This window comes from Cervus elaphus, chromosome X (genome assembly GCF_910594005.1).
Source record: "Cervus elaphus chromosome X, mCerEla1.1, whole genome shotgun sequence".
Lineage (NCBI taxonomy): Eukaryota > Metazoa > Chordata > Mammalia > Artiodactyla > Cervidae > Cervus > Cervus elaphus.
In genome coordinates, this window is record NC_057848.1 from 111,899,083 (window position 1) to 111,963,507 (window position 64,425).

General features: G+C 40.9%; 1 protein-coding gene across 2 annotated transcripts; it reads right to left on the bottom strand.

The window, feature by feature from the left end:
• Positions 1 to 668: 668 nt before the first annotated feature.
• IGBP1 (immunoglobulin binding protein 1) lies at positions 669 to 40,954 on the bottom strand. 2 transcript variants are annotated; one of them, XM_043896193.1, is made up of 6 exons: positions 40,253 to 40,954; positions 39,572 to 39,865; positions 31,272 to 31,467; positions 29,361 to 29,440; positions 28,508 to 28,620; positions 669 to 1,165 (listed from the first exon to the last, which is right to left on the bottom strand). In XM_043896193.1, exons 1-6 carry the CDS (start codon positions 40,441 to 40,443, stop codon positions 1,020 to 1,022), a joined length of 1,020 nt encoding a protein of 339 aa, XP_043752128.1. In that variant the 5' UTR covers positions 40,444 to 40,954; the 3' UTR covers positions 669 to 1,019. The 2 variants fall into 2 exon arrangements, with proteins under 2 accessions (XP_043752128.1, XP_043752129.1); XM_043896194.1 differs by lacking the exon at positions 669 to 1,165 and adding an exon at positions 9,388 to 9,486.
• Positions 40,955 to 64,425: the final 23,471 nt, after the last annotated feature.

The following is a 64,425-nucleotide window of genomic DNA, read 5'->3' on the forward strand; positions in this document are numbered from 1 at the left end:
TATCAACTCGGGAGCTGAGGACATGTCTCCTCTTTACTGCAGAAAGCAGGTACTTTTCCTTGTCATCTGTGCGGTCCCCCCTTGTCCACTCCCAGTTATTGGCATGGCTGCAGGTACCTTATTACCAGCAAAATGATCACCACAGCACATTGACTACTTGGGACCATGCCAGCTATGCATAGAATAGGCAAAGAGGGCCAAAATGATCTTCCAGCAGCCTGCTTAAGAGTTAGGCTATAGCCTCAACTATTCTTTACCCTAAGGGTTTCAGATAATTCTAGAGTAAAGGCCCCAGTCTCAGATGCATACACAAGGATGGCTCTCATAGTGCTTTATCTGTTTCCTCATTTCTCATGGCTGAGGCAAGGAAGACTGGGTAGATAGGATTATTATAGTCAGTTCCTTTATAGCTATAATTCCTGAAAACAGGGTCATATGACAGGAAAAGTCCTGGCTTTTGTGCTCATTCCTGTAAAGCAAGTGTTGGGTTAGTTCACAGTACCAGGGTAGGAAGGAGAAAGCAAGCTCCAGCTAGCCTGGGCAGCTGTGATGCTGGGTAACTCGCGGCCCACGTCGAAGAGAGATGACCAGGATCTTGCCATAAGTCCAGGGACCCATAGCTGACCCCCTTCCCCCCAGTCTCCCAAAAAAGCAGCTGAGACCCATTGTTTCTGCACAGGCGCATGTGATAGAAGGGACCTTTATTTTTTTTAAAGATAATTCATACAGCCATTGATTGATTATACAGAGCCATTTCTCAATCCTCTTTCCTTTCCACTTAAGAAAATTAAAATATACCATGATGAGAATGATTAATGCCAAAACAAGATTTCTGGCTTATCATTTAGGGCACAAATACACACTTCATTGCTTGACATTTTATTGAACACTAAGCAAGACTAAGCATCTCTGCCTTCGTTGTACATAGCTGAAGCAGAAGACCAGGGTAGGGGAGACGGCACAATTGTCCTTGGCGGGGAAGATGTAAGCCCCTGTTGTCCTGTCTTGCTGTGGGGAGGCTAACCCATGTTCTGCCGGTTGCCATAGCCTCTAGGATGGGTGTCCTTCCAGTCATCCCATTCCCGAGCTCTGCGGACTGCTTGTTCATCATCCTCTTCCTCCTCACGCTCCTGATCTTCTTGTTGCTGAGTTGCTCTTTTGAACTCTGCCCAATCATAAAAATGAGAAAGCAGGGATGAGGAAAGGAGGGACCGTCATGGGACCCAGCTCCACTCTGAACACGACCACATAACATGAAGACAAGGAAAATATAGCTAGCTGTCTACCCTGGAACAAGCAGAATTGGGGACAGTACTTAATATTACTTAACAGGTGACATGTTAAATAATAGTAAGACAAAATTCTCTGAGCTGTTTTCATAAGAAGGCAAACACATAAAAGTTGCCCCTCAAAATGAATTCTATTTGGGGAAAGAATTCTTGCTAAAATGGCTAAGCCCTCACAATAGAAAACAGAAATGCCAACTGACCAACAAAACCCCAGCAAATCAAAAACAGTGAAGTATTTCCGTAGTATAGTGGTTGTCCCACTTGCCTGACAAAAACATTAAAGTAAAAAATATTTGATTTTATGATTTGTGATTTGACTGTAGGTGACTGCTCCTCCTCCTTCCATTTCCTTTATTACAGTTCTACAACTTTGTGTGTAAAACTGGATATCACAGGGCAGTCGAACCCACCAGAAAAGAATGTGTGTTATTTTGCACATGTTTGGAACAGGGTGTGAGGTCCAAATGGCACTTGTCATGCAGTGTACACTCAAAAGAAATGAAACTAAATGCTCCATTTCTCTTTTGCACTGACTTTTTCTTTCTGCTGTGAGGTAAGGGAACATTTCCTAGCTACCCTGAATTTGCCCACGAGAAATACTCTCATCACTATGATAATGAATGAAATATGTAGGGAACCTGATCTCTTCTAATAGCTTAGGAGTCTTATGTTCTATTTAACCCTTTTATTGTAAAATAAAAGATACTGGAAATCACACAAAAATACATATAACTTAAACTTTCATAAGGAGGCTATACCTTTATAGCCTCCTCCTGGGTCAAGAAATAGATTTTCTGTACCCATCCACAAGGCTTCTCTATGGGCATCCAAATCATATCCTCACCCTCCAAAGGTAACCACTATATTACCTATACTATACTATATTACTTATACTATAACATCTTACAGTACTATGGTTTGTGCGTCATAACTAATGAACCAATACTGATACATACATAATTAACAACTAAAGCCCATACTTTATTCAAAATTTTTTAGGTTTCACCTGATGTCTTTTTTTTTTTCTCTTGGTTCCAGGATCGTATCAAATATTCCATATTACATTTAGTCCCCTGTCTCCTTAGTCTGCTCTTGGCTGTGACAACTTCTCCCTTTCCTAGTTTTTGATGACTTGGACAGTTTTGAGGTATACTCAGGTATTTTGCAGAATGTTCCTCAACCTGGCATTGCCTGATGGTTTTCTCATAATTAGACTAGGGTTATGACTTGGAGGAGAATAACACAGTGAGGCTTCCTCCTCATCACATCAAATCAAGGCTACACACCTTATTACATGACTTATTACTGCTGATGTTAACTAGGATCACTCAAGGTAGTGTTTGTAGGGTTCCCAACTGTGAAGTTACTGAGCCTCCCTTCTTCTACAATATAGTCTTTGGAAGCAAGTACACTTATGAAGTGAGGAGTTATGCTTCACCTCCTTGAGACAGGTGTAGAGAGGTATATACACACAAATTATTTTGAATTTTTCTGTACAGGTTAGTCATTTATTTCTATCACTATATGCTCATGGATACTTGTTTTATACCTTTTGTTATAATCCGATACTGTTATTTTCCTGCTCACATTCTTCCAGTTTTGGCCAGTGACAGTTCTTTCAGCAGGCTCTGTGTCACATTAACACCTCAATAGTTTGTTTGCTCTTGTTTTTTCAGTGTTTCTTCATTTTCTAGAGTACAAGATATTTCAGGTTCATCTTTTACATTCCCTGCTCCAACACTAGAATTGCCCATTTCTCTAAAGAGCCCTTGGTTCCTTTAATTGGAGAATGGTATTAGAAACCAAGTTTTGGGTACTAGATGTACTAGTTGCTACTGGCAATGATCCTTTTTGAAGCCAAACTGTCTGGCCTGTGGAAACATCTTCAAATTGGCTTCTGAGACTTTTTGATATGACTGTAGTAGTTTTGTAAAGCTTCTTTCCTATCCTCTATGACAAGATGTTCCAAGTTAATCTTATTTATTTCCAGGCTTGGAATTAGCTATCTCTAATACATCCTGGTTTCTTTGAATGGGAATGGTATTTCAAGAACACAAACTGAGTTACTAGGTGTGCTCACTGCTTCTGGGCTGTTCATTATTTCTAAGTCTTTTCAGTGGAAAAAGCAAAAGTGTGTCTGTGTATGTTTACTTTTAAATAAAATTCCTCATGAGTTCACATTCAAGACTATAGGGCTGTTTTATTTCTAACTTAAATTCTTTTGAAGTACATCTGTATTCTTCCACACTAAAAGTCTTAGCCCTCAAAGACAGAGGATGATGGAATTTGAATAATTACTCAGTTATATTATCTCACAGTACACAGTCTTGGAATAACAATACTGCTACCAATATAACTGCTGAGAATAGTTCATTTTTTTTTTTTGCATGTGCTTTCCCCATTTCTTCATTAAAAAAAAGTTATGCTATATCTATGTTATCAGAGCACATGGCATACAGGTATTAATACTCTACTCCCTCCTTTTTAAACCTCATTTAGTCTTAGTTCTACAAGTAACTATTTAATGTCAACCACCAGTCCTGATATCAATGTCTCTTATTTTGGTTGTCTTATGTTCATTCTTCAGCAAATTTCTCAGTAAGGGATTATGGAACCAATATTTCCTGAGTTCCAGCATGTTGATAAATACCTGTGCCATTTATACCTAAAAGTCATTTTTACCAGATATAATGTCCTTGACTTACATTTTTTCCCCTCGAGTATCTTAAATGTTACTCCATTTTCTTCTAGCACAAAGTATTGGTGTCAAAAGTTTGAAGATGATCTAATTTTCCTTCCTTTACAAACCACCTACTGTTTTTGCTGAAGTATCCAAGACATTTCTTCTCTTAAAAAAAAAAATCTAGTAATTTTATTAGAATGTGAATTTTGTTGTTGGTCATTCTGGGTCAAAGTTCTCAGGTATGTATTGTGCTTTTTAAAATCAAATCTTTTTTTTTTTTAGTTCCAGGGAAGTTTCCTCAATATTACTTTTAAGCATTTATTTCTTTTCCTTGCTTTAGTTTTCTTTTTCAGATAATCTTATTCCATATGTCAGGTATTCTTTGCTATCTTTTCATGTTTCACTTTTTCTAGAATTCTGTTTATCTTTGTTTCTTTTTGATTTAAAAGTTTCTTTCTTACTTTAGAAAGGTGTTTTCTGTTGTGTTAACTCACTCGTTTTCTTTTTTCTTATTCAAATTGAAGTATAGGTGATTTATAATATTAAATTAGTTTCAGGAGTTCAGTTCAGTCACTCAGTTGTGTCTGACTCTCTGTGACCCCATGGACTGCAGTACGCCAGGCCTCCCTGTCCATCACCAACTCCCAGAGTTTACTCAAACTCATGTCCACTGAGTCAGTGATGCCATCCAACCATCTCATCCTCTGTCATCCCCTTCTCCTCCCGCCTTCAATCTTTCCCAGCATCAGGGTCTTTTCAAATGAGTCAGTTTCAGGAGTATGAAATAGTAATTCAGTATTTTATAGATTATACTCTATTTATAGTTAAAAAATATTGGCTGTATTTCCTGTGCTATGCAATATATTCCCATAGCTTATTTGTTTTATCCATAGTAGCTTGTACTTCTTTTTTTAATTTTTTTTTTTTAGTTTGTACTTCTTAATCCCCTACCACCTTGCCCTTCCCTCCCTTTCCTCTCCTCACTGGTTACTAGCTGTTTATTCTCTATATTTCTGACTCTAGTTCTCATAGATACATTTATTATTAGATTTATATTATTAGATTATATTTATTAATATATATTTAGATTCCACATATAAGTGATATCATATAGTATTTGTCTTTCTCCGACTTTTTTCACTAAGCATATTACCCTCTAGGGGCCATCCATGTTGTTGCAAATGGCAATATTTCATTCTTTTTAATGACATTGCATATATATACATTGCATATATATATCACATCTTATTGCATATAAGATATAATACATTGCATATATATACCACATCTTATCTATTCACTTATTGAGATTTTAGGTTGCTTCCATATATTGGGCAATGTAAGCAATGCTGCTATGAACATTGGGGTGCAAGTATTTTTTTGAATTAGTGATTTCATTTTCTATGGATTAAAAATCCAGGAGTGGTAGCCATAAAAAGGAATGAATCTGAGTCAGTTCTCATGAGCTGGATGAACCGAGAGCCTGTTACACAGAGCGAAGTCAGAAAGAGAAAAACAAATATCGTATATTAATGCATATATATGGAATCTAGAAAAATGGTACTGATGAACCTATTTGCAAGGCAGGAATAGAGACGCAGACATAGAGAACTGACTTGTGGACATGGTGGGGGAAGAAGAGGGTGGGACGAATTGAGAGTAGCACTGAAACATATACATTACCATATGTAAAAACATGTAAAACAGCTAGCTAGTGGGAAGTTGCTGTACAGCCCAGGGAGCTCAACCTGGTGCTCGGTAACAACCTAGAGGGATGGGGTGGGGTGGAGCTAGGGTAGGGGGTAGGTTCAAGAGGGAAGGGACATAGATATATACTTATGGCTGATTCATACTGCTCTATGGCAGAAACCAGAACAACAATGTAAAGCAATTATTCTCCAGATTTAAAAAAATGAAATAAAAAATCCAGGAGTGGAATTGCTGGATCATATGGTGGTTCTACTTTAGTTTTTGAGGAACCGCTACACTGCCTTCTATAATAGCTGCACCAATTTGTATTCCTACCAACAGTGTACTGGGTTTCCCTGATGGCTCAGCAGTAAAGAACCTGCCTGCAGGGCAGGAGACCCGGGTTTGATCCCTGGGTTGGGAAGATCCCCTGGAGGAGGGCAGGGCAACCCACCCCAGTATTCTTGCCTGGAGAATCCCATGGACAGAGAAGCCTGGCAGGCTGTAGTCCATAGGGTCTCACAGAGTCAGATACGACTGAAGCAACTAAGCAGCAGTAGCAACAGTATACTAGAGTTCCCACTCCTACACATCCTTACCAACACTTGTTATTTGTAGACTTCTTGATGAGAGGCATTCTGACAAGTGTGAGAGGGTATTTCATTATGGTTTTGATTTGCATTTCTCTGATGATTAGCAATGCTGAGCTCTCACGTACCTGTTTGTTATCTGTATATCTTCTTTGGGAAAATGTCTCAGGTCTTCTGTCCATTTTTTTTTTAACAGGCAGATAATTGCTTTACAGTGTTGTGTTGATTTCTGCCATACAACTATGTGAATCAGCCATAAGTATAAATATATCCCCTCCCTCTTGAACTTCCCTCCCACTTCCCACCCCATCCCACCCCTCTAGGTCATCACAGTGCCCGGCTGAGCTCCCTGTGTTATACAGCAGGGAGCTATCTATTTTACACATGGTGGTGTATATATGTCAGCGCTACTCTCTCAACTCGTCCCACCCTCTCCTTCCCCTGCTGTGTCCACAAGTCCAGTTCTCTACATCTGCATCTCTATTCCTGTCCTGCAAATACGTTAATCAGTACCATTTTTCTAGATTCCGGAAGTATGGGTTAATATAAATATTTGTTATCCCCCTTCCAACTTCACTCTGTATAGTTCCTTACTTCTTTTTAAAAAATTTATTTAATTGGAGGACAATTGATTTATAATATTGTGTTGGTTTCCGCCATACATCAACATGAATCAGCCATAGGTATACATTATGTCTCCTCCCTCTCACCTCCCACCCCTCTAAGTTGTCACAGAGCACTGGGTTTGAGCTCCTTGCATCTTCTGTCCATTCTTATTTTTTCCATATTGGTTATATGAGCTGTCTATGTAGTCTGGATATTAACCCCTTATTGGGCATATCATTTGCAAATATTTTCTCCCATTCTGTAGGCTATTTTTTCATTTTTTTGGTTTCCTTTGTGGTGCAGAAGTCTTTACATTTAAATCAGTTTCATTTGTTTATTTCTGCTTGTGTTTCCTCTGCCTGAGGAGACAGAGCTTTAAAAATATTGCTATGATTTATGTCAGAGAGTGTGCTGCCTTAGCCTTCATTTCTGAAATGATTCTTTCCTCTTATTGCCCCAAGTTGTCACTACATTTCTGAATTTTTCTAATCCTGCTATGTATTGTTCTTCTATGTCTTCTTTAATTTTATTAATGTCTTCCAACTAATTTTTAAACAGTATATTTTAGATTTGTTGTTCTTTGAGTGTGTCTTTTTGGAATACTTTTTTCCCCTTTTTAAAAAATTGAAATATAGTTGATTTACAAAATTGTTAGTTTCAGGTGTACAGTAAAGTGATTCACTTACATATATGTATATATATTTCAGATTATATTCCTTTATATAACTTACATGTGGAATCTAAAAAATAATAAAAATGAATCTATATACAAAACAGAAACTGACTTACAGACATAGAAAACAAACTTATGGTTACCAAAGGGGAGAGGGAGGGAGGGACAAATTAGGAGTATGGGATTAACATATACATACTACTTACATAAAACAGATAAGCAACATGGAATGCTTTTGATTTTTTTTTCTCATAATAATTTTGTGTGGCATTTGATCTTGATAATTTTCCATTCATTTTTCTTACAGCTTTATTGAGATATTACTCACATACCATAAAATTCACCCATCTAAAGCATACAATTCAGTGGTTTTTAGTATACTCAGAGTTGCGCAACCATTATCACAATCTGTTGCTCATTCTTAGGTGTACTAAGCTTTCCTGAACTTTCAGAAAGAAGTATGGTTCAGGGTGGCTTTTCTAACTTCAGAGAGGCACCCCTTCTGTTTTTATGTATGTTAAAGGAATATAATGACTTACTTGATTAGAGTCTTGGTTGTGGTTCTCTCTGCCATTCTTGGACCTTCTCTTTCCTCCTCCTTTATTGTCCCTGTTCTGTTCATTTGAATTCTATTCTCAACAATTTCTCCTCAGTGTAGGACTGTGTGAGGAGGGAGATCTGGTGCCTCATTTTCAAGAGTTCAATAAAGGTTAGACAGCTCCATCCCTTTCAGACCTTCTGACAAGAGATTCCTTGTATTCATTCAGTTTTTATGGGAAGGTAAAACCCCTCCCATTTCAACTACTGTTCTTAAAATGAACTGCCACACTTTTTTTTTTCATTAAAATTTTTTAATTGAAGTATAGGTGACTTACAATATTTGTTTCAGATGTACAACACAGTGATTCTATATTTGTACAGGTTATGCATCATACAAAGGTATTATAATACTATTGACTGTATTCTTTGTACCTTAAGTTACATCCTTGTGACTTATTTATTTTATAACTGGTAAATATCTTTTAATCCCCTTCACCTATTGCACCCATTCTCCCATTCTTCTCCCTTCTGGCAACCACTAGTTTGTTCTCTGTATCTATGAGTCTGTTTCTGGGTTTGGGGGGCTCATTTTTTTTTTATATTTTAGATTCCACATATAAGTGAAAACATACAGTATTCATCTTTCTCTGACTTATTTCACTTAGCATAATACCCTACAGATCCATCCATATTGTCACAAATTGCAAGATTTCATTCTTTTTTATGGCTAAGTGGTGTTGGGAAAACACGATAGCTATATGTAAAATAAAACTAGACCATTTTTTCACATCGTTTACAAAAATAAAGTCAAAATGAATTAAAAGACTTAAATATAAGATCTAAAACCATAAAACATCTAGAAGAAAACATAGGTGGTATGTTCTTTGAAGTCAGTCTTAGCAATATTTTCTTTTTTGATCAGTCTCCTCAGGCAAGGACAACAAAAGCAAAAATAAACAAATGGGACCATATGAAAACTAAAAAGCTTTTGCACAGCAAAGGGAACCATCAGCAAGACAAAAAACTACTGAATGGGAGAAGATGCTGGCAAATGATATGTCTGATAAGGGGTTAATATCCAAAATATATTAAGAACTCAGACAACTCAATACAAACAATCTGATTACAAAATGGGCAGAAGATCTAAATAGACATTTTCCAAAGAAGACACACAGATGACCAACAGGCACATGAAAAGATGCTCAACATCACTAATCACGAGGGAAATGAGAATCAAAACCACCTCAAATGCAATGAAACAGCACCTTACACCTGTCAGAATGCCACACTTTTTAGTGAATACTGTTTCCTGTTTTGGAATTCTCCCGTTTTCAGGTCTTTCAGATGGCCAACTCTTTCTGCTTACACAGATGCCCATTACTAGTTGATCTTGTAGTTATGATGATCTTCCCTTATCTGTTTTTGAATTTCATGGGGATACACTGTCACTTAGTTTTGTTATAAATATTATCTATGAATTTTTTCTTTTGTGTTTTTATTGAAGTATAACAACATATATGCAGAAAAATACACAAACACAGGATAGCTAAATCAGTTTTCACATCTGAACATATCCATATAATCAGTGCCCGAATTAAGATACAAAACATTACTAACTCCTCAGAAGTCGCCCTCAGGTCCAATTTCACTCATAATCTCCCACTAAGGGTGAACATCATACTGGCTTTTAGCTAGCATATACAAGTTTCACCTGTGTCTGAACTCTATGCTCTTCTGTGGTTTTTTTCCCCCCTCAAATGATGTTTGTAAAATTTAACAAATTAATATTTGTTATTACTTATAACTGAAGAACTATAGTCTGTTTAACCTTATTGCTAACAGTATTTCACTGTGTGGATATGCCAGAATTTATTTATCCATTCTATTATGTATGGGCATTTAAAGTAGTGTTCACTCTGCGGTATTACAAATAATGCTGCTATGAGCATTCCTGTACAAACCTTTTGAAGATAGAAGGCTCTCATTCCTCTTAGGTATATACCTGGGAGTGAAACTGTCATGGGGGTATATATATGTTCAACTTTTGTGCAACACTACTACCACCAACCATGCCCCCCAGGCTGTCTTTATTGTTTCCTTTCTTTTATATACTTTAGGCTTATTTTGTTCTTGTTTTCTCCAACTTCTTAAGGTAATATCTTAGTAACTGATTTTACCTTTCTTTTTTTTAATATAACTACTGAAAGTTACACACTTCCCTCTCAGCACTGCTTCAGTTGTATCTCACAAGTTTTGATGTATTTCACTATTATTCAGTTAAAAATACTTCCTAATTGTCTTTGTGATTTCTTCTTTGATGGGTTATTTAGAAGTATGTTGTTTACCTTTAAAAAATTTAGGGACTTCCTAGGTATGTTGTTGTTATTTAGTCCCTAAGTTGTGTCCAGTAAGTTGTGGACTGTAGTAGCCCACCAGGCTCCTCTGCCCATGGGATTTCCCAGGCAAGAATACTGGGGTGGTTGCCATTTCCTTCTCCAGGGGATCTTTCTGACCCTGGGATTGAATCCATGCCTCCTGCTTGGCAGGTGAATTCTTTATCACTGAGCTAGCTACCTGGGAAGCCCCATTTAGTTGCTAAGTTGTGTCTGACTCTCTCGCACAGACCACAGACCATAGCCTGCCAGGCTCCTCTGTCCATGGGATTTCCCAGGCAAGAATACTGGAGTGGGTTGCCATTTTCTTCTCCAGGGGATCTTCCTGACTCAGGGATCGAACCTGTATCTCCTGCATTGGCAGGTAGATTCTTTACCACTTCAGGGAAGCCCCAGGTATGTTGTTATTGACTGCTAATTAAATTAGATTATAGTCAGAGAACAGAGTGTGATTTCTATCTTTGAAAATTTATGGACACTTATTCAGTGGCCTAGAACATGGTCTAAGTTGGTGAACATACCATGTGCATTTGAAAAAAAGTGTATCTTGCAGTTATTGGATATATTTTTCTGTAAATGTCAAAGAGGCTAAGGTGGCTGCCAGTGCTGTCCAGATCTTGTATGTCCTTACTGATTTTCTGTCCAGAAATTTTTTCAGTTACTGAAAGAAAAGGATGAAAATCTCCAACTATGGTTGTAGATTTGTCCATTTCTCCATTTAATTCTGTCAATTTTTCCTTCGTGTAATTTGAAGGTTGTTAATTAGACACAAACACATTTAGGATTCCTATGTCTTTCAGATAAATTGACCCTAAATGTCACTAAAAGGCACTAAATGTCCTTTTGAGAGTCCAGTAACACCTTTTGTCTTGAAGTCTACTTTATCTGACATTACTATAGCTATTGCAACTTTTTTATGTCTATGGTTAACATGGTATTTTTTTTTAATGGTTCTATGTTTGACCAATCTGTACCTTTATATTTAAAATGTATCTCTTGATAGGAGATCAAGAGGGTAGAGAAAGATATGGAGCTCACCTCTCCCCATGAACACATCAAAAATAAATCTACACGTGGAACAATTCTCACTAAAAACTGGAAATTGGCAGAAAGACTCCTGTACAACCACGGTTGTAAGAAAAGATACACAGAAGTCCATAGAGAAGCCTGGACTCCACTCATTAGTAGAGCACAGGTAGACTTCCCCCAGGCAGGACAGAGAAATGTTTGGCTTAGGCTACTGCTTTCCTGCAACACGCTGCGCACAGCCATGCTATGCTCTCCAGCCAGAGCTGAAAGAATGCTCCAGCCCTGTTCACGTCATGCCGCAAGTGTGGTACTGGAACTAGCGTGGCCGGGATCTGGAAAAAGACTTGACCTTGAGATGGAGAGGTGACCTGGTCCTGGGGCAGAGCCCAGGCTGGGCAGCAGTGGCAGAATTTACTCAAGTGGCATCCCAGAAGCAGCCTAGACTTCTGACGGCAACACAGCTGCTGGGTTTCCCACAACCACTTTGCCGCGTGGGTGCCCCACTCCAAGCTGAGAGAATGCTCTGGCCACGCTCATTCCATGTCACAGTGTGGCACTAGCTCTAGGGTAGCCACAATTGGGGAAAAGACACAACCATTGGCTGCATCTTAGGGAAGCTGCAGACCTCTACAAAAGCAGAGCATTGGATCTCTGCAGGCACACAAGCCCTATTTGGCTCGGCATTCTCCTCCTTTACGGCAACGGTCCCAAGTATGGGGAGCAGGGAAAACACATACTTAATGGGAATGGAGCCAGCTCAAGCTCACCCCTCAGGACTTCTACTCCCGCAACTTGGGATCAGATTCAGTCCCTGACAGGGTGGTGACAGACACTGAGCAGAGAGGAAGTCCCACTTCTCACCCTGTGCTAGCGCCTCCGCTCCAGCCACACCCTCTATCAAGGTGATAGCTGTGAGCACACCCCGAGGAAAGACATGACTAGTATCCACATCAAATCCATCTCTCCCATGAAAGACACTGGGCATACACAGTCTGCAAAGGGATGCTCCCACAGAGGAACACCCCTTCCAAACTATAAGAAGTACCTGTTTCACCTAAATTCAGAGGCATAGAAAGTTAGGTAAAATGAAAAGGCAGAGTAATTGCTCTCAATTGAAAGAGGAAGAGAAAATCCCCGAATAAATAATGAAACAGAAACAATTTACCAGAAAAAGAATTTGAAACATTGGCAATAAAAAATATTAACTGAAATATGGAAAATAATTGATCTAAACACTGATCATTTTAATAAGGAATGATCATATATTAATGATCACAGATTATATTTAAAAGATTCAATCAAAAACAGATAATTTCATATCTGAAATAAAAACACTACAAGGAATGAATATCAGACTAAGTGATACACAAGAAAGCACAAATGATCTGGAAGATAGAATAATGGAAATCACCCAATCAGAAGAGCAGAAACACAAATGAAAAACAAAAAAATGTAAGGAATCTACAAGATCTTTGGGATAACACTAAGCTCACCAATATTCACATTATAGGAGTTCAAGAGAGGAGAGAGAAGGGGATCAAAAATGTACTTGAAGAAAAGTATGGCTGAAAATGTCCCCAACCTGAAAAAGGAAACATATTCAAGTACAGGAAGCAGAGAAGGTCCCCCCCAAAATGAAACCATACAGACCCACACCAAGACATATCATAATTAAAAAAGCAAAAGTTAAAGATAAAGCAAGAATTTTAAAGGCAGCAGCGAGAGAATAACAGAGAGTCACATACAAGGTAATCCCCAAAAGGCTATCAACCGATTTCTCCACAGAAACTCTGCAAACCAGAAGGGAATGGCATCATATATTCAAAGCCTTGAAAGGGGAAAAAACTGCACCCTAGGACACCCTACCCAGCAAGATTATTCCACTTGAAATTATCCCATTTAGAAGGAGAAAGAACTTCTCAGACAAGTAAAAACTTTAAGAATTCATCAATACTAAACCTACCCTAAAAGAAACAGTGAAAGGTCTCTCTAAATGGAAAAGAAGAATCTATAGGAAACAGAAAACCCCACTAGGAAAGACAATATATAGTAAGGATCAAAGATTAGTTAAATGAGCCAGTGTGTAGATTAAAAGACAAAAAAATTGTAAAAGCAACTACAACTACAAAAAACAGATAAGTATGAAGATGAAAAATATGACATCAAAAACACAAAAGGAGGGAGGAGAGTAGAAATGTAGATCTTTAAGAATGCATTTAAACTTAAATGACTACCAGTTTAAAACATGTAGATATAATTATGTGTTAACTAACATATATGGTAATCACAAATAAAAAACCTACAACAGATACACAAAAGCCAAAAAGAAGGAACCCAAGCATACTACAAAAGAAATTCAAACCACAACAGTAGAAACAAAAAGAAGAAATGAATAGAGAAGAACTACAAAAAAAAAAACAAAACCAAAACTGGAAAATAAGTAATAAAATGGCAATGAAATACATATCATAATCATAGGACTAAATGCTCCGACCAAAAGACATAGGCTGACGGGATAAAAAAAACAAGACATTTCAATATGCTCCATGTGAGAGACTCACTTCAGGGCTAAATACATACACAGAAAGTGAGGGGATGGAAATAGACACTTCATGTGAATGGAAACGATAAGAGAGGGAAGCAATACTCATTTCAGACAAAATAGACTTTGAAATAAAGCTATACCAAAAGACAAAGAACAGCATTATAAAATGCTAAAGGGATTAATAAAAGAAGCTATTACACTCATTAATATATATGCACCCAATACAGGAGCACCCACATGTATGAAGCAAATACTAACAGACATAAAGGAAGAAAATAACAATAATACAATAATAGTAAGAGACTTTCCAACCCACTCACATCAAATGGACAGAGCATCCAGACAGAAAATCAATAGGGAAATGGTAGTTTTAAATGACAGAATATACCAGTTAAACTTAATAGACATTATATCCAAAATCAGTAGAATACACATTCCAGTACACATGGAATGTCCTCCAAGAGAGATCACATACAAGGAGAGGTCACAAAACAAGCTTCAACAAATTTAAAAGGACAGGGGACTTCCCTGGTGGTCCAGCAGTTAAGAATCCACCTTCCAATGCAGGGGATGCAGGTTCGACCCCTGGTCAGGGAGTTAAGATCCCACCTGCAGGGCAACTAAGCCTGTATGCTGCAATTACTGAGCCTGCTGTGTGCCACAACTACTGAGCCCACACACTATGGGGCCTGTGTGCCACAACTAGAGAGAAGTCCATGCACCACAATAAAGGGTCCATGAGCCACAAAGAAGAGCCTTTGTGCCACAATGAAAGATCCTGTGTGCTGCAATGAAAGATCCCACATGTTGCAACTAAGATCTGATGCAGCCAAATGACTAAATATTTTTTAAAATTTAAGAGGACAGAAATTAAATCAACTATTTCTTTCACCACTACAGTATGAAACTAGAATCAATCACAGAAAGAAAAATGGGAAGAGAACAAATACGTGGAGACTAAACAACATACTACTAAAAAAACAAATGGGTCAACGAAATCAAAGTGGAAGTCATAAAATACCTTGAGGCAAATGAAAATGGAAATACAACTTTTCAAAATCTATGGGATATAGCAAAAGCAGTTCCAAGAGGGATGTTTAAAGCTATACAGGTCTTCCTCAAGAACAAGAAAGATCTCCAACAACCTAACCTATGACCTGAAAGAATTAGAAAAAGAAGAACAAAGCCCAAAGTCAGCAGAAGGAAAGAAATGATACACATCAGAAAGGAAATACATAAAACAGAGACCAAAAGAGCAGAAAAGATGGATGAAACCAAGAACTGGTTTTCTAAAAAGATAAAATTGATAAAACTTTAGCCAGGCTCATTAAGAAGAAAAGAGAAAGGACCCAAATAAACAAAATAAGAAAAGAGGAGAAATGAAAACCAAAACCACATATATACCAAAAGTCTTAAGAGGATACTGTGAGCAGTTAAATGCCAACAAATTGGACAACTGACAAGAAATGAACAAATTTCTAGAAACTCTACACCTGCCAAAATTGAAAGAAGAAGAAACAGGCAATCTGAACAGACCAATCATGAGATGTGAAGTTGAATCTGTAATTTAAAAACTCCCAGCAAGCAAAAGTCCAGGACCAGATGACTTCATAGGGGAATTCTACTGAACATAAGGAAGAACTAATACCTGTCCCTCAAACTCTTCAAGAAATTGAAGAGGAAGGAACACTCTCAAATTCATTCTACGAGGTTACCAATACCCTGATACCAAAACCAAAGACACTACAGAAAAAGGCCACAGGCCAGTATCTTTGATGAATATAAATGCAAAAATCCTCAACAAAATATTAGCAAATCAAATCTAAAAATACATAAAAAGGATCATACACCATGGTCAAGTTGAATTTGTTCCACAGTCACAAGGATAATTCAACATATGCAAATTAATATGATATACCACATTAACAAAAGGAAGGTTAAAAATCACATGATCATCTCAATAGATGCAGAAAAGCCATTTGACAAAATTCAGCATTAATAATAAAAACCCTGAAAGTGGGTATCAAGGAAACATATCTCAACATAATAAAGGCCGTTTAAGACAAACTCACAACCAATTTCATACTCAGTGGTGAAAAGGTAGAAGCCTTCCCACTAAATTCTGGATCAGGACAAGTATGCCCATTCTTGCCACTTCTGTTCAACATAGTATTGGAAGTCCTAGTCACAGCAACCAGACAAGAAAAATAAAAAAGAAGTATGCAAGTTGGAAGGGAAGAGGTAAAATTGTCACTATTTGCAGATGACATGTCATATCTAGAAAACCCTAAAGTCTCCACCCATTAGAACTAATAAAACTATTAGAACTAATAAAGGAATTCAGCAAGGTTGTCAGATACAAGATCAATACACAGAAATCTTTTGTGTTTCTGTACACTAATAATAAAATATCATAAAGAGAAAGCAAAAAAAAATCCTGTTTAAAATTGCATCAAAATGAATAAAATACCAAGGAATAAACAACTTAAAAGGGATAAGCTACTCACTCCAGTATTCAGTATTCTTGGGCTTCCCTAGTGGCTCAGATGGTAAAGAATCTGCCTGCAAAGCAGGAGACCTGGATTTGATCCCTGGGTTGGAAGGTCCCCTGAAGGAGGCCGTGGCAACCCACTCCAGTATTCTTGCCTGGAGAATCCCATGGACACAGAAGCCTGGTGGGCTACAGTCCATGGGTTGCAAAGAGTCGGATATGACTGAGTGACTAAGCACAGCACACAAACTTAATCAAGAAGGGGAAAACATACTATACTCTGGAAACTACAAAACATTTATGAGGGAAACTAAAGATGATTACAAAGAAATGGCAAGATATCCCATGCCTGTGGATTGGATGAATTAATATTGTTAAAATGGCCATACTATTCAAAACAATCTACAGATTTAATAAAATCCCTATCAAAGTACCCAGGGCTTCCCCAGTGGCTCAGTGGTAAAGAATCTGTCTGCAATGTAGGAGATGTGGGTTCGACCCCTGCTCCAGGAAGATCCTCTGGAGGAGGAAATGGCATCCTACACCAGTATTCTTGCCAGGAAAATCCCATGGACAGAGGAGCCTAGCAGGCTATAGTCCATAGGGTCACAAAGTGTCAGACACGACTGCCTGAGTGAGCACACATATCAAAATACCCATGATATTTTTCACAGGATTAGAATAAACAACCTTTAAATTCATATGGAACCACAAAAGACCCTGAATTGCCAAAGAAATCTTGAGAATGAAGAACAAAGCCAGAAGTATAACCCTCCCAGACTTCAGACTATACTACAAAACTACAGTAATCAAAACAGGGTGGTACTGACACAAAAACAGACAAATAGATTGATGAAACAGAATAGAGAGCACAGAAATAGACCCATTCACCTATGTTCAAATAATCTATGACAAAAAAGGCAAGAATGCCCAATGAAGAAAAGACAGTCTCTTCAATAAGTGGTGCTGGGAAAATTGGACAGCTACATGTAAAACAATGAGATCAGAACATTCCCTCACACCATATACAAAAATGAACTCAATATAGATTAGAGATGTAAATTTAAGACCAGAAACCATAAAACTCCTAGAAGAGAATATAGGCAGAACACTGGCATAAAAATCGTGGCAATATTTTTTTTGATCTGTCTCCTAAGTAAAAAGAAATAAAAGCAAAGCAAAACTAAACAAATGGGATGTAATTAAACTTAAAAGCTTTTGCAAGGCAAAGGAAAATATTGACAAAACAAGAAGACAACCTACAGAATGGGAGAAAATATTTACAAATGAGGTGACCTATAAGGGGTTATTATCCAAAATATATAAACAGCTCATATAATTCTTCATCAAAAAACAAACAACCCAATGGAAAAATGGGCAGAGAACTGAATAGACAATTTTCCAAAGACATACAGACAGCTAACAGGCACATAAGAAGATGCTCAACATCACTAATTATTAGAAAAATGCAAATCAAAACCACAATGAGATATCATCTCCCACCTGTGAGAATGGTTATCATAAAAAAGTCTACAAATAACAAATGTTGGAGACAATGTTGAGAAAAGGGAACCCTCATATACTGCTGATAAGCATGTAAATGATACAGCCACTGTGTAAAACAGCATGGAGGTTCTTAAAAAACTGAAAATAGAACTACCATATGATCTAGCAATACCACTCCTAGGTATATATCTAGAAAAAATGAAAACACTAATTCAAAAAGATACATGCAACCCAATGTTCACAGCAGCACAATTTTCAATAGCCAATATATAGAAGCAAATCAAGTACCCATCAACAGACGAATGGATAAAGAAGATGTGGTATATATACACACATACACAATGGACCCAGCCATAAAAAAGAATGAAATTCTGCAATTTGCAGCAATATGGATGGACCTAGGGGGTATTATGCTTTGTAAAATAAAACAGAGAATGACAAATAATGTATATCGCTCGTATGTGGAATCTAAAAAGTAACACAAATGAATGGATATGTAAAACAGAAACAGACTCATGGATATATAAAACAGAGGGACAGGGGGCAGAGGGAAGTGGGGAGGGACAAATTAGGGTTATGGGATTAACAGATACCAACTACTATTTTTAATAATAAATAACCAATAAGGATATACTATATAGCGTAGGGAATGAAACTCATTATCTTGTAATAACTTGTAATGGAGCATAATTTACAAAAATAATGAATACTGTACACCTGAAGATAATATAATGTCAACTACACTTCAATTAAAAAAAGAAAATGTATCTCTTGGAGACAGTATACAGGTGAGTCTGATAATTGGATTTCTAATTTGAAGATTTATTCCATTGATATTTAATATAATTACTGATCAGCTGGATTAGAATCTACCATTCTATTGGTTTTCTGTTCATTTCCTATATTTTTTGTTGTCTTGTTCATTCTTTCTTGCCTTCTTCCCTTTTAATTTCTCCATTGACTTTATATCTTTGTCTCTTTACATTATTTTTAATAGTGTTTAATATCTTTTAATTAAAATAGACTATTTTATTAAATAGTCTACTTAATATCTTTTAAATAGACCTTATTTTTAGAGCAATTTTATTTTTTTCTTGGTCATGCTGTGCAGCTTGTGGGATCTTAGTTTCCCAACCAGGGATCAAAACTGTGCCCCCTGCAGTGGAAGCACAGAGCCCTAACCACTGTACTGCCAGGGGATTTAAAGCAGTTTAAGGGGCTTCTGTTTCAAGATGGCATAGTAGAAGGACATGCACTCATCTGTGAGAGCACCGAAATTGCAACTAGCTGCTAAACAACCATTGACAGGCAGACACTGGAATCCACCAAAACAAGATACCCCACATCCAAAGACAAAGAAGAAGCCACAGTGAGACAGTAGGAGGGGCGCAATCATGATAAAATCAAATCCCATACCTGCTGGGGAGGTGACCCACAAACTGCAGAAGAATAATACCAAAGTTCTCCCACTGTTGTGATGGTTCTAAACCCCACATCAGGCTTCCCAGCCTGGGGATCCAACAAAGGGACTGGGAATCCCCAGGGAATCTGGCCTTGAAGACCAGTGGGATTTGATTACAGGACTTCCACAGGACTGGGAAAACAGAGACTCCAGTCTTTGAGGGTATAAATGAAATCTTGTGTGCTCCAAGATCTAAGGGAAAGGAGCAGTGACCCCATAAAAGACAACCAAAACAACCTGCTAGTGTTGAAGGGCCTCCTCTGGAGGCATGGTTTGGCAGGGGATCACCACAGGGACAGGGGCAATGGCAGCAGCAGGCTGGGAAAGTCCTGCTTGGTGTGCACCCTCTTGGAGGTCACCATTAACCCTACCATAGAGCCCATAGACCCCAGGGCTGGGTCACCTCAGGCCAACAACTACCAGGGAGAGAGTGCAACCTCACCCATCAGCTGATAATTGGATTAAAGCTTTACTAAGCAAGGCCCTGCCCACCAGAGCAAGACCCAGTTTTTCCATTGCCAGTCCTTCCCATCAGGAAGCTTACATAAGCCTCTTAGCCTCATCCACCAAAGAGCTGACAGAAGCAGCAGTCTCACAGCAGCTAAAACAAAAACCATATTACAGAAGGTTAACCATGATGAAAGAGCAGAAAACTATGGCCCAGATGAAGGGACAAGATAAAACCCCAGAAAAACAACTAAATGAAGTGAAGATAGGCAACCTTACAGAAAAAGAATTCAGAACGATAGTGAAGATGATCCAGGATCTCAGGAAAACAATGAAGATGCAAGAAATGTTTACCAAAGACCTACAAGAACTAAAGAACAAACAAATGGAGATGAACAATACACTGGAAGTAATCAATAGCAGAATAACTGAGGCAGAAGAATGGATAAATGACCTGGAGGACAGAATGATGAAAATCACTGCTGTAGAACAGAATACAGAAAAAAGAATGAAAAAAAAAATGAAGACAGCCTAACAGACCTCTGGGACATTAAACACATCAACATTCACGTTATAGGGGTCCCAGAAAGAGAAGAGAGAGAGAAAGGACCTGAGAAAATACTTGGAAGAAATAATAGCTGAAAACTTCTGTAACATGAGAAAGGAAATAGTCAACCAAGTCCAGGAAGCACAGTGTGTCTCAGGCAGGATAAACCCAAGGAGGAACACACCAAGACACATAGTAATCAAACTGACAAAAATTAAAGACAAAGATAAAATATTAAAAGCAACAAGGGAAAAACGACAAATAACATAGAAGGGAACTCCCATCAGGCTATCAGCTGATTTCTCAATAGAAACTCTACAAGTCATAAGGGAATGGCACAATATATTTAAAGTGATGAAAGGGAAGAACCTACAACCAAGAATACTCTACCCAGCAAGACTCTCCTTCAGATTTGATGGAGAAATCAAAAGATTTCCAGATAAGCAAAAGTTAAAGATAATTCAGCACCACTAAACCAGCTTGACAACAAATGCTAAAGGAACTTCTCTAGGTAGGAAACACAAGAGAAATAAAAGACCTACAGAAAATAAACCCAAAACAATTAAGAAAATGGTAATAGGATCATACATATCAATAAATTACCTTTACATATAAATGGATTAAATGCACCAACCAAAAGACATAGACTGGGTGGGTGGATGAAAACACGTGTGTGTATGCACTTCCACTTACCACATCCCTTGGCTTGACCCCTCAAATTCTATGTAATTATTTTATATTGTTAAGTTAATCATGTTTCCATTATGGCATGCAATTGTAATTATCTTTTATTTTTTTGTATGGCTATTGATGTGAAAACTGATAAATATCTTTTACTGCTGTGATTATGTAACTGTTACTCACTTAATACCATTGTATCATGACTGGTCAACAGAAAAATAGAACTCTATATCACCAAAACTACAATTTAATGGAAAAACCTTTAAATTGAAACCTTCCATTTTCAATTTAATGGAAAATCACTTTTTAAAAGCCATCCAAATGCATATCAGAATTATCTTGAAATTTTTTGAAAAATACAAATGCCCAGGTATTGCTTTTTTCTCCAGAGCTCCAGATAATGTTTCTAATGAACAGTCATGCTTAAAAACAACTAAACTATATGATCTTTTACTTTTATCTAGTTTCACTTTTTCTATTTCATATTCAGTGCTCCCATTTCATTTACTTTATGTTTTCCAATTTCTCCATCTCTTTTTTTTTTTGATGTTCTTTCTCAAGTCTTTATCAAGTATAGTAGAAAAGCTTTTGTATACATATATAAACATGTAAAATATATATATTTTATAAAACTTATGAATTTTTGCCTAACTAAAAAAATTATGACATTTTGATTCTACTTGTTTGACTTAGCATGAATAGAATGCTAGATTTCTATTTAAAAAATAGATATGAAACATGCAACAAAGATTTACTGCATAGCACAGGGAACTATAGTCAATATGGTTCCTGGTGGCTCAAATGGCAAAGAATCTGCCTGCAATGTAGAAGACCCAGGTTTAATCCCTGGGTTGGTAAGATCCCCTGGAGAAGGAAATGGCAACCCACTCTAATACTCTTGCCATGGACAGAGGAGTCTGGTGGGTTACAGTTCATGGTGTCACAAAGAGTTGGACACAACTAAGTGACTTTCACTTTTCACATGATGGAAAATAATTTGAAAAATAATGTATGTGTATATGTATAACTAAATCACCTTGCTGTGTACCTGAAAAACATTGTAAGTCAACTATATTTCAATAAAATATATATATTAAGAAAAAGAATAAAGCAGTTTAAGTACATAGTAAAACTGAATGCAAAGTACACAGTGTTTCTATATACCCTGTCCCACACAGGCACAGCCTCCCCAGACTATCAACACCCAGCATCACAGTGGTACATTTGTTATAATCAATGAACCCACAATAATGCATCATTATCAGGCAAAGTCCATAGTATACACTAGGGTTCACTCTTGATGTTGTACAATCTATGGTTTTGGGCAAATGTATTCACCATTACGATATCATTCTGAATAGTTTCTCTGCCTTAAAAATCCCGTGTTCTGCCTATTCATCCCTCCTTTCTTTTAATCCCTGTCAACCACTGATGCTTTTACTGTCTCCATAAGTTTTGCCTTTTCTAGAATGTCATATAGCTGGAATCATACAGTATGAAGACTTTTCAGATTAACTTCTTTCACTTAGTAATATGCATTTAAGATTCCTCCATGTCTTTTTAGGTCTTGACAGTTCATTTCTTTTTAGCAATGAGTATTATTCCATTGTCTGTTTATACCACAGTCTATCCATTTGCCTACTGAAGGCATCTTGGTTACTTCCAATTTTTGGCGATTATAAATAAAGCTGCTATAAACACTTGTGTGAAATTTTTGTGTTGACCTATTAATAACTTTTCAACCCATCTGGATAGAAAGGGGCATGACTGCTGGATTTCAGAAGAGGAGAATGTTTCTGACAAACTGTCTTCCAAAGTGCACCACTTTACATTCCCACCAGCAATGAAGGACAGTTCCTATTGCTCCATTATCCATGCCAGCATTTGGTGTTGTCAGTGTTCTGGATTTTGGCCATTCTTTTAGGGGTGTAGTGGGGTTATTGTTGCTTTAATTTGCAATACCCTAATGAAATATGATTTTAACATGATTGTGCCCCTCCTACCACCTCCTTGTGGCTTCTCCTTTGTCCTTGGATATGGGGAAATGCTCTACACACTGAGTAAAAACAAGACCTGGAGCCGACTGTGGCTCAGATCATGAGCTCCTTATTCCAAAATTGAGACTTAAACTGAAGAAAGTAGGGAAAACCACTAGGCCATTCAGGTATGACCTAAATCAAATTCCTTATGATTATACAGTGGAAGTCACAAATAGATTCAAGGGATTAGATCTGATAGAGTATCTGAAGAACCATGGACAGAGGTTCATAACATTGCACAGAAGGTGGTGACCAAAATCAGCCCAAAGAAAAAGAAATGCAAGCAAAAAAAAAGAAATGCAAGAAGGCAAATTGGTTGCCTGAGAAGGCCTTACAAATAGCTGAGAAAAGAAGCAAAAGGCAAAGGAGAAAGGGAAAGACAGACCCAACTGAATGCAGAGTTCCAAAGAATAGCAAGGAGACAGAGGAAAGCCTTCTTAAGTGAAAAGTGCAAAGAAATAGAGGAAAACACTAGAATGGGAAAGACTAGAGATCTCTTCAAGAAAATCAATGATACCAGGGGAACATTTCATGCAAAGATGAGCATGATAAAGGACAGAAATGGCAAGTACCTAACAGAAGCAGAAGAGATTTAGAAGAGGTGGCAAGAATACAAAGAACTATACAAAAAAGGTCTTAATGATCCAGACACCACAATGGTGTGGTCACTCACTTAAGAGCCAGACACTCTGGAGTGTGAAGTCAAGTGAGCCTTAGAAAGCATTACTACAAAGTTAGTGGAGGTGATGGAATTCCAGCTGAGTTATTTCAAATCCTAAAAGATTATGCTGTTAAAGTGCTGTACTCAATATGTCAGTAAATTTGGAAAACTCAACAATGGCCACAGGACTGGAAAAGGTCAGTTTTCATTTCAATCCCAAAAGGCAATGCCAAAGAATGTTCAAACTACCACACAATTGCGCTCATTTTACATGCTTGTAAGGTAATGCTCAAAATTCTTCAAGCTTGGCTTCAACAGTATGTGAACTGAGAGCTTCTAGATGTACAAGCTGGATTTAGAAAAGACAGAGGAACCAGAGCTCAAAATGCCAACATCTGTTAGATCACAGAAAAAGGAAGAGAATTCCAGAAAAACACCTACTTCTGCTTCATTGACTATGCAAAAGCCTTTGACTGTGTGGATCACAACAAACTGGAAAATTCTAGAGATGGGAATATCAGACCACTTTACCTGCCTTCTGAGAAATCTGTATGCAGGTCAAGAAGCAACAGTTAGAACTGGATATGGAACAATGGACTGGTTCAAAACTGGGAAAGGAGTATGTCAAGGCTGTATACTGTCACCCTCCTTATTTAACTTATATGCAGAGTACATCATGCAAAATGCAGAGCTGGATGAATCACAAGCTGGAATCAAGATTGCTAGGAGAAATATCAACAACCTCAGATATGCAGATGATACCACTCGAATGGCAGAAAGCAAAGAGGAACTGTTGATGAGGGTGAAAGAGGAGAGTGAAAAAGCTGGCTTAAAACTCAACATTCAAAAAACTAAGATCATGGCATCTGGTCCCATTACTTCATGGCAAATAGATGGGAAAAAAATGGAAACAGTGGCAGACTTTATTTTCTTGGGCTCCAAAATCACTGTGGATGATGACTGCAGCCATGAAATTAAAAGATGCTTGCTCCTTGAAAGAAAAGCTATGTCAAACCTAGGCAGCATATTAAAAAGCAGAGACATCACTTGGCCGACAAAGGTCCATATAGTCAAAGCTATGGTTTTTCCAGTAGTCTTGTACGGATGTGAGAGTTACTACAAAAAAAGGCTGAGTGCCAAGTGATGCTTTTGAATTGTGGTACTGGAGAAGATTCTTGAGAGTCCTCTGGACAACAAGGAGATCATACCAGTCAATCCTAAAAGAAATTAACCCTGAATATTCACTGGAAGGACTATGTTGAAGCTGAAGCTCCAAAACTCTTGCCATCTGATGTGAAGAGCTGACTCACTGGAAAAGACTCTGATGCTAGGAAAGATTGAGGGCAGAAGAAGTGGGTGACAGAGGATGAGATGGTTGGATGGCATCACCAATTCAATGGACGTGAGTTTGAACAAACTCTGGGAGACAGGGAAGCCTGGTGTGCTATAGTTCATGGGGTCGCAGTCAGACATGACTTAGCCGCTGAACAACAAATGACATATGTTGAGCATCTTCTCATATGCTTATTTGCCGTCTGTATAATCTTCTTTGATAAGGTGCCTGTTAAGGTCTTTTGCTCATTTTTAAATTGAGGTGTTTAATTGAGGCAGTGGTTCACTATCTCTGGGACCCACTGTTCCAAATGGGAAGGTGACAACAATTCATATCATTGCTCTTCTATGTGTAATAAGTACTTTATCTCTGACTGCTTTCAAAATTTTCTGTCTTTTGTTTTCAGTAGTCTGACTACAACATGCCTACGTGTGGTTTGCACTGTATTCAACATGCTTGCTTAGGGCTTACTAAAATTTCTGGATATCTAAATTTGTCTTTCACAGATTGGGGGAAAATTTCAGCCATTATTTCTTCAAAAATTTTTTTATGGCCCCTTCTCTCTCTTTCTCCTCTCTTACTGGTATTCCAAATGTACACATGGTAAACCTTTTTACATTTTTCCACAGGTCTTTGAGACTCTTCACTTTTTTCTAATCTTGTGATTTTCAGATTGGCTAATTTTTATTGATCTATCTTCAATTTAACCCTTTCTTCTGTCATTGCCAATATTCTATTGTTGTTTAGTTGCTTAGTCCTATCTGAATCTTTTTCAACCCAATGGACAGTAGCCCACCAGGCTCTACTGTCCATGGGATTTCCCAGGCAAGAATACTGGAGTGGGTTGCCATTTCCCTATCCAGAATTTGCTATTAAGCTTATTTAAATTTTAAAAAACTGAAATATAGTTGACATACAATATGTTAGTTTCAGGTGCATTACAGTGGTTTGACATTTGCATATATTATAAAATGATCACTGTAAGTCTGGTAACCATCTGTCCCCACACAGTTATGATATTATGGACCACATTCCTTACTCTGTATATTACATCCCTGTGGCTTATTTATTTTATAACTAGAGGTTTGTAGCTCTTCTTTTTTTAGGATTAATTATCTAATTGTAGATTTATTCGTGAATTTTTTAACTATCTCTAGTTTCCAAGTTTTATACAAGGAAGAATGCCCTTTTCTGCAATGAGAAAAAAAGAATCAATATTAATTAAACATCTCTCTTATCCCATAGGGTAAGTTTGACCTTTTAGACTATAAGAGTATGGAGTTGATAAGTCCATCTGTATGACAAAATTATTTACAGAGTCTTAGCTAAGACATAGACCTTACATCTATCACAAGAATTAACTTAAAATGGGTCATAGACATAAATGTAAAATATAAAACTAATGAAGATAACATAGGATAAAACCTGTATGACCTTGGTTTCCCTCCAGTAGGTAATGAAGATCATAGAAATTTGCTGCCAAGTGAGAGTCATGCTCAGACTGATGTTGTGTAGAAGTTGCTTGGACAGATTGGCATAAGCAAAAATGGCCCAAGATCATGCAAGGGGCAGTCTCTGCAATCTTTTCTCTATGTGTGTGCACATGTGAGTTTTGTAGCTCTTAATCCCCTTCACCTATTTCACCTCTGCAACCTCCTTCTCCCGTGGCAACCACCCATTTTCCCCTCTGTATCTATAAGTCTGTTTTAATTTCTAAACTACAGATATTATGTTTTTCAGTTCTGGAATCTTTTGTGTACAGTTTCTACTTTTTCGAGATTTATTACCTTTTCATTCATTACAAGCATATTTTCCCCTATGCCCTTGAGCATAGAAATAAGCTGTTTTAAAGTCTTTGTCTGTTGATTTCAACATCAGAATCATCTTGGGGTTGGTCTCCACTGACCGCTTTTCCTCTTGAGTATAAGTCACATTTTCTTTCTTTTCCTGTATAGTAGTTTAGAATTGAATCCCAAACTTTCTGAATGATATGTTGTAGAGATTCTGAATTCTGTAAAAAGTACTGATTTTTTGTTTTAGCTATTTTTCATTTAATTTCTCTAGAATGAAAATTCCAAGTTCTGTTTCTCTGCATTGGGTAAAGCTGGATTATCCATTCAGTTATTTTAGACTTACTGAGGGTGCTTGGAATCAGTCCTATGCATGCATAGCTTAGCAGTCTGCCAGAGATTTGGGAAGGGTTTATATAGAGAATTAGGGCTCCTCCTCAGTGGTTTCTCTCCTGGGATATCTCCTTAGTTTTCAGTGGCTATAATCATCCTGAATCTGTTCTCTCATTCCTCAAACTATAAGACTGCAAGTTTCTATCCAAGTTTTATTTACCTACATATTACAGCAACTGCAGCCTGCCCATGGATGAAAAGCTATAAAAACACAGAAAACCCTTTCAAATCACCACTTTTCTCTGTGCTAGAGTAGAAACGGCATTACAACTGGGAATTTTAGGGCCTGTGTTAAAATTCTAGTTTGGCCACTTTCTAGCTATGTTTACTTTGGGTCAATTCTCAGATACCATTTCCTCACTCTAAAATGGGAATAAGAATGTTTGCTTCATGGGGTTGTTAAGAATATAAAGTGAGATAATACACGAGACATGGAAAATAGGCTCAGAGGGGCTATGATTGTCCTATTAAGTGGTAGGAGTCATTGGTTACTGCAGATCTGACCATGCTTTATCTGCTATATTATACTGCTTCTATCTAATGACTACCAACTCTATCTTTCCCCCCCAAAGACACCTGCAAGTACCTACTATGATCTAATTACCAAGTTGAGCTCAAAGAACACAGTAAGCTAAAGTTCTTACCCACAAGAAGTTCCAAGTACCATTACCTTCTAATTGGTGACTGCCCTACAGTCTGTGTCTCCTTTTGATCACTCTCAGGGCCTCCAGATAGCTGTTTTGTTATATTCTGCTCAGTCTGTAACTGTTATCTATAGGAGGGGTTGACCGGATAACAACCTACTCTGCTGTTACCAGAAGCGAAACTGCTATCTGTGGATTTTTGGCTTTGCTATCTATCTGTTCAGTCTGTTTTTATGCCATGATATATGGAAAAATTAAAAAACTATGCTGCTTCACTGCCTCCATCTTCCCAGAATCACATGCTATTTACTTTAGTAATAAATGAAATAAAATACTGACTAGAATCTGTTACTCAGAATCTTTGTTCAGATTTCTTTTGCTCTAAAGGGCAATGATACTTGGTCTGAATTTAACTGCTAGAGAGTTAGGGACCAGTAGTGTAGTAGTATAACTACTCGCCTCCCACCCCTTCATACCTGACGTTGTCTTGGCTATTCCCTGATCTGGTAATGCTCCAAATTTCCGATGCTGTTCATACCAGTCATTCACTGTCATAGATGCCAGACTTGGATAACCAGTTCCAAATACTCTGCAAGAATCACACTGCATTTAGAAAAGTAAACATAAACAGCACTATTAAAAACTCTCTTCTCTTTAGTGGTAAAGCTTGTGTGTGTTTCTTCCTTGCTCCCCTATCCAGCTATCCTCTGAGGAGTTGTGTAAATTCCTGTGAGGACAGTGAAGAGAGACACCCAGGGAGGAGAATTAAAGGCAAGAGTTTTCACAAGAAGATAAAGGCCCAGAGTTATCTCCCAATAAGCAATCTCAAAGGCTAATGCCCCACAGAATGATGATATAATGGAAGGAGTATTTATTCTTGGTGGGTCTAAAGGATACACAGAGGAAGGAGATTCTTCTGCAACCTTATGGAAAAGGTTAATCTTTAATCTCAGAATTAAAACCTAGATAGGCAAACATGACCATTTGAGAACTGCAGCTGAAACAAACAATGGGAAACAATTTTAAGGGCTACAATTCTTCTTTAGATTCTTTTTTCCTTCTTTCTGTATTTAATTCATTAATTATTTATTTATTTTTGTTGGTTTCCTTTTGAGCCTATTTTTAAGCTCAAGTTTGTAAGGGAAATGTCTGATGATGAGAGATACAGAGAAAGTATTGGAAGAGATAATATTCCTTTGATGGAAAACAGTCTCCCCAGGTGAAGCCATGATCTTTATTTAACAATGCCCATTCTGTTACTCATGCACTGTAAATGAACCATAAAAATAGGGGGCTTGCAAAGGCAACCCACTTTTTAATACCACCTACTTGGCTTGGGCCATGTTCCGAGTGAGAACAAACGGTTTCATTGGAGGCCTGTCCTGACGAGATGACTGAGAAGTTGATGCCTAAAAAGGAAATTAATTATCAGAAATGTATTTGTCATTGTGCCCACCCCACTATACAGGTTCTTAAGTCTTTAGGTGCTTGAAAAACCGTACTTATCAGATTCTAAGATATATTAGCGGAATACCAATGGTGGAGGTTGGTTAGCTCTCCTGAGATGGCCCAAGTATCATGCTGGAAAGGGAGGAAGAGAAAGCTCTCCCAGGAATCATTTCACAAGTGAAAAATTACTTGACTTTAAAACACTCCCCTCCGAAGAGGCAGATTCCAAAGCTTTCTTTCATGTTCCACTGAAACCTCTTGAGCTGAATTTGAAGCCCCTTTCCTCAGCCTGGCTTTCAGGGTTAAAGTTGAATTATTAAGACCTTTCTGCTAAAACCCTGTCCAATGTAATTATGCTATTAAATGTTAAGAGCTCCCTAGGGTGTTTTAGAAGTGGATGTTCCTAAATGCGAGAGAGAGAGAGAGAGAGAGAGAGAGAGAGAGAGGAAGAATGGGTTAGTATCTTTCATATATAGGTGTATAGAAATGTTTCAAGGAATCTTGGCTGTTCAGGGGCATATTGAAACAAACTATGGTCTAAGAAAAAATGTTCACTTTGTAACTCCATCACTTACACAGACAATCCCAATACCAAATGAGAGAGAATAAAAACAAAAAACAAAGAAGGAGACAGGAGGATCCAGAATAGTCCAGCCTCATAGTGTTTGAAACCCACTCATCTAGATATACTCAAGGGGCCTTAAAGCTTTAGAATATTAATTGTTCGTTCTTTGCTCCTTTAACGTAAGGAACTAGGTTGATGTTACCCTGAGGCAAAAGCTCCTGGGCTAATTAGTACAAATCAAATTAGCAAGAGTTCTCTGAGGACTTAAATGCCTGCAACTAGTTGATTAATTCAACTCAATTCATGTTATATCCTGAGCCAAAAAGTAATCAGTAGTAGAGCCTGATATATTTTGAAAAATCAGCTCCAAAACATAGTTATGGTCTTCAGATACAGCCAAAGTGGTATTATACCAAGTCTTCTTTACCATTATGCCCGACATTTTGTGCATACAGAGGTCCTTGCTGTGTCTCATACTTGGGTGACCTACGGTGTGAGTCTATCACTGTGTAAGGTTAACTTTTGATTTCTCCCCCAACCAAAACATATTTCATGTCTTTTATCTTCTTTTTAAGTTTTTTCTCTCTTCTCCAGTTCCACTTTTCTTCTTCATTCACATCCTATCCCTCTTCCTGTTTATTACAGTCAAGCACAGATTTTCAAGGCCCACCTCCCTATGCCTTCCTTCAGCAGTCATGATTGCATGTGTGCTAAGTCGCTTCAGTCATTTCTGACTCTGTATGACTCTATGGACTGTGGCCTGCCAGGCTCCTCTGTCCATGGGATTCTCCAGGCAAGAATACAGGAGTGAGTTGCCATGCCTTCCTCCAGAGGATCTTCCTGACCCACAGATCAAACCTGCATCTCTTATGGCTCCTGAATTGGCAGGCAGGTTCTTTATCATTAGCAACACCTGAGAAGCCCCCACAGTCATGACTGCTCGCAGTCAGAAGCAGTTTTCACTTCAGAGAAGACTCCGCCTCTCCTGGCATGTCACAAAATTACAAAAGACTAGGACTGTGTTACAGGTTAGAAAGCACTAGGGAACACTACTATAAACTAGAGAGAAAGCTATCCTAGAGAACCTTCAGCCTTCCTCCACTAATGTTAACAAGAACAGTGATTTTATGGAAACATGAAACAATTTTAATTTCATTACTCTCCTGAAGAAGATTCAAATCTCTGACAGTAGCTTTGTGAGCTATTTAGGCAGTGACCAGGCTTACCTCTTTTGTGGAGTCTTTTTCTCTCAAGATCTTTATCTCCTGGTCAATGCTCTCAATCTCTTCTAAGCTGATACCAATCCACCTTCGAAGGTGAAGGAGGTAATATTCACGAACATGCTCATCATCTGCTTGACCACTTTCCACAGCAGATTTCAGTGCAGACAACCTATGCTCCACCTCCTTCTTCTGCTTGTATCTGTTCCACAGAAAAGTATTACCCATGAACTTAAAAATAAAGTGGTGTTCCTTGAAAAGAAGGCCAAAATACGATTTTACCTTTGCAAATGATCAGGTAGTAAGGATGATGATTTTCACTTTGGCAAAAATACTGATTTTATACCTCAGAATTTGCCATCAAGGCCATTCTTGCAAGACTACAAAGCAAGGAAGGGATAAGTAGAGGTGGAGAAATACATTCTAAAGCCAGAGAAATATAGAGGAAACCTGATCTGAGCAATTCTTCCCATCATCTTTCAAGATTGGAGTACTTTAGTAATTTTATGACATCAACCTTTATTAGGTCAGGTGCTTAGTATCATACAATGTCCATTTGGGAATTATAGCTTCAAATAATCATAGAATTTTAGGGGTTATTTACCTGCCATTGATGCAGGAATTCCTAAAAAATGGTCATCTCTTCTTTTCTTCTGGGCAAAATGTTTCCAGCTCTTCTGACTCAGCCTGTATAATCTAAAGACTCATATCCACCCTGCCTGCCTTTTCCAAGATGCATTCTAGTATGTCATCTATCACTCACTGGACAACTATTTACTGAGTACCTATTGTGTGATATGCACTGTTCTCAGTGCTTGAGCCACAACAGTACTTACAAGAGAGTCCTTGCTCTCCTGAGGCTTTCATTCTAGTGTGAGCAGACAAAACGAAATAGATGGGTCAAGTGGTGATAAGTCCTCTGAACAAGCCAAAAAAAAAAAAAAACCTGCAAGCTAAACTGGATAGAATGATGGTGTGAAAGTAGGGGTATTCAGGAGAGACTTCTCTAAAGAGGTGACACTTGAGCAAAGACTTCAAGGAAATAAGTACAGAAGCCACGACAGTATCTGGAAGAGTGTTCTAAGGGGGAAAAGCAAATATGAAGGTCCTTGGGTGGGAGAGTGCTGCCCTGACATGTTTGAGGAACAGCAAGGAGGCCAGTGCGGTTGGCATGGAGTGAAGATGATAGGAAATGAGGTCAGAGAGATAGCCAGGGCCATATAGAACCCAAATAGGCTATAAGACATGAAATATCAGCTGTCATAATGTTTTGAATGAGAAGAGAAAGTCACTGGAGGCTTTAAAATAGAATACATGATGTGAAAACTTTTTAAACGGACTACTCTGGACTGTGGGAGGCTGGGAGGCAAGGGTGGAAGCAGGAAAATCAATTTAAGAGGGTACTGCCATAATCCAGGTTGAGAGTGACTTGAAACAGGGAGGTGGTAAGATCCAGATGTAATTAAAATATAAAGCAGTATTTGTTGATTTATTGGCTGTAAGGGCTTGAGGGAAAGAGGAATAAAGGAAAAACTCCACAGTTTCCAAGAGAAGCATCTTGAAATACCTATGTTTGGAACTCCACTCCAGACCTCCAGGATCAGATGCTTCTCTGTAGGTGTTCACTCAAATCTGGAATTCTTAACTTGAGTTCAATGGACAGAATTTGGGGAGGAAGGCTGTCCTTGAACGCCCCCAAATTTTGTATAGAACTCTATTTGTATGCTTTTTTTTTTTTTTGCTGAGAAGACGTTAAAGGAGGTCCATGACCCACAAAAAGTCAAGAACCACTGCTCTGGAAACATTATTATAAAAATTTTTAGGCTCTTCTATTCCTTTTATTAACAAGTGGGCACTTTATGCAATGTTACAAATAAATGTCACAGCACCATCATAGGTGGCCTTCTGAGTAAAATACTACACAGGTCAATTCCTAGTTCATGAATACTATCACAGATATCACTTGAGAACATTAAACTCTGATGCCACTCCTACCCCCACCCTCTTTCCTGGATGTACCTAAGTCAGGGAAAAAAAAAAAAGAATACCAGGACTTAAATGTATATAACCTGGGATAAATTCTGAGTTAGTCAGCTGGGCCTCTGAATAAGGTTCTTATGCTTCCTTTCCTACCCTCCACATATATGCAGTCTAATCACACTCTCTGCTCTTTCTTCTCTATTTCCTTTGCTCCTATGACTTTATTCCTAGTCATCTTTGGGACTTCTAAGCTCCTGAATACCTGATCTTTGAGGCCAGTGTTTTTTAAACCTTTCTTAGCAGAAGAATCCTTTCTTCTTAAGAGAGCTTATTTCGAACTCCAATAAGTAATGAAAGATAAAACCACCTTGGTTATATCAGAGAAAGGCTCCCAACATCTCCCATACCCAGGCACTGTGACGAAATCTTAGGGCTCCAGGAACAGACTGTAAACCACTGTCCTAGATTTCCTATGGTGAGCCACTACAAACAATCCCTATCACCCAGTGCCTGTCACCCATCTGACTCTGGGCAACTTTCATCATTATTCCCCTTTTCTGTTCCCAAGCTGCTGAAGAGAGCTAACCAATTACACATTTGTTGTCAAATGAGTCAACTACAAATTTGTATGATCAAACTTCAGTGCAATGGTCACTCTTGTTCAGTTATCGTCTTCTTCATCTTTTGTGGATTCCATGCCACCATCATGCTAATCAGATGACCAGTCAATGGAGAAATTCAATTTCCCTTTTTACCTTCAAATCTTTATAGTGTCAGCTTTCCTTCTCTTCTCTTGCCTTTAAGGAGGCAGTGTTGCCTTTACCAAGGAAATGTCCTTACCACTCCACTTTGGCTATCAATCCAGTCCCCATCCACATTCTTCCAGGCCTCACTCAATCAACTATCCTCCCTGTCATTTGCTGTTACAATTTTTCACTCTACTGGTGCCTTTCCCCTAACCTGTTCTGTCTTTTCAAATGACCACTCTTCTCTTTTTTCTAAACAACACTAGAATTGGTAATTTGAAGACCTGAGTTTAAATCCTAGCCAGGCCACTTACTAGCCATGTAACTTTGGACAAGTCAATACTGAGAGCCCATTTCCTTATTTCTAAAAAGGGATAATATCTGCTTCATGGCATTGTTAAGAGGATCAAATGACCAATACTTATGAAAGTGCTTTGTAAGCAGCAATATAAATAATGTTAGCAGATGAGAAAAATTAAAAGTTGAGAGGGGCTAGAGGATGCCCCATCTATTAGGTGGCAGAAATTGGATGGATCACCCCGGGTCTGACTCAAAAGCCCAGGCTTTTTCTGCTACGCCATATTGCTTCCATCTTTCTGATGACCACTCTGTCCTTCCCAAAGATACCTTAAGTACCTACCATGATCCAAGTACTGGGTTGGGTACCAAGGATATACAATGATATAATTACAATACCAAGGATACAATCAGTCATGGTCTCCGACCTTTAGAAGTTCCAAGTCTAGAGAATAACAGATAGTTATGCCCAGATAAGTAGCAAAAACTAAATGCTATAGTATCTGGGAGGGGAGACAGGTAGGGAGAAACTTCAAAGAGGACATGACATTTGTTCTCTATCTTCCCCAGGCTTCTTTCTGTAAGTACTTCCATCTGTACCTTGTTGAGTCTCTTATCTCTGACTGCTCTTTTCTTTCTCATCCTTCTTCCTTAATTTTCCCCCAAGGTTTTATCCTTGGCTTTTTTCTCTCTGCATGTTTTTTTTGTGGCAATCTATTCATACCCATCAGTGCTCCTAAATTTTTATCACTAGCTGCAAAACAGTCTCATAAGTTACACATTTCCATCTGTTTATGGACACAGCTGACCAGTTGTCACATCAGGACCTAAATTCAGTAAGTCCTAAACTAGACTCACTACTTACCCAGCTTCTACTTCTCCACTTCTGTCAAAAGAATGTAGATTCAATTAATCAACAAGACTTACACTTACTCCTTAAAGATGGGAATTAAGAGTAGAGAAGATACTTGAAGAAACAAGCTTTGAGAGAGAGAGAGAGAGGACATACTATTTAGGTGTTTTATGTAGGATGACCTCAGTGTGTAAATGAGGCAGAGGATGGAGGGCTTACAGAAATTGAATAAGAATTTAAACAATTTGCTTTCTAATCCTACAAATGCTTCTTGCAAAAGTAGTATCTCTGACAATTGTAACTTCATTATCATTTCTTCCCAGTTGAAGTACTACTATAACATGTTAACTTGTCTTTCTGCATCTCTCTTCCCTTTCAGTGTTCTTTTTTTTTTTTTTTAATTTTTTTATTAGTTGGAGGCTAATTACTTCACAACATTTCAGTGGGTTTTGTCATACATTGATATGAATCAGCCATAGATTTACACTTATTCCCCATCCCGATCCCCCCTCCCCTTTCAGTGTTCTATACACATCACTTCCTTATAGTCCTCTGACCATGCTACTTTTAGCTTCTGCCAAACCAGACTATTCTCCATTTCCTGTACATACCTCAAACTACCTTGCCTTAGGCTTTGTCCCCACACACCGCTTGTCAACAACAAGACATACTTTTTGAGCACCTCTATATGCCAGGCCCTGTGCTAGACCTACCACAGAGAACAAGAGAGAAATGGCTACTGCTCTCATGGAATATACATTCTAGTAGTGAAAAAAGACAAAGCCCAGAAAGACATAAATGAAGAGCATTTCCCCCAAAGAGAACAACATGTACAAAGATTCTGTAGGAGGAAAGAGCTGGATCTGTCCAGAACTGAAAGAAGGCTATTATGGCAGGAGTCCAGTGAACAAGGGGAGTACAATATATGATGAGACAGGAGAGAGGCAGATGCAGATCATCCACATTTTTATAGGTAATAGCTTAGATATTTTAGGTAAGACATGCTGCTGGCCTAGGTGAAGGTATGACAGTGGAGAAAGAGATAAACAGAGGACATTAGGTATATTTTGTAGCTGGAACTGGTAGGCCTTGTTGATGGACTGGATGTGGCAATACAGAACGGAGGAACTGAAGCCAACTCCTAGGTTTCTAGCTTAAAACAACTGGGTGAATGGCAGTCTCTTTATTGAGATGGTTAGGACTTGGGTATGAGGACACATTTGGGGATTAAAAAGTCAACAATTCAATTTAGGGCAAATTAAGTTTGAGATGTCTGAGAAACATCCACAAACAGTGCTGGAAGCATGAGTCTGAAGGTCAGGGAAGGCCTGAGCTAGTATATAAATATAGGCGCCATTAACAAAAAGATAATGTTGCTATCTTGTCTGTTGGGCATTAAAAAAAAAAGTTCAAAGATCAAGCTTTCTAACCAAAGAGATACAAATCAAAACAATGAGGTATCTTTCTTGTTTGCCCATCTGGTGTAGCAGAACATACTTTGAAACTTTGTTACTATGGAAAGCAATATTGTTACCATGGAAAGCAATATTGTTACCATCAAGAGTCTTAAAATATTCAAATCCTTCAATCTAGGCACTTACTGGTCCTTCTAGAAATCTATCCTAAGGAAACAGTGAGAGATACAATTATGTTTCTTTGTAGCAATAAAATAGCAAAATCAAAAAAAAACCTCTACCCATTAACAGTCTAGGGATTTGACTATAAAAGATTTGCTTAAATAATTACAATATAAGACTGATACTATTTTACCATTAAATATCTTGGCTTCAAAAGACAAAGGGAAATCACAATAGGATGTTAGGTTTTAAAAAAGAATAAATGGTACTCCTCCAAATGTATTAACTAAAATAACTATATATCTGAAAGGAAATACATCAGGAAGTTAACAAAGATCATCTCAGTGCTAAGATGAAAGCTTATTTTTAATTAAAAAAATACTGTTTTCCAACTTTCACAATGAGTATTAATTACTTTTACATTCAGGCAAACCCGTAATTTACATTTTTAACCTCTCATCTCAAATGCGAAATCTTTCCCTTATTCCTCCAACCAGATATGATCACTCCCTGGTCATTCTCCACAACACCATTTGTATCTCTCTATTGCATTTAGTTGTTGGTTTTTTTTTTTTTTTTGATATATTGCAATTATTTGGATACCAAAATCACTGTTTAAACTGGTATATGCCAACAGGCTACCTCTACCTTCTCACAGAGGACATGACATTGAATTCCACTTCCTATCAGTCTATTGCATTTCCTCAAAAATCATTCTGTTGCTCACCAGCTTTTAACCGTACTTTGTTATTTAAAGCCCTTACCACCTAAAGTCACAGTTTTATTTACTAGTTACTGTCTGACTCCTCCACCAAAACAAGAGTTCCATGAGGTCATGGAAGCCGTCTGGTTCTCCATTACCTACAGCAGTTCCTGGCACACAGTAAAGGCTCAATAAATATGTTAAATGAATCAATCAATTTTCAGCTGTCTAGACCAGGCCTCTCCTGAGTTTCATGCTACAGATACCTCTCCTTGGATGTCTTCTAGGCACCTTAAATGCAACATGTCTCAATATAGAATTCATACTCTCCCCTATCTATTCTTCCTCTTCTATTCCCCATCTCAATGAGTTCCACAGACTTCCACCTACATCAGAAACATAGACATCTACCATGCTGCTTCCTTCTACCCTACCTGCCCAAACCAACTGATCACCAGGTTTTCTGCAGATTCAATCCTATAAATAAATATATCCCCCCATCCCTTCTGCCATTGGGGTAGTAAGGCCTCCATCACCTCTGTGACCTAACTGGATCTAATCTTCTCCCTCAGAATGCTTCCTAACTGCTGCCAGATTATGCAAGTTAAAGTGCAAATGTGACCTTCCTACTCTTTGCAGTGGTGGGCCTCCAGTGGATCCCAAGTCACCAACGAAAGTTCAAGCTCTTTAGCATGGCCTAATAGTAGCTAACATAGAACATTTACTATGTGTCAGATACTGTGCCAGCTGTTTTACATGGTTTATTTTATTAATGCCTCTTAACCCTATGAGAGAGGTACCATTGTTACTTATACTTCACATATGAGGAAACCTGAAGCTCAGGTTACACAAGTTACCCAAAGTTCAATGGCTTATAAGTAGAACTGAGTTTCAAACCCAGGTCTCTGACTAAAAAGATCTAACAATAGTTGACTGAGTGCTCACTGTATCAGACACTGTGCTGAGATTTTTAAATTCATTTCTCTTCTAATCTTCCTAACTACTTTATAGGACCTATTATCATCCAGTGTTACACCTGGGGAAATTAAGGCAGTGAGAGACCAAGCAATCTACCCAAAGTCAGAATGATCAAATGCTGGAGCTGGAATTCAAACCCCCTTCCCAAGATCCCAGAACGTTCTTTCACCTTCCTCACAACCCCAAGCTCTCCCTGGTTTGAACCCTACAACATTTTTCAGTATTCTTTCCCCCTCTTCACCACCCACTTTGTGTTCCAGCATCACCTCATTGCTTACAGTTGTTCTTCACCCCAACACTGTGGTCTTTAATGCCCCTGTAGCTGTTCTACTGCTATTATCTCTGCTGGCTAAAGCCATCCGTTCCTCTTCCTCTATATAATACTCCTATGCATCCTTAAACAACTCATCAGAGGAGTCACCTCTGCCAGGAAGCCTTCTCTTCTCTCCTGCTCCCTCTTTGGTTAGGTGCCCCTTTTTTCTGCTCTCCCAATACTTTACACATTTTCTTATCACATCATTCTATAATTTATATCATTTCTATGCTTCTTTTCCTCACCAGATTGTATGCTCCTCCAAGGAAGAGACCACCCATATTCATACAAATGTCCATACCCAGTTTGAATCCCCACTGCCGAGCATAGCTGCTAAACACTGTGAGCACTTTCACATGATGAGGCTATGCCAGTATTAAGATTAGTTCAGGATGTTACACACCTGATCCAGTATTGTTAGAACAGAGCTTCTCAATCAATGGACCAAAAATGGACTACAGGTGTAAGATATCTGTGCCTTTCAGAGCTACTTACCCCACTGCGAAGTGAAGTGAAAGTTGCTCAGTCGTGTCCGACTCTGTGACCCCACGGACTATACAGTCCATGGAGTGCCACACTGTATTGTGTGAATACTGCTATGCTGTGATGTGGAAGACATTGGGAAACACTGCTAAAACTACATTGTTGCTGTTGGCAACCATAAGGTGCTAGGAGTCTGACAGGTATGATCATTTCAACCAAGACAGAGGCTTCTTGAAAAACTGAGAGTTTGCTCTCACCAGGGCCTATGCTCAATAAGAACCCAAAGAGTACATACACCATTGTTTCCCACCCCCCAGAAAAAAACATGCACCCTTCCCCAATAGCACTGCCATTAGGCAGTCCTCAAATGACCCACCTCTCTATTTTAGCCTGTCTCTGAGATGCCATAGCAACGATGCTAGGATAGGCCATGGAGGAATTAGCAGTGTTATTTTCAGCTGAGTTGGTCTTGGTTTTGGGCAGCTCAAACTCTGCCACATGATAGTGCTGGCACTGAGTTAAGTAGTTTAAAAAGTGTTCTCGAGCCCACTGCAAATGATCTAGACGCTTGCTGGGATTGACTTGTTTCATGGCGAACGCTCCTTGCAATGCTGGCACCATCAGGTACTTCAGGTCGGTGGACGCGATCTCCTCCAAATCTTCATTTTGGCTGCAAAGAGCAGAGTAGGCTGTGAAGTCTGGCTAGGCATTCCAACTGCGGCCCTTGCTTCCTGGGGGAGGGGAGGGCTGGGATCGGGGTGGGACAAAGGGAGGCGGCACCTGGAACAGCTGCCTGCTTTCTTCAATGAAAGTGGCTGAGCGCTCACATCCAACGCCTCTGCAAATAACCGAAACTAGGGAGGAGAGTCGTGGGAAATTAACTATCTTGGAAGAGAGGTAGAGAACGCAAACAGGATGTACACAGGATCGTAGGGGGAGGTAGGATAGAAAGGCTCCCAGTTTTAAAGGTCTCCTCCACCCAGGCTCAATGGCTCCACCCTTGGTGACCATCATTACCTACATTCTCTGCCGTTGGTTACTACCCTCTCGCCCATACCTGAACAAGTCGAGCTGCGACAACATTTCAGCAGCCTTCTTCAGGAGATCCAGCCCCTTGAACACCTTATCTTGGATTATTCGGGAGCCGGTGGGCTCAGTTGCGATTTCCAGTTCGTCCAAAAGCTGCTTGCTGGTTTCGAACAGCTCAGGGAGCCGCGGTAACAGTAACTCGTCTTCGGCTGCTGCCATCTTAGGGAGGGAGGAACCCAGAAAGCCTCACTTCCGGGGTCAAAGGCAACCCTGGGAAAGCTGGGCTAGGCGAGAGATGAAGAAACCGGAAGGGGCGCTGCATTGGTTCAGTAGCTCCATTGTTACCTAAGCGTCTAAAAACTTCCGTAGGCTGCTGTTAAGTCAGCCTAGCAACCGTTTCCATGGACTCATTTTGTCATGCTGCCTATTACTAGTAGACATCTGTGAATGATACACACACGCAAATAAAAAAGCAAACCCCAGGCGCTGCTTTTCGCGCGGCTCCTCGTCGCCGACCCGGGCCCGGACTGTGCCATCGGCTCTGAGGAGCGGGTGTGACGAGGCTGAATTCGGAGCCAGGGCGGGCGCGAGAAGGCAGGAGCACTCCAGGAGCCGGCCAGGCGAGCGCTTTACCTCGTGAGGCGCTCCCTGGCCACAAGGGCCAGGGCGGCCAGGGGCTCCGAACTCCGCGCAGCTTGCCGGGTTCGCAGGTCTGCGCGCGTGCGAGCGAAGTGCAAGTAGCGCCCCCCTCCGGCTTCCGGCCACCCAGCAGCTCGAGCTTTGGGTTCCTACCGGCCAATCCTCGCCCTTCCTCTTCCCCGTGACGTCACCCCTCTCACACACACATACTCTTAAAAGTTACTGTCACCCCTTTACATACATACACAATCAAAAGTCACCCCTCCTATACACACACACACACACACGTTTTCAAAAGTCACTTCCTCTGAAAACTTCCTTGAGCCCCTTTCCCCTGCCAAATGAAAATTTTCGGTGCATCTCTATCAGAACACCTACCACATTATATTACAGCTAGTGATTTACAAATCTATCTCCCTTACCAGTATGAGTCTGATTAATTTTTGCGCTCCTCTGGCTAGCCCAGTGCCTGGTACTTATTACGTGCCTAATGTCATCATATGAATAGAAAAATAAGTGTTCGGTTTGGAAAGCAGCTCTGTTAAGCAGAACGGCGCTGTTCAATGCGGTAACCACTTGCCACATGGGGCTATTGAGCACTTGAATGTGGCTATTTTGAATTGAGATGTGCTATCAATGTAAAATATACACCGGATTTTGAAAAAGTTATGAAAAAATAATACAAAATATCTCAATCATTTTTACACTGACTACATGTTGAAATGCTAATATTTTGTGTATATCTTGGGTTAAATATATTATTAAAATTAATTTCACTTGTCTTCACTTTTTAAATATGCCTACTAGAAAACTTAGAATTTCATATCAAGTTCACGTTTGTGGCTCACATTATATTTCTTTTTTATTTTAAAATTTATTTATTTTTAATTTAAGGATAATTGCTTCACAGTATTGTGTTGATTTCTGCCATACATCAACATGAATCAGCCATAGGTATACATATGTCCCTTCCCTCTTGAACCTCCCTCCCACCTCCCACTCCTTCCCATTCTACTGCACTGGTGTAAAAATATAATTCCAGGACTTTGAAAGAAGGGATCTCATTGCTTTGAACATATCAATATAAATATATTCTGATTACCTTAGGATTTCCTTGGAAGAATCTGCCTGCAATGCAGGAGACCCTGGTTCGATTCCTGGGTTAGGAAGATCTGCTGGAGAAGGGATAGGCTACCAACTCCAGTTTTCTTGGGCTTCCCTCGTGGCTCAGCTGGTAAAGAATCTGCCTGCAATGAGGGAGACCTGGGTTGGGAAGATCCCCTGGAGAAGGGAACAGCTACCCATTCCAGTATTCTGGCCTGAAGAATTTCATGGACTGTGTAGTCCACGGGGTCACAAAGAGTCGGACATGACTGGAGACTTTCACTTCACTTCATTTCACCTTAGGACACACCCTGAGTTGTCCTAGGAGATTTAAGTTAAGTAAAATGCATATTGCCTGCCATGGAAAATAAGATTTTTAACTAAATACAGTTTAAACTGTCATTGAGAAGAAAAAAGTTTTCATGTAAAAACAACTAGAGGGCAATATAGGACAGTATATAACTAGGGGATATGTTGTATTGCCCAGATTGTTGGAAACCCAAGAAGTGACAAGTCATTCTGTGCTAGGAGTAGTCTGAAAGCTTCTTTGACCTGACGTGCAGTCATAGAATTTCAAAGTTGGAAGGGGATCTCAAAAATTAGAGGAAAAAAAAACTTGAGATCAGATAAGTTAAGTGACTTGCCCAACCAGCTATGTCAAAGCCAATGTATTCTCAGTTCAGGTGTTTTTACTCCATCTACCTTAAATTGAGTAGGATTTTAAAAGATGGAGAGACCTTTTATGTGGGACAGAATGAAGCCCCAAGTTAAACCAGTGCTGCTGCTGCTACTGCTAAGTTGCTTCAGTCATGTCTGACTCTGTGCAACCCCATAGAAGACAGCCCACCAGGCTTCCCGGTCCCTGGGATTCTCCAGGCAAGAACACTGGAGTGGGTTGCCATTTCCTTCTCCAGTGAGTGTTTGGCAAGAAGGAGAAGGGCATAAGTGTGAGTTGAAAAAGCTCCCCAGGTGATTCTAATAAGCCTCCCCTTGCAACACACTTTAGAAGCTGAGGAGGAAAGGAAGCTCTGGTGAATTACCAGTCTGATTTGTCTGGCACTTCTAATGAGCCTGGTAAATTGAACTTTCAGGGTCTGCCTTGGCCAAGAATACAAAGAGAGATACTGTACTTGTGAAGGAGACTTAGACACAGTAATTGTGAGACTAAAGATAATTTGTTCCTGCATATTTGTTTGGATTAAGACATAGATTTACTGTTGCCTAAGAGAAAAAAAAAATTATAGAATTTGAATTTGGTCTTGAGCTTTGTAAGCCATTTTTCTATGGCTTTCAAAATACAGTCTTCATGAGAATTGCCAATCATTTTCAAAGTGCATATGATATAGTCACATCATCATTTTAAGTATTGCATTGCATCTTATTTTGAGATAATACCAAGATTAAAAAGTGGTTAGAAAAAAATTAATACTAAAAATGAGCTGTTTATTGTGTTTCTGTGTGTAAACATTTTATCACATTAAATCCCTGTTGTGTATGGGAGATTTTTTTTTAAATCCCAGTTTAGGGGATCTATAAGGGCCCTTAGAAATCTTATAAATGTAATATTAAACTTTGTGTAGTAGCAGAACTCTTTTTCCGAACCAAATTTTAGACAGGACCATAATTTCTAAAAGAGCTGCTGTATTTGAAGTGGAAACACAGAAGCCTGCCAACTAACCCATCTTTTCCCCAACTTGTGCAGTGGCACCCAAGGCCCCAAAGCACCTCTGAGGGACTCAAGTTCATGTGTGTGTGCTAAGTTGCTTCAGTTGTGTCCAACTCTGTGTGACTCTATGGATGGTAGCTCCCCAGGCTCCTCTGTCCATGTGACTCTCCAGGCAAGAATACTGCAGTGGGTTGCATGCCCTCCTCCAGGGGATCTTCCTGACCCAGGGATTGAACCCACGTCTCTTATATCTACCTGCATTGGCAGGTGGGTTCTTTACCACTAGAACCACCATGGAAGCCTGGGGGACTCAAGGGATCCAAGTAACACAGTTTAAAAAGCACTAATCTACTAATAGCATAGCCCCCTCATTTAGCAGATGAAGAAACCCAGACCTTGAGAAGTTAGGTAACTTGCCCAAAGTCACAGAGCTAAGATGACTAACTGGGCAACAGTATATAGAGTAAGTTGAAATTGGGAGAAACTAGAGTCCAGGAAAATAGTAGGAAGCATTTTAAGTAATCTATAAATGAATATAGAAAAGAGATGATCTTTTAAAGTATTCCCAGTTGTGACTCCCTGTTTGAAATGATGGATGTTCATTTGTCATGTTTGAATCAACACTAATTTGTTATCTTAGATAAAATTTGTGAGTCATGAGAGAAATGTTATAGTAGGCCTTTTCCTGCCTGTCTGAATTGGGGCACTTGGCAATTTATATCTTTGATCTACTGCTGTTTTGTCTTGAGTGAATAATAGTCCACTGATATTCGTACCTGTAATGCCAGCAATAACACTAGATGAGATCAAATTGTGAGCAGCATAAAGCCAAAAGTAGGTTGTAATTTGCCAAAAATTATTTATGGAATGATGACTTAATCCTTAGTGTTCAAACTATCTTCACTAAGTATTTCTGAGGTCTGAATTTGCCTGACTAGTAGCTAGATGTTCACTGAGCCATGAAAGGAAGAACTCCAGCAAGATGAAGACGTAATTAAATGAAAGGTTGAAATTCCTACTTTTATATCCAACTCTGAGGAATGTGGTACAGCAGTTAAAAACACCCTGGAGACTGATATTTGAGACCTACCTCTGTGACTGAGTAGCTGTATGACCTTGTAGAAGTCCCTTCCTTCCTTCTTTCTACATGTGTTATATGCTACCTGAATCCTGTATATGGGTGTGTGTGTGTGAGTTGTTCAGTCATGTCCAACTGTTTGTGACCCCATGGACTGTAGCCTACCAGGCTCCTGTGTCCGTGGGATTTCCCAGGCAAGAATACTGGAGTGGGTTGCCATTCCCTTCTCCAGAGGATCTTCCTGATCCAGGGATCAAACCTGGGTCTCCTGCATTGCAGGCAGATTTTTTACCATCTGAGCTACCGGGGAAGCCCACCTGAATTCTAGACACTGAGAATTCAAAGAACAAGACACTGGATTTGAGCCCTTAAGGGGTCCATAATTCAATGGAAAAGACCAGTAAACAAATAGTCACAAATAATCAAATAGGAATTTGGTAAGAATGTAAGGAATAACTTTAGCTCTGAGGGGTGGGGGTTGTGGAGGGCACATCCTGTTAAAGGTCAAACTCCACCCCTGACTTTCTGATATCTCTGCTGCTGATATCCTTTTCATTCTGTTCACCTATGGATCCTAAGCTCCACCTTCAGCAGACTCTCCTGATTCTCTAAAACTATCACGTCCTCTTAGGCCTTCATTTATTTACATGGGTGGTGCCTTCTGCCGTTAGCATCCTTCTCTCCCTTGCCTGCCTGGCAAATTTTTCTTTAGTACTGACAACTTAACTGAAGGAAGCATTTCTTGATCTTTCACCTGCAGGTGAGGTGCCCTCCTCTTATTCATCTCCCTATGATAGTATTGGACTCTGGTTTTCTTTATCCACAGCCGTGTTTCACTAGCCTGAGGTCAGGGAGAGGGTCTCATTCAACTTTGTTTACCTCAGCACAGCACCTGATACCTGTTAAGTAGGGACTCAATGTTAAATGAATTACAAAACAATAAAAACCTTACCTTCTCTGAGTGCTCATTTACTGCCACGTGACTGTGCTAAGTGTTTTATATGCATTTTCTCAATGAATCCTTACAACTGCCATAAGAAATAGGTGTTGCTATGTCCTTATTGTGGAGAAGGCAATGGCACCCCACTCCAGTACTCTTGCCTTGAAAATCCCATGGATGGAGGAGCCTGGTAGGCTGCAGTCCATGGGGTCGCTAAGAGTCGGACATGACTGAGCGACTTCACTTTCACTTTTCACTTTCACGCATTGGAGAAGGAAATGGCAACCCACTCCAGTGTCCTTGCCTGGAGAATCCCAGGGACGGGGGAGCCTGGTGGGCTGCCGTCTATGGGGTCGCACAGAGTTGGACACGACTGAAGCGACTTAGCAGCAACAGCAGCAGCATGTCCTTATTTTACAGATGGGGAAATTGTGGCTCGGAGCGATTAAAGTAACTGGCTCAGTAGTGTTCCCTTATCATGGAATTTGAACCCAACTCCACTGAATCCAGATACTATCTCAGAGCCCATGTTTTTAACCACTATCCTACATTACAAAAGAAGGGGGAAATTACATCCCTAGGGAAGAAGGAAAGGGAAAATGGACATGTAACAGGTTGTGCTAAAAAGTAAAAGGAAGTAAGGTTGCATCAGTAGGCTGACCCACATTATGGAGGATGCAGAGTCAGCCAGAAGTGCGTAGAACTCAATGTGCTGTAAGCAATAGGGAGGCATTCGGTTTACTTCAATACTTATTAAGGACCTATTATGTGCCAGCCACTGCGCTAGCTGCTGGGATATAAATATGTATAGTCTTTGCTCCTGGGACTCTAACTGCTAGGTGAGGGAGAGAGACAATAACTCAGTGTAAAGTGGTATATGATTTTATAGTGATACATGGTAGGTATGACAGAAACACCCAGAAGGGAAACTTATTCAAAGGGTTCATAGATGGACTCTCAAAAGAGACGATGCCCAACCTGAGTCTTGAATAGTGACAGGATGTGTAGGGAACTTGAAGTATTTCAATATTATTGGAACTTACAGTTGGAGGCAATGAGAGGTAGGTAATTAATTCATTCAACATGCATTCATTGGATGTGTGGATGTGCAAGACATTGTTCTAGGTGCTGGAGTGAATGAAACAGAAAAAAACCCTGCTTCCATGGATTGCAAGGCAAGCAGGAGCTACTGCATGCCCATTTGTATAGCACTTATTTCCAAAAAACTTAGATAATGTCTTAACTGCCCCCCACACAGTAGCTCTGAAAGAGACTACAGTAGATATACTAGTCAATCTTTCCAAAGTGTGGAGGCATACTGGTGATATGAGAGATGAATTTATGTGGTATATGGAGAAACATTTAAAACATTTAAATAGCTCTAAGTGAACTCCTAGCAGCTTTCTAGCATGATAGAAAGCTTTACCACCCGCTGTTCCCTGGGTGACTCCACCCCTTCCCCATCTGTTGCCATGGAGATGAGTGGCTTCATTTCTCTTAATTCCCCTACCTCCATCCCTAGATGAGGCTCAGAGAGCCCCCACCCCATCTCCATGGAAAGAACTCTATGCTCCCTAACCTTTCTTCCAAATCACATCCTGCCTTTTAGGCAGTCACCATAGAAACAGAAATCTTGTCCCCATCCTCCCAGGCATCTCCATGGTGGCCCTCAACCCTACCCCCAGGACATAACCAGGATCAATCCCTACTAGAGGTCTAGAAATCAGGGGGAACTGGAAGGAAGGTGAGGGTGACCCCCTGCTGTGGCTGCAATCTTTGTCTCTTTCCCTCTGGCTTTGAATGAAGGCACGGTGCCCACCCCTCTCAACAAAGGGAGTAAGGAAACTACAGTTTATAGAATACCAATTAGGTGCCAGGCACTGGGCTAGGCACTTTACATACTCAAATCAGCCATTTTAAGTTAGAGTTTAAGGAAGAGAGGCCCACAGAGAGGGAGGCACTTAACCTTGTTTCCCCTGCTGAGCCTCTTATCATCCTCTCTAAAACTGGGAACCAAGAGGATTTAATTCTATCCTTCTTCTTTGCTGTATGACCTTGGCAAGTAGCCTCCTGTCTCTGAGCCTCATTTCCCCCATCTGTAAAATAAGAGTATTAGACTAATCCTCATCTTGACTATCCCCTTATTAATGTCAGATCATAAGTAGTTCTGATCTTTTCTTGAGGAACTGACTTTTTTGGGTATCAATGCTATTAAATCTGTTAAGGTGTTTTTGTTTTTTTTTAAACTGACATAGTGGAGATTTTCAAACTTTTTTGATCAAATACTCTGAATTTATTGTTTAGAATCTCGAATGGTTTCTTCTAAGGTTTTTGTTTGTTTTGCAGTCTCTATTTTGAAGTAATTCACAGGAAGCTGCAGGGAGGTCTTATACCTCCTTCACCCTACCTCTGCCAATGTTGACATCCTCTCTAACTACAATACAGTATCAAAACCAGTCAATGGACACTGATACAATCCACAGAGCTTATTCAGATTTCACATGAACTCATCTGTGTGTGTGCTGTGTGTGTGTGTGTGTAGTTCTAATGCAATTTTATCAAATGTGGAGATTCATGTATCCCCCAGCCTGCGTCAAGACACAGAGCTGTTCAATCATCACAAGGAATTCCTTGTGTTGTCCTTTTATAACCTACTTCCCTCCCTTCATTCTTAGTCCCTGGTGATCATAAATCTATTCTCCATGTCTATAATTTTGTTATTTCAGGAATTTTATAAAATGGAATCACATAGTATGTAACCTTTTAGAATTGGCTTTTTTTCACTCAGCATAATTCTCTGGAGGTTCATCCAAGTTGTTGCCTATATCAGGAGTTCATTCTTTTTACTGCTGAATAATAAGTATCCCATGGTATGGATGTATCAGTTTGTTTAACCGTGAATAATAAGTATCCCATGGTATGGATGTATCAGTTTGTTTAACCGTGAATAATAAGTATCCCATGGTATGGATGTATCAGTTTGTTTAACCGTTCACCTGATGAAGGACGTCTGGATTGTTTCAGTTTTTGGCTACTATGAATAAGGCTGCTATGAATATTCTTGTCTTTTTGTGTGAATCAAACATGTCTTTCACATAGCAAAATGTTTAATTTTGATGAGGTCCAATTTATCATTTTTTACTTTTATGTATTGTGCTTTTATTGTCAAGCCTAAAAACTCTTTGCCTAGACTCAAACATGTCCTAAAGATATTCTCCTATTTTTCTAAGAGTTTTATAATTTTATGTTTTACATTTAAGTCTGTAATCCATTTTTTTTTTATAAAGTTGGGATTCATTTTTTTCCCCCTATGGTTGTTCAATTGCTCTACTATCATTTGTTGGAAAGACTGTCCTTCCTCCATTGAGTTGCTTTGTACCTTTGTCAAAACTCAGTTGGGAAGATTTGTGTGGGTCTATTTCTGGGTTCTTTTTTTCCACCCGTCTATGTGTCTATCCCTGTCAGTACTGCAGAGCACCGGCTTTCAAGACAGAATGCCTAGTGCCACTTGCTAGCTTGGGTGATCCTGGGCCACTTACCCTTCCATGGTCTCCTATCTCACTCAGTATATAAAACAGATCTTCAGAGCCCCACCTGACCTAATCCCGCCTACCTCTCCATAAGTGAGTATGTGAGTAAGTGAAAGTTGCTCAGTCGTGTCCGACTCTTTCCTACCCCATGGACTACACAGTTTATGGAATTCTCCAGACTAGAATACTGGAGTGGGTAGCCTTTCCCTTCTCCAGGGGATCTTCCCAACCCAGGGATCAAACTCAGGTCTCCCACATTGCAGGCAGATTCTTTACCTCTCCATGTTTATCTCCTATTGTTGTTGGTGGTGGTTTACTCACTAAGTCATGTCTGACTTTTGTGACGCCCATGGACTGTAGCCCACCAGGTGCCTCTGCCCATGGGATTTCCCAGGCAAGAATACTGGAGTGGGTAGTCATTCCCTTCTCCAGGGGAATCTTCCTGACCTGACCCAGGGATTGAACCCACGTCTCCTGCATTGCAGGTGGATTCTTTATCACTGAGCCACCAGTGAAACCCCTTATCTCCTATTACTCCTCCCCTTATTCACTCTGCTCCAGCCACACTGACCTCCTGACTGCCCCTCAGTCACATCACATATGCTCCTACCTTAGAATCTTTCCTCAGAGAAGGCAATGGTACCCCACTCCAGTATTCTTGCCTGGAAAATCCCATGGACGGAGGATCCTGGTAGGCTGCAGTCCATGGGGTCGCTAAGGGTTGGACACGACTGAGCAACTTCACTTTCACTTTTCACTTTCATGCATTGGAGAAGGAAATGGCAACCCACTCCAGTGTTCTTGCCTGGAGAATCTCAGGGACAGGGGAGCTTGGTGGGCTGCTGTCTGTGGGGTTGCACAGAGTCGGACATGACTGAAGCGACTTAGCAGCAGCAGCAGCAGTAGAATCTTTCCTGGGCTGTTTCCTTATCTCAAAACCTTCTTTCCACAGACATCTCTGTTGCTACCTCCCTTACCTCCTTTAAGTCTTTTCTGAAGTTTCATCTTCTCAGTGAGACTTTATTTAAAATGGCAAAGCCTTTGCCTCTCCCCTTTGCCTGTGTTTTCACCATAGCATTCATCACCATTCTGGTGGCTCAGCTGGTAAAGAACCTGCCTGCAATGCAGGAGACCCTGGTTCAATTCCTGGGTCAGGAAGATCCCCTGGAGAAGGGATAGGCTACCCACTCTAGTTTTCTTGGGTTTCCCTGGTGGCTCAGCTAGTGAAGAATCTGCCCGCAATGAGGGAGACCTGGGGTGGGGAAGATTCCCCTGGAGAAGGGAACAGCTACCCACTCCAGTATGCTGGCCTGGAGAATTCCATGGACCATATAGTCCATGGGGTCGCAAAGAGTCGGGAATGACTGAGAGACTTTCACTTTTCTTTTTTCACCACTATCTAATTAATACTCAATGTCATCTACTTATTTATTTTTTGTCTGTCTCCTACCGCTAAACTATGAGCTCAATGACAGCAGGTATTTTTGTTTTGTTCACTGCTATACTCCCAGTGCCTAAACTGTGCCTATTATTGTTGTTTAGTTCCTAAGTGGTGTCCAACTCTTTTGTGACCTCATGGACTGTAGCCTGCCAGGCTCCTCTGTCCTTGAGACTTTCCAGGCAAGAATACTGAAATGGGTTGCCATTTCCTTCTCAAGGGGATCTCCCAGACCCAGGGATCAAATTACATCTTCTGTATTGGCAGGCTGATTCTTTACCATTGAGTCATAACATCACCAACTCAATGGACATGAATTTGAGCAATCTCCAGGAGATAGTGGAGGACAGAAGAGTCTGGTGTGCTGCAGTCCACGGGGTCACAAAGAGTTGGACACGACTTAGCAACTGCTAAGTTTCAGTTAGTTAGCAGCTGAAAAACAACAACAAAACTGTGCCTAGCACAAGACACCTTTGTCAAATGAATGAAGAAATGAGTGGGTAGATAGATGAATGAATGAGTGAAAGAATGCTGTGAGCCAGGACCAGCAGTCTTTCTGCCTCGTGGCATGTGCCGACAGAACCCCAGCCAGCCCCATCCATTTGCCTCTCTAAGATTGACCACCAGGTGGCAGTTGGAACCTGAACTCTGGCTTCATTTGCTTGCCCCCCCCTGCCACTCCCACTTGATTTTTCCCTGCCGGCTGTCAGTCTTGCCCAGGACTGTTTGACCTTCTCTGTCAAGTCTGGGCCAGGGGATTTTGTGTGAGCTGTTGAAGCAGGCAGCGTTAGTGCCTGAAGCCTTGCATCTTTTTCTCCTAAGAAAGGTACTAGTTTATTTCCAGAAGCCGCAGATACTAGGCACTGGGCTGCTCCAAGGTCATTGTCTGCAGCCTCTAGGATATCAGGGTATAGGGACCTAAAGATATTTTATCTCCACTTCTGCCCAGCTTCAGCAAGTCTCTGCCTTAAGGGATATTACCACACTCCTTAAAGGGGTAAAGGCTAGGTACTTTTAGTGCCAGGGTGAAGCCTTTTGAATCAGCCTGGGTTTGGATCTCCACTGTATTAACCCTTATTAACCCTGTATCCTGGGTGATATTGGGTAACTGACCCAGATTCTTCAAGCCTTAGTTTTCTCAGCTGTAAAATGAGGATAATAATGGTTTCAAACTCACAGGGTGGTAGAGAGACTTAATGGGATAATGCTGTAAGTATACAATATTAGCAGAGTGCCTGGTATGGAAGAAGGCTCAAATGAAGAAAAATCAGGGTCAGGGATGGGGATAAATAAGACCAGACTTGACAAGAACTGACTAGGGAGTGTTAGTAGGGTGTCACTTAGGTGACTAGAAGACTGAAGCCAAGAGAAGGTGGGAGATCAAGGAAGGCTTCACATAAGAGACCATGTTTCAGCTGTAGCTCATAGGTCAGGTCAAAATATGCCAAGCAATCAAGCAGGAAAGAGAATCCCAGCAAGAAAGAATGATAGGTACAAATAAACAGAGGCATGAAACAATATGTATATATCCCAGAGTACCTGTAAGTAAAGTAAGATTGAATGATTGTTTTTTTGTGGGGAAGTGACAAGAAATAAAGACAGGGGCCAGATCACAAAGGGCCTCATGGAGAAGGAGACTGGGACCTAATCTGGCATGCAGTGGGGAGCCATCAAAGAGTTTAAAGCAAGGAAATGGATGGTTACACTTACTGGCTTGGAGATTCAGCTACCTTGAAGAAGGGCAGAGACTGGAGGGAGGTGAGAGAAGAGCTGGGCTCAGATGGGAGAAATTGTAGTGGGGATGGAGACCAACAGATGAAAAGTATGGATTCTTTTCAGAGGAAGAAATCAACAACCAAGTTTTTCTAAAAGCTTGCCTGAAAAAAGAAGGAGTGCTAGGGCCAGGGAAGGAAATTATGGTACAGGTTGTTGTTGTTGTTTTTGTTTTTAATACAGGTGAGACGAGGTTCGTCTATTTCCCACAGCACCTGGTACTAATTGAATGACTGGAGGAAGGGCCACCCAGCCCGTTACTCGCTAAGTGGTAGGGGCCTATCCCAGATTCAGCGTGGCTCCCACCCTCTGACTTCCCTCCCATCTCAGAGCCAGAGTCCCATGATACAGGGGCTGAAAGGCTGGTGAAAGGCTCAGAGCCTGTATTTCCCTTCCACTTAAGGAGTTTCCCGATAGCAGTCCCCAAGGACTGGAGGGAAACTTATAGGCCAATCCAGGAAGGTATACCAGTTTGTTTATTCCTTGGCATTCCAAGAGGTTAGGAAAGTGCAGCACTTCTCTATTTCCTTTTCACTTTCAATTGCCTTCATCCTCTCCTCTGCATTACCTTTCCCCAGGGCGAATTGTTGGTTCTTGCTTTTCCCATCTTTTATCAGCACTTCCTGCCCTGGCATGGGAGTATTTAAAACTACCCAAGGCCCAGCCCAGGTTCACGGTTTGGAGGAAAACTAAAGGAACCCAACTGCAAGGCCCAATTAGAACTCAGACTGCTTCTGGCCTTGCTGTCTCTGCACCTCACAGGAAGTAGTAGAAATTCTGCCCCTTTGTCCCAAGGCTATCTTCCCCATACCGGGGACTTTTGCCTTTCTGGCCCACTCAGGGGCGAAAATATACGAGTTTGTGGTGGATAAGAAAGGGACTAAATGAATACTTATATGTGGGTACTTCGTGTTGAGTGCTTTATAGATGTCATTGCATTGTATCTCCACAACAACTCTATGAGGGAGGTATTAGTATCACTATTTTACAGATGAGAAAAGTGAGGCTCAAGGCAATAACAGAATTTGCCCAAGATTGTTAGGCTAGTTAATGGTGAAATCAGGAATTGGACTCATGTGTTTTTATCCCAAGATGAGTTTTTATTCAGTAAGTTATTTTGGGGGGTATTGGCATGGGGTGAGGGGTGGGAGGAGAACTTCCCTGGTTGACCTTTCTCCCAAGAGAAAAGGCTAGAAGTAGGTTTCTCCTGTCCTGGATGGGTGCCCCATCTCCACGAAAAGAGTAACCAGGGGAAGGCAGTGTCTATCCATGTATAAGGAATCTATACATGGATTCATTGTTGCCTCTCTCTCTTCTTTGCCCCCACTTGGTGAGTTCCTGGGGAACAGGGTGAGTGGGCAGATTCAGACTCAGGTTTGCTGTTGCCTTAGACAAAACTGTTCCCCTCTCTGAGCCTTTCATTGTTCCAGCTATAAAATGAGAGTGTAGTCAGAGAGAAATAGTCTCAAAGGTCTCTTCCAGCCCTAACATTCAAGGACTGTATTGATTGTATTGTACTGTAGGATCGCCTGATTCATTCATGGATGGAAACAAATTTCCTGTTGCCATAGAGAACAAGGGCTTTTTGAACTAGAAAAAGATACGCTCAAGGAGGCAAGATAAATAGTGGAAAGGGCATAGGTTTTGAGTCAGCCAGACTTGGGTTAAAATCCTGTACACTGGGCAGGTCACTTTACTTCTCTGAGCTTCTTTCATTAAGTATAAAGTAGGAACAACCACTCCTATTTCTTGGAGTGAGGTAATGTATGTGACAATGCCAAGGGAAGTGCTCAAGATCGTGTGTGCCTCTGTGTGTGTGTGTGTGTCTGTAAATGGGGTTTAGCTCTTTCTCCCTAACTCCACCCTACTCTGTCTAGTTCACAGAATATTCTTTTCTCTCCTCCACCCTGACGGCCAGGCTGAGTGTTTCTTGCCAGGGTCTTGGCTTCCAAACTTTTCTGGCAGGGCTAACATAGAGTGTGGAACAACTTGACCTCTCTCACAACCTTGTGAAAGCCCTAGAGGGGATGGTGCAACCAAGGCTTGGACCTTAGGGGTAACCAGCTGGAGCTTCTAGCCTCAGAAGCCCTTGACCAGCTTTGTCAGCTCAGCTCCCTTACCCTGGCATCCAGTCTCTTGGACCATAACCATCTGGCTAATGACAGAGCACTCCAGTTCTTGTGTTACCCTCAGGTTCTGGACCTCTCAGTCAACTACCTCAACAACGACATGACTGCTTACCAGGTGACCAAACTCAGCTCACTGGAGAGCCTAAATCTCTCAAACAACCACATGACTTGCCTGGCTCGGGGCATCTTCTCGGATCCCCTTTTCTGTTGGACATCAGCCTGAGCAACAGCTACACTCTGGAAATTTGCTGGCTTGCCCATGGTGTAGGAGCTCACCTCAGCCAGGAATTCTCTTCATTATATCTCCATCTTCAGCCTCCCAACCTGTGGCAACTCCACTGGAACCCCAGTGGCCTGCAGTTATCCATAGCTGAGGGCATACAAGTTTCAGGTATTAGACCTGGGTCATAACTGACTGAGTACTTCCTACTTCTACTCGTCCAAAACCATCTCCTCTATTTTAACCTGACAGCTCCCTGGTCTTTCTAGAATCAAGTCCCCTATCGCCAGCTTAGGGGGTAGCAGTTGGTACAATGATATAATGTTCAACCTGAAAGTATTATCTTGGCATATCGCACTGACCTAAGTAGGCAGCATTCCCCAAGAGATTTCCCTGGTAGGCTTCCTGCCCTTCAGCACCTCATAATGGCCTGGAACCATTTCCAGAATGTGACAATCCACCGCCCCATGGCACCACTAGTTCTGAGGCCAGTCCCTACTTCTCCACCGTCTGTTTGCCCTTGATATCTCTGGACGAATATTATTTATTTAGTCTTCACCCATCTGATTCTTAACCCACCTGATTCTTCGCCCACCTGATTCTTTGAGATCATGTGGACTGGGGGAACAAGGGGTTGCACCTTGTGTTGGGGGCACAGGGCCAGAGGGGAAGGGCCCCTCAAAATCCCCCTCCACAAAGTCTTTTCAGGGCAGTCTTCCTAGTGAAGCATCTGGGCCTTCAGGGAACGAGCCCAGGGTCTTACATTCAGGAGTCTTCCCCCACCGCCATTTGCTCCCTGGCTCTCTCAGGCAACATGGAAAGTGAAAGTTTTAGTTTCTCAGTCATGCTGACTCTTTGCAACCCCAAGAACTGTAGGTTTCTCTGTCCACGGAATTCCATGAAATTCTCTAGGCAAGACAGGCAAGCATACTGGAGTGGGTGGTCATTTCCTTCTTCAAGGGATCTTCCTGACCTGGGGATCGAACTTGGGTCTCCTGCATTGTAGGCAGATTCTTTACAATCTGGGCCATGTGGGAAGCCCTCAGGTAACATGGTTGGGCAACATGGGGATGACTTTATGACTTTAACTGCAGGGACCTTCTGAGGCCTGTGCTTCTCTCCATTGAAGCTCTTTCTGAAGGGCATGAAGGACTCCCAGTCATAGCCTCCCTGCCGACAGGAGCTCAGTGCCTCTTGACTTCTCTGGCTTCAAGCAGAGTAGCCTTCCCAAGCAAGGGCCTTGGCTGCTCTCTCTTCACCAGTCTGGACCTTCACTTCCAGAGCTGAAGGCTATGAAAGGGATGACCCTGAGGGCCATGCCAGACCACCTCACAAGCTTGGCCGCTTCTAGCAATCTTCTCCACTGCCAGATGCTCTGCTTTGGGCCTGACTTAGAAGAAGGCCAAGAGTATTTATCTTGGCAGTCAGAAGAGCTCCTGGGTTTGATAAATGGGTGATCACAGTTCACCATGTATGAGGCATAAGGGTCGTTGGGCTATGTGGACCTGGCTTGTGGTGACTGGTCTATTGGTCATCTGCTGTGGTCTGACCCCTGATTGAGAAAGAGTCACTGCTTGACTCTTGGTCTGCAGTTCCACAGCAACAACATCAGCCCAGGGCCTGAGTAGGAACCTATGGGGGAAGACTGTGGGTGGTATCATTTTGCAACACATGGATGGCCCAAACTCCTTGAGGCGGGGTAAGAGAATTGGGAAACGTGTGAAGGAAGATGAGCACAAATGGGCCACAGGGGCTTCCTGTGTACAGAGGGAGACACATTTCTCTTTGGCAACAGAAGTGTGGATCCCCAGAGGACTTTAAAAGTATCATGTTTGGGTCTTTAAGCCAGTGTGCAGCCAGGAAATGGAGATGTGCAGCCTGCCACAACTATAAGAGACCTTTAGACACACACCCCCTCTTCCCTTCCTGAATGGTCATGCAGCCTCTGCTTAGACATCCCTCTTCCTCCCTGGGAAGCCTGTTCTAGCCATGGACCACTCTGATTCCTAAGACAGATTTTTTTTCCCTTGTGTTGAGTCCAAGTGTGCATCCATTCCTGGGTTCCAGCTCTGCCCTCTGGAGCCACATACATCTGTTCTCTTGGGCTCTGACAGAAGTCTGAAAACAAGAGACCCATGAATCCTCTCTTCTCCAGGCTAGAGAGCCCTCTTTCAATAAATCTTCATGGTATTAAACTGTCACAAAGTGTAACTTCTCTGTGTTTCAGTTTTCTCACCTGTAAATGGGGACTAAACAAGATAATACATGCAAAAAGCTACAACAGCGTTAGACATATTGGAAGCAGTTGGTGAGTGTGGATTATTATTATTAAACTCCTATTTCTAGATTGGATCACTCTTTGAAGGCAAGAAGCTGTGCCTTATCATTCTATGCATCTTAGTCCAGCGTCTGCACAGTAGGTACGTAATTCACGTCAGCTGTGAGATGGTGATATGGCCTCGATTCCCTGTTCCATTCTACTCACTCCTCTCTGGACATAGTCTGGTTTGTTCCCTTTAATGTATGAAGCCCAGAATTAAATACTGTGATTATTTCATTTTCGAGTAAGTTACAAGCATAAAATCTCAGAATCTCACATCAGGGATATATAGACTTTAAAAAAGTCTATTATCTACTCCATGAAGTCTAGCTTCATCTCCCAACTCCTCCACCTGATTCTACCAGCCCCAGGAAGTTGTCCAATGCATGAATATCCCAGTTAGCCGGGTTCTGGGAGGACAGCAGTTTCTGTGGCAGCTCAAGCCCTGTGGCCTCAACACATACCAGAAGAAGAGTTAAGGGCTTAACATCCTGACTGGGCAGGATCTGTGCTTTGGGCCAGATTCCTTCCCCTTCATTTCTAAGTGAAATGTGTGGGTTTGTCAAAGGGAAAAAGTGGTGTTTCTGTATCTGGGCCTGTGAAGTGAGCAGTGAAGAAAGAGAGACAGAGAGAGACAGAGACAGAGATGAGAGAGCAAGAATCAGAAAGAGCAGACAGAGAGAGGAGTGAGTGGGGGTGGAAGAGAGAGGGAGAGAGGAGAGAGACAGACTAAGAGATAGTGATACAGAGAAACCAAAAGAGACACATGTACGCACATAGAAATGAAGTGAAAGAGGAGAGAGAAGGACTGAGAAAGAGGGAAAAGAGAGAAAGGAGAAACAGACAGTATCTACATATTAATACACACACACACACACACAGTTGGAGATAGGGACTGAACATGAGAGACAGACGCATACACAAGCCAGCAAGAGCAAGTGAGCATGAGACTCAGGCTGTATGTGGAGCCCGGAATCCTTTCCCACCTGATGATGGTTCTGAAGCCTTTGGGGTAATCCAGAGATCAGCAGCCTAGATTTTTCCACCTGGAAGAACTCCAAAGGTCAGTTGCAGGCCCTCTAACTAGCTAGCTTCTGGTCTCCCTAGCTGGCCCCTGAATGTGGTTCCTTCAGGTCTTGGCACTGGGCTGGGGATCACAGAGAGCACCCATATGGTCCTTTCTCCAGCTACCCCATGGTAGAAATATATATACAGGCATCTCAAGTGATGCTGACCCACAAGGAGGGTACCAGTCTCCCAGACCAGAGTGATGTTAAGGTGCTTGGACCCACTGTCCAGACAGAAATCACTTATGCCTACATTCTGGCTGAGCTTGGACTTGCTGCTACATGTAGTCCCAGCCACCACCAGATCTGGTCTACGGCTCCCAGAACTTTCATTCTCAAAGAATCCTTACCAAACATTTGGGCAGGAGCGGGGCTGGGGCCTACACTTCATGAATGGAATCCAAAGCCAGGCCTAGGCTCACAGAGGGGAACTAGAAAGAAACAGCTGAAAGGCTGCTCCTGTGATTAACCTAGTGAACAGGTAACCAGGGCAGAATGAATAATCGACAAACATATCTACATTATGTATAAGAATAAGGGTAAATGCTTACCTGACAGCAGAGAGCGAACAGGAGAATAGGCAGGGCAGAGCCAACAATTTGGCCACTCTTCTAACTAATCATGAGAGGCTCTCTGGATAAGGTGGAATTTCAGATTGCTAAGCATGTCTGCCCTCTCTGTAATGTGATTAAAATTGGTTTAGAAATTTGTGCTATATTTCAAGTGAGTGCTGTGCTTAAAGTGTAATTGCATTTGGCCGCGTATTTGACATTCTTGAAATTAGAGCAGCTTGCATGCAATAAGGAAATTTGTCTAGAATGGAATTTGATTTTTAAGCCAACACACAGAAGAGCAGTTGCAATCTGAGCCTCTGATGGATGGTTCCTTCAGGGCTGCCTCTCGGCTGGCTCTGTCTGTGCTGAACTTCCTGTTCATTCTGGAACTCTTCTCCAGCGCTCACTGGGAGGGGAGCTTCTTGACCTCTGACTCCAGAAACCACATTTCTCCTGGCAGTCACAGCCTAAGCTATCATGACTCCCCACTCTAGGCCTCTCCTACACATCTGCCAGTCTGGGACTGTATGCCAGGCAGGGCAATTAAGGACTTTATCTTTGTTACCCAGGACTTAGGACCTTGATCTGGTATCTGAAACACACAGAACTGGTGCTATGTTTATCCTGGCTTGCTCTCCTATGTCAGAACCCAAAAGAGCTGTTAGAGTCACTGGATAATTCTCTCTCCTCTGTGGCAGAGGCTGAGTGGCGATGGTGATGAGAAAGGAGAAAGAGGGGAGGAGGGAAGATGTCATATTTCAGGGCATCTCAAACCCTTCCCAGACTGGACTCTGGCTAGTCAGCCGTGGCCTTGCCACTGGGGGTTACAGGGGAATAGCCTGCCTGTGTGACACTAGAATCCTAAGACTGAGGGGGACTACAGGCATCATCTAGTCAGTCAACAATTATTCTGAGCACATACCATGTGCCAGGCGCTATGCTAGATGCTGGGGTGATAGAGGTGAAAAAAACAGGCCCTGTCTCTCCCTCAGGAGCTTCCAGTCTAGCAGGGAAAACAGTCTATATACAGAAACGCGTAATCCTTTCATTACTTGTCGGTGTGCAAAGTGCTCGGGGAAAGTATATAGCTACTCGGCCTAGTTTGATAGTCAGGAAAGTGTCCCTGCAGAATTAATGTTCAAAGTTGAGGCCAGCGGGAGGAGAGGTTAGCTAGGAGAAGGATGGGGAGAGGGGATTTGTGCAGGAAGGAGCAAAGTTCAAAGTACTTCATGGATTAATTAGCTTCACAAAGAGAAACCGTTCCTCAGGCCAGCAGTCTTGCAAATGACTGCTTCTGATCTTAAGAAGAACAGATTATGACAAGCCTGGCATGGAGGTATGACTCCCTCAAACATGCCCATGGACCAAGAGGATCAGCTATGCATTTGGCAGGCAGACAGCAGCTTTACTTAATGTTCTTCTGGTCTTATTTTTGTTTGGGGGGCATGGTATCTAGAGGCCTCCAATTTGATACTAGTCTGAAGGATAGGGCTGGCCTCTGTGTATCTCACCTGTCCTTAGTAAACATATTCTACCAAACCAAGGGAAGGGAAGAAACACTTATGAGCACATGCTCTGCATCAGGTGCTTTTACAAAAAGTGAAAATGTTAATCGTTAAGTCGTGTCCGACTCTTTGCAACCCCTTGGACTGTAGCCTGTCAGGCTCCTCTGTCCATGGGATTTCCCAGGCAAGAATACTGGAGTGGGTTGCCATTTCCATCTCCAGGGAATCTTCCTGGACCCAGGGATCAAACCCGGGTCTCCTGGTGGCTCAGATGGTAAAAAAGGTGCTTTTACAAATACCTCATTAAATCCTCATAGTACATTTAAGTGGTAGGTACTTTTTTGTTTTCACAGATTAGGAAACCGAAGCACAGAGCAGTGAAATAACTTGCTCAAGGTCACAGAGCTAGAAAGTGGGGGAGCTGAATTCCAACCTAAGGGGATTGATTCCCAGAGAAAGCTTTTCCTGCAATTCAACACTCTCTTCACCAGCTGGATGTTCCTATGAAGTAGCAGGCCACCTGGGAGCAGACCCACCTGGGTCCTTCTGGTTCTCCATCTTGGGGCCTACCTTCATGACTGGCAACATTCTCATCTCACCTGTGAAGGGCCAGCCTCAGCTCCTCTAAGTTCTCATCAGCCTTGACCCAGCACACAGAGGAGCAATTTAAGGGGGATGGTGTGGAGAGATAGGCCAGTAGAGGTCTCACTTGACACTCCTGGGGGGAGAGGGTCCCCCCACCATCGCAGTGTCCAGGACAAAGTGTGAGACAGATACACCCTGGAGCCTTGGAAACAGCTTCTCCTCCCCCCGCCAGGGGAGGCAGCTAATTCTCTGAGCCCTTTTCCCTTCTGGCATCCTTGATGTTTCCCATTTGTGGCTCATTTGGCTCTGTGCCCAGGCTGTGTGCAATGATGGGCTGCCCACTCTTCAAAGTTAGCACAATTCCTTTCCAGGTGTTGTTGGTGCTGCCATTATGAAAAAGGGCTGGGGCTGTGAGAAAATGAAGCCCCCTGTCCTGTCTCTCCTGTGGAATAGCCAGACTTGACTCTCCAGTGCTACTTCCCAAGGGACCAAGGGTGTTGAGGTGGGGTTTCCTATCCCTGGTCATAAACCTGGGATTAAGCCTTCTGCCATATTGCCATTTTTCTTACTGGATGGGCCTCTTGTGGAAGAACAATACATCTCACTGAACATTGTGACTTCTGGCACCTGACCCTGACAGAGAAATCAGGCCCTGAAATCTTAAAGAGCTCACAGTCCCTGAAGACTAACTTATGCTCAAGAACAGTGTTTTGCTGGCAGGTAGAATTCTTGCTTGGGGGAGAAAAATCACTCAGGAAAATAAAGGCCAACCCCAAAACATGCTTAGGGAATAGAGAAGACATTAAGGTGTTGCTGGGTGGGAGGTGGCCGTGGTGAGTTGGATGAAATGGCACTTTGTAAGATCTCCTTCATCTGGGAGATTCAGAGCAAAGGCAAATATTCACAGGGATCATTTGATCTGACTTGAGTGAAAGCTTGAGAAATCATTTCACCTTCCAAGGAGTTTCTCTCCCCAAACCTAGGGACAGAGTGCTGAGCTGGGGCTCTGCCGTCAGGCCTTTGCCCAGTTCACCTCTTACCCCTCTGAACTGGGCCCTGTGCTGTAGTCTACCGGCCAAAAATGCCCACAGCAAACCTTTTGTTTAATGTGCATGTAGGAGGGGGTAGGGCTTGAAACAGAGACACCCACTGCTAATTGTGTTGAATGAAGAAAAATGAACCCTTTGTTTCGAAGCAAGAAATCTGAGCAAAGTACCAAGGAGGGCTTTACTTCGCCAAAAGAGAGAGGTGCTCTAGGCCCAGGGGCACCTGAAGAGTAACCGATTTAGCTTTTTTGTTCCCCCTCAGAACCCCTGGGATCTCCACCAAACTGACATCAAGATTAGAGGCTTCTCACAAAGAATTACACACACATGCAGAGTGGGTGTAGACTCACACAGCTCCTGGACTGGTGCCTGCTAAGTGTCTACCCTCTGTATTTGGTTCTATGTGCTTGCATGCTCAGTCACTTCAGTCGTGTCCGACTCTTTGTGACCCTGTGGGCTGTAGCCTGCCAGGCTCTTCTGTCCATGGGATTCTCCAGGCAAGAATGCTGGAGTGGGTTGCCATGCCCTTCTCCGGGGGACCTTCCCGACCCAAGGATCAAGCCCGCATCTCCTGCGGCTCCTGCACTGCAGGTGGATTCTTTATAGCTGAGCCACTGGGGAAGCCCTCTATTTGGTGCTATGCTGGGTCTCAATCCAAATAGTTTATTTATTTATTTTTTTATTTTTTTTATTAGTTGGAGGCTAATTACTTCACAACATTTCAGTGGGTTTTGTCATACATTGACATGAATCAGCCATAGAGTTACATGCATTCCCCATCCTGATCCCCCCTCCCACCTTCCTCTCCACCCGATTCCTCTGGGTCTTCCCAGTGCACTAGGCCCGAGCACTTGTCTCATGCATCCCACCTGGGCTGGTGATCTGTTTCACCATAGATAGTATACATGCTGTTCTTTTGAAACATCCCACCCTCACCTTCTCCCACAGAGTTCAAAAGTCTGTTCTGTACTTCTGTGTCTCTTTTTCTGTTTTGCATATAGGGTTATCATTACCATCTTTCTAAATTCCATATATATGTGTTAGTATGCTGTAATGTTCCTTATCTTTCTGGCTTACTTCACTCTGTATAATGGGCTCCAGTTTCATCCATCTCATTAGAACTGATTCAAATGAATTCTTTTTAACGGCTGAGTAATATTCCATGGTGTATATGTACCACAGCTTCCTTATCCATTCATCTGCTGATGGGCATCTAGGTTGCTTCCATGTCCTGGCTATTATAAACAGTGCTGCGATGAACATTGGGGTGAGCGTGTCTCTTTCAGATCTGGTTTCCTCAATGTGTATGCCCAGCAGTGGGATTGCTGGGTCATATGGCAGTTCTATTTCCAATTTTTTAAGAAATCTCCACACTGTTTTCCAGAGTGGCTGTACTAGTTTGCATTCCCACCAACAGTGTAAGAGGGTTCCCTTTTCTCCACACCCTCTCCAGCATTTATTGCTTGTAGACTTTTGGATAGCAGCCATTCTGACTGGCGTGTAATGGTACCTCATTGTGGTTTTGATTTGCATTTCTCTAATAATGAGTGATGTTGAGCATCTTTTCATGTGTTTGTTAGCCATCTGTATGTCTTCCTTGGAGAAATGTCTGTTTAGATCTTTGGCCCATTTTTTGATTGGGTCATTTATTTTTCTGGAATTGAGCTGCAGGAGTTGCTTGTATATTTTTGAGATTAATCCTTTATCTGTTTCTTCATTTGCTATTATTTTCTCCCAATCTGAGGGCTGTCTTTTCACCTTACTTATAGTTTCCTTTGTTGTGCAAAAGCTTTTAAGTTTAATTAGGTCCCATTTGTTTAGTTTTGCTTTTATTTCCAATATTCTGGGAGGTGGGTCATAGAGGATCTTGTTGGGATTTATGTTGGAGAGTGTTTTGCCTATGTTCTCCTCTAGGAGTTTTATAGTTTCTGGTCTTACATTTAGATCTTTAATCCATTTTGAGTTTATTTTTGTGTATGGTGTTAGAAAGTGTTCAAGTTTCATTCTTTTACAAGTGGTTGACCAGTTTTCCCAGCACCACTTGTTAAAGAGGTTGTCTTTTTTCCATTGTATATCCTTGCCTCCTTTGTCAAAGATAAGGTGTCCATAGGTTCATGGATTTAACTCTGGGCTTTCTATTCTGTTCCATTGATCTATAGTTCTGTCTTTGTGCCAGTACCATACTGTCTTGATGACTGTGGCTTTGTAGTAGAGTCTGAAGTCAGGCAGGTTGATTCCTCCAGTTCCATTCTTCTTTCTCAAGATTACTTTGGCTATTCGAGGTTTTTTGTATTTCCATACAAATTGTGAAATTATTTGTTCTAGTTCTGTGAAAAATACTGTTGGTAGCTTGATAGGGATTGCATTGAATCTATAGATTGCTTTGGGTAGAATAGCCATTTTGACAATATTGTCAATCCAAATAGTTTAGAATTCATTGTTGTACATCTGCCTTCTCTCACCCACTTTTATTAATGCTGGTGGGCATTTGAGTTTGCAACCCTTATTACAACTCTGGCACGAAACAATGAATGATAATCACACTGGTAAATATAACCACAGCAACAACCCTCCTATTTGTATAATGATTTAGATTCATGGACTGGG

Coding starts and splice junctions, on each gene's coding strand:
- IGBP1 (XM_043896193.1), bottom strand. CDS start 40,443: ATGGCAGCAGCCGAAGACGAGTTACTGTTACCGCGGCTCCCTGAGCTG. Junction 39,866..40,252: donor TCGCAGCTCGACTTGTTCAG/GTATGGGCGAGA, acceptor TGCTCTTTGCAG/CCAAAATGAAGATTTGGAGG. Junction 28,621..29,360: donor CGGAACATGGCCCAAGCCAA/GTAGGTGGTATT, acceptor TGATTCTTGCAG/AGTATTTGGAACTGGTTATC.